At 43.8% G+C, this 61,783-nt stretch overlaps 1 protein-coding gene across 1 annotated transcript; it reads left to right on the plus strand.

Moving 5' to 3' along the window:
• Positions 1-32,801: 32,801 nt before the first annotated feature.
• On the plus strand, positions 32,802-60,707 carry CUNH13orf42 (chromosome unknown C13orf42 homolog). Its single transcript, XM_046454136.1, has 4 exons — positions 32,802-33,215; positions 57,434-57,581; positions 59,098-59,338; positions 60,533-60,707. The coding sequence occupies exons 1-4, from the start codon at positions 32,802-32,804 to the stop codon at positions 60,705-60,707; spliced, it is 978 nt and encodes a 325-aa protein (XP_046310092.1).
• Positions 60,708-61,783: the final 1,076 nt, after the last annotated feature.

Below are 61,783 nucleotides of genomic sequence, written 5' to 3' on the forward strand. Positions count from 1 at the left end.
TTACACGGCTTTATCTTTTCTCACACTCACAGCTTATAAATCCTCTGTGAGGTCTTTGGGAGAGCCATAACACAGGGGTTGATATTTCATTGCCGAGATTTGAATTTTGGTAAACATTTTTTAGTTCATGACACCCTGAAGCTGCTACTGACCTTTTTATTTCGACACTTTTAAAATGCCAGTTGGTTGCCTCTTCATGTTGGCATGTGTTTTCCTGCCCAGAGGTGTGTGTGTGGAGGGGGGTAGTGAGGAAGGAGGGGTTCTCTTTTTTTAATATTTTTTAATTTGTTCTTTTTGGTTGCATAGACAACAGTAGAATGCATTTTGAGATATCATACATACATGGAGTCTAACTTCCCATTCTGTGGTTGTGCATGATGTGGAGTTTCACGGGTCGTGTATTCATATATGAACATGGGAAAGTTTATGTCCGATTCATTCTCCTGCCTTTCCTATTCCCCTACCCCCTCTCTTCTCTTCATTCCCTTTGTCCAGTCCAATGAATGTCTACCCCTCCTCTTTATTGTGTGTTAGCATCCTCATATCAGAGAGAACATTCAGCCTTTGGTTGGGGGGATTGGCTTATTTCATTCAGCATGATAGTCTCCAGTAGGAGAGAGGGGTTCTCAGCAAAGTCTCCCTGGCCACACACAGCTTGCTCTCCTTCCTGAGTGGAAGGCAAGGGGTACCCACTAAAATGCCAAGATCTCATTCTGTGAAGATTAAGAACAGGCAAAACTAATCCAAGGCAGTAGGAGTCAGCTCAGTGGCTACCTCTGAGGGTGGGAATCAATGGGGAAGGGGCAAAGGGAGCCTTTGGGCACTGGGCACTGGGCATGGGAAGGGTTCTAGACCCTGACCTGAAAATATGTGCATATGTGACCTAGACATAGAACACCCTCACTGTGTATGTCTCCCTCCATGAAGGAGAACTGCAAACTGAGATAACCATATGAAAAGCACTCTCAGCGCGACTTGTAGGTACGTAACACAGTTGATTGTAATGCACTCACCCACGCTGGCACTGGGTAACAATTACATCGATCATTCCCTTGCAGAGAAGTGGACCAGCCTAAATGAGAGTTGGCCTAGGCAGGCAATTCCATTGTGGAAATTGGGGACACACCAGATGTACATGGGAGCTGAAAGTCATTCCGATTCATTAGCACTTCCTGAACACTAATAGCTACGTTCCGTCAAGTGCCCATTTGTCCTAAGTGTTTCATAGGTAGAGACTTTTCCCCTTTAGTCTTCACAATGATCTTATAAACGAGGTGTCTTTTTGTTTCATTTTATCACTAGATAAATAGATCCAAGAGACTTTATAATAAGTGAGTGGACAGCAAGATTTTTAACCCTGGTCAATTAGCCGGGTCAGGGACACAGGCTCAGGATAGAGATTGCCTGGGTTTGAGTCCCAGCTCCTCATTTCCCTGCTAGTCAGCTTTTTATCACTGTGACGAAAATGCCTGTCAAGAACAATTTAGAGGAAGAAAAGTTTATTTGGGGCTCACATTTTCAGAGGTTCAGTCCATAATTGGCTAACTCCATCGCTTTGGGTCCAAGGGGAGGCGACCATCCTGCAGGAAGGGTGAGGTGGGAAAGCACTCCTCAGCTCACAGCAGCCAGGAAGCAGAGAGAGCAAGCGAGGCACCCTGTAAACCCCAAAGGCGTGCCCTCTGTGACCCATCTTCTCTAGCCATGCCCCACCTACCTATAGTTGCCACAAGTTGGTCCTTTCAAATTATTAATTCATTAACTATATTAATCTACCAATTAGGCTACAGCTCTCATAATCTAAACATCACACCTCCTGTACTAACACAGGAACTTTTGGGGGACATCTCATATCCGAACCATAACACTGTGCAACCTTGGGTGGGTTTCTTGACCTTTCTGTGCCTTCATTTTCTCATCTTCAGAAATGGGGATAATGGTAACTATACATCATAGAGGCATTGTGAATTAAATATTACCACAAAGTGCGTACTTGGTTGGGGAGATTGATAAGAACTATAAATACAGGAGCAAGTACTCTGATGAATGACACAAGCTCTCAAAAGTGGATGGGCTGAATTCTGTGATTTTTCTGAGATAACTTTATATTTTTTATAATTTACTTTAAAAAAATTACCTGGATAACATCAATGTTTATAGCAGCACAATTCACAATAGCTAAACTGTGGAACCAACCTAGATGCCCTTCAGTAGATGAATGGATAAAAAAAATGTGGCATATATACACAGTGGAATATTACTAAGCAATAAAAGAGAATAAAATCATGGCATTTGCAGGCAAATGGATGGAGTTGGAAAAGATAATGCTAAGTGAAGTTAGCCAATTCCACAAAACCAAATGCCGAATGTTTTCTCTGATATAAGGAGGCTGATTCATAGTGGGATAGGGAGAGGGAGCATGGGAGGAATAGACAAACTGTAGATAGGGCAGAGGGGTAGGAGGGGAAAGGAGGGGGCAGGGGGTTAGAAATGATGTTGGAATGCAATGGACATCATTATCCAAAGTACATGTATGAAGACAGGAATTGGTGTGAATATACTTTATACACAACCAGAGATATGAAAAAATCTGCTCCATATGTGTAATATGAATTATAATGCATTCTGCTGTCATATATTTTTTAAAAATCAATAAAAAAAGATTACCTGGCTAAACTGCATTTGCTCTCCATCTCCTTCCCACAAGTGAAAACATCCCAAAGTCCTTAGATCTGGCAAGCTCACAGTCCTGCTTCTCCTGGGGGATTCTTGGGTCTCAGTCCAGGTGGTGGTCCCAGTCCAGTGGAGGTCCCTTGTCACCTCCTCTCTCTGAGCACACCACTCTTCTCCTCAGAGTGACCTACAAGGAATAGTTCTCATTTTTCGGTTCCTACATTATGCTGGACACAAAGGAGTCATCTGGAAGCTGCTGGAATGAGGGTTTTCCCAGGTTCCCACCCCGATTCTGGGAGTTGCTTCTTCCCTGTTCCACACAGTGAGGACAGTCCTTGTGTAAACGGGAATCCCCTTCTGTGCTCATCTGTGCTGACCAAGCTGAATTTTTTCGGCAGAAATCAGGACTTTGGAAGTGAGACATGTCAACCTCGGTCTAGCTCACTGGTCCTTAGAACGCCAGAGACCCCAGATGTGGGCAGACTTCCCCACTGTCTACTCGGAAAGACACCCAGAAGGGAAGTGTGCAGAGAGGGAGATGGGAAAGCAGATGCTCAGATCCGAGCAGGGACAAGGGGCACAGACGGCCAGAGTCGTCACCCGGTGTCCAGGACCATCATGAGAAGGACTCTGCACATCCGTGTCTGGAAATTACTCTACTTGCTTCAGCTGGTTCCCGGGGGGGTCTGCACTGCTAGGATTTGAAGAGTCGAAACAAATGCATCAGGACAGAGTCATGGAAAGAATAAAATTCACTCCAGGTACGCAGGACTCAGGGAAGCCCTTCCTGAATCCTAAAGTGAGTTGGGAGCCCCTCTTGTACACCAGTGCTGTCCTTAGCTGTATCTTAGCTCTTGTCCTTCTGAATTTTAAGTTGCTCATATTTAAAAACATATTTGCCTGTAAAATCTACAAGTAGTTTCTAAAATACAGTCGGTTGATTCGCAAACTCTATATTGTTTTTGTCTTACTGTGCAGTTTCTGACTGATTTATTTTTATTTTTTAATTCTTTCTTTCTTTATTTTTGCAGTACATCGTGATTGAACCGGAGGCCTTGCACATGCTAGGCAAACACTCTACCACAGAGCTACGTCCCCAGCCTCTAATCATTTTTATTTTTAATATTTTCTATACATTTAGCTTATTTATGTTGAAGTGTCTTTTTATTTTAACTGAGCCCCATTATTATTCTCAATAATTAAGAATTGAGGGTTAAATGTGTGTGTCTGTGTGTGTGTCTGTGTGTGTGTCTGTGTGTGTGTCTGTGTGTATTAAAGTGAATATGCACTTATTAAAAATCAAAGCTATCATCTCACATACCACTTTGGAACTTCTGCCCCAGCTTGACAACCTCCTGCAGATGGGTACAGTGACCCATGCCCAGCCAAGCTCCAACATTTATTTCTCCTTTATAGGATCTGTCATGACAAACCATCAAATGTGCCATTAGTTGCTGTAAGACCCTGTCTGCCTTGCTCTCTCCTGTACCCTCAGTGCCCTCAAAGGCTCATGTCTGGTTGGTGTTCAAGACATATGTATTGGGCTAGGACTGTGGCTCAGTGGTAGAGCACTTGCCTAGCATGGGTGAGGCCCTGGGTTCAATCCCCAGCATCACACAAAAAACTAAACAAACAAAATAAAGGTATTATGTCCATGTACAACTAAAAAATTTTTTTTTAAAAAAAGACATATGTATTGAATGAGTACTTGCACGCATGGATAAACCAGTTCCAGAATGTTCTATAACCGTAGGTGCTCCTGATGGGTGTTGACACTCTTACTCAGTGCCTCACTTTTCTCATTTGTTCCACAGTGGTGGTGACACTTGCAAGTCATGCATTTTTTCTTTTCCCAGTCTGCAGTTTCACCAGCTGACCCAGAGCAGTTCTCTGATGCTGATGATTCCGACCACCCCTCGCTGGGAGTGGCAGAGCTGCCAACTGCGTAATTCACACTTGCCCAGTTCAAAATGAAAATGTTTGTTCAAAAAGCAGAAGTTCATTTGATCCAGCAATTCCACTTCTGGGTGTGGACCCAAAAGAATTGAAAGTAGACGGGTCTCAAAGAGATCTCCGCACACCCATGCTGGTTAGCCAAGTGTCCCTCGGTGGACGAATGGGCACACAAAATGTGATTTGTACATTTGCACATATTATTCAGGCTCAAAGAGGTAGGAGCTGGGACCCTGCTGCATTGTGAATGGATGTCCAGGACACTGTGCTAAGTGAAATCAACCAGTCACAAAAAGACCAAAACCTGTTTGACTGCACTTATGTGAGGTACCCAGAGTGCTCAGATTCATAGAACAGAAAGCAGAATCCTGGTTACCAGGGGAAGAGGGGAGAGGAGGGAAATGGGGATTTCATATTCAACTGGCACAGAGTTTTCCTTTCCTAAGATGAAACCTTGTTTTCACAGCAAAATGAAATTTCTGCACACCACTGAACTGAGCAATTTAAGATGGCTAAGAGGGTAATTTTATGTTGTGCAAGTTTTGCTACAATTAAAAAAAAGAAAAGCAAGAGAAATCCTTCCTCTACTTCTTTTTTCCTTCTTCTTTTCTTTCTTTCAACGCTTGTCATGTTCTCTTACTTGTTATTTCATATCCGGTTCCCTTGGGCACAAAGGTCCGCAGTGGCCTGAGCGCAGACACTCACAAATGCAGGTGGCGAGTGAGACATCCTCGTAGGGGTTTGGTGCTTGACCCTGATCCTTAACAGATCACAGCCCAGACCCCTTGGGGATGAGAAGGGCGGAGATGGGTACAGTGACCATAGACCAGAGAGGAGAGAGGAGTGGTAGACAGTCTCTGTGGGGAAAAGATGGGAGGTAGTTCAGTGGGAACGGAGCCTCCCAGTCCCCAGCACATGTTCCATTGTACCATAGAACTGCATGGAGAAAACGCCAAGTCAAAGATAAAATCATCAAGAGTCTTAAGACTGAAACTGCAGAGCATTATACCTCCACTGCTTCTGAGTGTGGGACTCCAGTCTGTGCACTGCGTAAACACCCTGGAAGCCAGTCCTTGAACTGAACGTCAACCCCTGGGGCGACAGTGTCTCAGGTTTTCCAGCGATGTGTGAGGCAGCTCTGAGTGTGTGTAGCCTAAGAGCCAACCAGAGGTAGAGCTCCAGCCCAGCAAAAAGGCTGCAGGAATCAGGGAGGCAGTCGCCTTTGACAGAGCCCCCTGACTGGTTATACTGACAGCAGGAGAATAAATTGAAACTTAGTGATTTAAAGATCGAGCTGTTAGGATAAATGATTATGGGATTGAGGTCATTAGACTAGAAAAAAATTTCTCCGTTAGAATTGCTAGAGGCGAAGTCATATTTTCTAAGAAAGAAAGAAATGGATGATGTTTGTGACCACGTTTTTATGAAATAAAGCCTGCCTGATTTCCCGTAGGACGTGTATAACTGGATCGTGTGTGATTCTTTGCAAACGCTGAGAAGCTCATGGAGGGGGAGCACCCTCCTGGGCATGGCTCCCCAGCAATGGGTGGCGGGTGGTCCGAGAAACTCTGCTCCATCAGGTTTATATTAGTGAGCATCTTCTGGAACCCCAGCTCTGTTCTCTCCACACTGAGGGTAAGGGCAGAAATTCGCATATTGGAATGCAGGCACAAACCCATGGAAACCTTAGAATGCAGATGCTGACTTTGCAGGGCTGGGCTGGGGGGCTGGGATTTTGCATTCTCTGGGATGTCCATGCCCCTGGTCTCTGGACCACCCTTGGAGAATCAAGGTCTAGACCAGCCTGGACAATAAAGAAATGCTTTCCATTTCGACACATATGACCCCCAACCAAAAAAAAAAAGCTAAATGAAAGGTTCTGGGAACACATGAACCCATGGCTGTTCTGAACAACCCTGCTATGGGCCTCCCAGGTTCAGCAGAAATGTCTTCCCTCCTCCAGGAAGACTTGAGTCCTCGGGGCAGAGGACAGCACCTCTACTGTAGGCATGGTGCAGGACTTCCACGTAGAACCTTCTGTGTTAACTACACATGCGCACTTCTCCCTCCCGGTGGGTGGACTGCTCTGTGTGTACCTTCCTGGAATCCTGGGCACTACTGAGTCCCCACCGGCTGGCTCAGTGCCCGGTCACAGAGGGGGTTTGTGTTACCTGGAACAAAGGACCACAACCTCAGTGGCTTAAACTGTAATGCCGGATTCGTGGGACCCAATAGATCTCCAGGAGCTGAATCCGATGCAATCACACAAGAGTCTTTATTGCAAGCTTCAGCCTGGACTCACAACCATTCCTGACACAGAAGTGCTGAGGAGTGAATCCCGGTCCTTTGTTCAGTGAGATTTTATAGGTTTGGGGGGACACTCTAGGTGTCACAACATCACAAAGCAAATCATTTCACACCGCGGGAAAATCAAACAACAACTCTTAACATTGATTAGCACATTCACTGGCCGGTACAAGTTGGGTAGGGGTGATTGGTTAGTACAAGAGGGGAATTCCTTTGAACTGATTGGTTTAAGCCACGGGGGGCGGGGGGTGTTCATGCTAAACTACATGGTTTCCCAACGTGTTATCAACTACCATAAACTACTGGGGGTCATCTGGCATCCCAGATATTTTCCCTGTCTCATGCTGATTGTGGTTGCTAGGGGGTTGCTATGGGTCCTCATCTAGCCTAACTGAGTCAGGGACACCTGGTGCTGCAGATCTCTCCTCTTACTTGCAGACAAACAACTCCGCAGGGTGGGTATGTGCCTAGGAGTGCTCTGTGGGGTTTTCCAAGGACAAGGGCCCCCCTTCCTTAGACAGGCTTTGCTCTGAGGTAGAGGCTGGTTTCTCAAAAATGGAGTCACATCAGTTTCTCAAACAAACACAGATTTATTATCTTACCTTTCTGTAGGTTGGACTGTCCAGTTTGGGTCTCACTGGGCTAAAACCAAGAACTCAACAGGGCTACATTTCATCTGAGAGCTCTAGGGGAGAAGGTTGGTCTTATTTTCCTTTACCAGCTGCTAGGCTGCCTGCATTCATTGGTAAGTGGCCTCTTCCTCTATCCTCCAAGCCAGGAGTGGTGTGTTGAGTTCTTACACCACATCCTTCCGCGTCCTTCTGACGTCCTCCCCTGTTGCCCTCTTCCATTTTAAAGTAGACAACACAGTAAACTGTCCCTATCTAATTGCTTAGGAACGTTAATTCCCTTTTGTGATTCACGTTAATTCACAGATTGTGAAGATTAGCATGTGGTCATTTTTAGGGGGTGTGTGTCACTATTCTATGACAATGTTTGAGTAGTATCTAGAGTGAATTTATGCCTCCGGTTGGTCCTATGGACACAGCTCAGGGCAGAAGAACTCCAAGAGTTAAGGGTTTTTGTGCTCTGGAGTTCCTGGTCAATTGTAGTATTTCTGGCATTCTTCATTCAGACCAGATTCTGTTTGGCTCCTGATATCTCAGAAGACCTGGGCAGTCCCATGATTCTAGGAATACACTCCTCGGCTGGTCTATGTAAAACCAAAGGATTTGGTTCACCCCAGCAAGCATTAGCTGATCTCTGGTTTTGGTTTCTATTCTGAGCCAAGAACCTGTGAAGGAAACACTGTTCTCAACTGTTGGGCTTACTAGATGTGTCTTTCTGGTGACATAGGAGTCATCTTTGGGCAATTGATAGGCTCATCTGGGTTGGACTCAAGTATTGTAGGATGGCAGTCTAAGAAGATGTCCCTAACTCTGCTGGAAGTGCATATAATTTTTAGGTTGCATCAGTGACCAGGACAGAGAAGTGTGTTAAGGGAAGCAGATTTCTGCAAGGCCATCTTCCCAAATGACTGAAGATCTAATTTTGCTTTCCCCTAGAGGATTGTCTTATACCTGTTCCCAGCATACGATGGAAACAAAACCCAGAATCTCCTCCCCACCCACCCCAACTTTTCCAGGGGGAGATGCTCTGTGGCCGAAAATTTAACTTAAAATTGTCAAATCAGATTACCAAGGGCCTAAAGGTGTTTGTTTGCTTGATGACTGAATGACTAAGAATGTCAAAATATCTCCAATCCTAGGGAAAAGGAGTGGGGGGGGACCCTGCCAACAAGTTTCCACATTAAAGGAAATGTGAACAATAAAAGTTTATCAAGGGGTCTTGCTTCAAAATCATCCTCAAAATATGCTCATGCCCCCTTCTTGTGGAATTCTGTTATGGCATTCAAAATTCAGTGATGAGTTTGCTCATCAAGGATTCCATCCATACCTGCAAAGTTCTGAAGTGATGTCACAAATGTTTTTGTGGGCTGGGGCTGTAGCTCAGTGGTACAGTGCCTGCCTTACACGTATGAGGCACTGGGTTCAATCCTCAGCACCACATAAAAATAAATATATTGTGTCCATCTACAACTAAAAAATATTTTAAAAATATGTCTTTGCACTGTTTTCTGGAAGGAGTTGTGTTTCTTGGGCTAAAATGCAGCCTCACAAGACAGAGTTAGTGTCTTTGTTCTTGCTATGCCTAAAAATGTCAAGAGAGGTTTCCATACTGATATAGGAATAAGAGAGGTGTACAATTGATAATGCAGATAAATATCTATGGTGCATTACTTCAAAGGATATAATTATTTACAGTAACTCAGCCAAATAAATTTGCATCTGAAAAACTGTCTTACCTTGTTCTGGTGGCTTAACTTCGCCAGTCCCATCTTCCCTGTCTGCTTGATTTGTATATCTGGGGACTGAGATGAATCAATGAGAAACAGGTCCCCGTTGATCAGGCAAAATGGTGACCATGACCAGGGCCAAAGGATTTTTTTTAAGCCTGATTGTCCAGGGTTAATGTCTCTGGTCTGCCTCAAAAAGGAGAAACAATTACAGTGTTTTTCAAAATGGCTCTTCACAGCCATCACTTTCTAGCTGACCCCATTTGTATCCGTGTTTCAGACTCACTAGGTTTCCTGGGCAAACATCTTCCCTCACCCTTTATCACATTTGCTAATTAAGGAGGATATAAAAAAACAGATTTCCAAGGGGTTTTCTGATTGCAGCCCATGGCCACTTCCTGTAAAAGATTTCCCTCTGCTTTGAATACAATTTCTGAGCAGCCTTCCAAGCCAAATTAAATGATTTGGAGCGATGAGCTGTAGCAATCAAGGACCCCATCTAGTGGGGAAATTTGAAGCTGCCACTGCAGTTATGGTTCTGAAATGAGTAGGTTGGTTGGAATTCCTGCCCAGCCCCTTCTGTGAGCACCAGGGCTCTGCAGCAGCTTCACGCGGCCAAGATCCTGGACTCTCTATGTGACTGCATGCAGCAGGAGGTGAGCAATCAGAGGATCTTTTGAGGGAAGGAAAAGGCTCTCCTTGGTGCATCAGGGAGGGTCTCCATGTGGTTGTCTCCAGAGAAAAGAACACTCAACCCTGTGAAGAGCAGTCAGCCTGCAGAGGGAGCCTGGCAGCTTCTGCACTGTTGTGACAGCCGGCTACAGTAGGGTCTGGCTGGAGCCTCAGGATGGAGCAGGGTGTTCATAGAGCCCGGGTTTCTGAGACCCTGGGGTATGTGTGCCCTCAACTGGCTAGGGGGGTTTGCTCTTCCATTTCCTAAGGCAAGTCCCTGCCCACTGGGAAGGGCTTCCTATCCTAAGCCAGATGTCCTGCCCTGTGGTGGAGGGAAAGCCTTTCTTCTCTCACTCCCACACATGTCATCTGACCCTCTAGATGGCCTCAGGGGAATGCACATGCCCTGTTGTCCATTTGAGAGCCTCTAGGCTCTGTAGGGTGCTTTCTTTTTTGCATATGGCTCTCCACTGAAGTGTCACCTCCCTGGGGACTTCCTGCCATTGTTCTCAGCAAGGCCCCCTGGGGGCTTCCATCTGGGTGCCCATCACAATTTGCTACCATTTCCCATGTTTTTATTGTCATCTCCCCCAGCAAAGCCAGTGAGTCCCTGGCATCTGTCATGGTGCCTGGCGTGGGGCAGGTGCTGCCCTGGTTGGTGGGTGTGAAGAAGGAAGAGGTTGAGCCCAACGACTGGGAGATGGCATGGTGATAAAAGCCTGGGAGGGCCCCTCTGCTGGCCCTTGCTGGTTTCCTTCCTTTCCCTGGAAGTGGTCATAGGGGTGCAGTTGACCACCCTGGTGGTTAAGGAATCACATGGGCAAAGTGCTGTGCAGGTGCAGAGCGTTCTCAAGGGCTGCAGCATTTCCACATGTTTGGTTCCATTTACTGCATCTGCATTCCTGGGTCCTTTTATTAGAGAGAAGAGGCATGAGGTGAAGGAGGGCCCACCTCACCCTCACCGTCACCCAGAGGCCTGGAATAGAATGGCAATCAGAGATGGGCAGCCTTGGAGATGCCCCAATCCAGGCACCCCAAGTCTGTCTGCATGTTAGAACTGATGGAGCTGTGTTTAGCTGCAGGCCCAGGCCTCACCCCCAGGTTCTGATTCAACTGGTCTTTGGGGCTGGGGGAGAGCTAGGCATAGGGGCTTTAATGTCCTCTTCAGGTGACTCCGTTTTGTACCTAAACTGAGGATCAGGATCAAATCCACCCCTTCTGCTTCTGAGTCAAAAGCAATGGGTTGGACCCACAGTCATAATTTTCCATGTCAGCAGTTTCCAGCCCCTGTGTTGAGGGGAGGGAGCCAGACCCCAGACACTGCAGTGGGATTTGTTCCCCAGCAGGACAGACTCTGATGGGACTTGTTTTCTTGAATTTAAGAAAAGAAAGGATGTCCATACCACATGCAGTCCAGGGTGTGACAGCATTTTGGATACGTGTGGAGTGGGGACCTCTGCAGCCACACCTAGAATGAGGAGGTCAGGGATCAGTGTCTGGAATTTCCTGGGGTTGCAATCCCTTCCAGGCTCCTCGCTCTTCCTTTGGCAGAGGCAGCTGACTCACTGCTTTTGGCAAGGACTGACAGTGCAAAGACTGAAACATGGGGAGGCGCTGCAAGCTTTGCCACAGGCCAGAGTGTCAAAATGGCAGCTGCAGGTAGAGAATCCTGGTCAGGGGATGAATGCAAGCCCAACAGACACTGAGATGAGGGAGAAATCCAGTGCCTAGCAAGGGGTAATTTTATTTGCATTTCAGAGGATGGGGAGGGCGGTAATTTTATTCCAGATGGAATATTGGGCCCAGATGTAGAAAGAGGTAAGACATCCTTTCAGGCACCTGTCATTTCCTGTGGGAGCAGGACCCTGCGGCACACAGGATGCACACAGTGGCTTGAGAGTGACTGCTGAGTTTCTGGGGGTTGTGTAGTCCTCACAGCCCAGGGGCTGCAGGGTTTGGCTCCATGGCTGAGTGTCTGACACTTCAGTTATTAGTTATGGAGCATTGTCTAAAAGTCTATCACAGTGAGTCATTTTGGTTAATTAACCAGTATAAGCAACACACAGGTATCATCTTAAACAATTTGCATAATGGTTTTGCTTGATTTCCACACGCACTCTCTTTAGGATAACAAAGAGCCACACACGTGTAGAGCTGTTCTGCACGCGCACATGCGCACACACATGCAGGTCTCTTCTCTTGTGGGGCCAGGCAGCTGACTTGCAGGTCACATCCCACCCCACCTCCCCGCCTTTTCCTCCAGCTATCCCACATAACCCCAAAAGTTACTTTGCACTCCATGCAGCTCTCAGGAGGATGAGACAGCAAATGTCACAAGGGACGGCCGCGCTGTCTTGCTGGCTGCCATGTTCCCAGGACCTGGTGGATTTGGTGCTTGTTAGGTATTTGCATTCCAACACTTTTGGCTCCTCAGAGTCTTGCTCTTGGTCCCTGGATGAGTCACCACTCCTGCTGTCACCTTTCCTCCCCAGAGCGAGGCAAGAAGTTTGTCTTTAAGTATTCTTTTCCATAAGAAGTGTTTTTCTTCCTTAGTGATATCAAACTCCAGGAGTCCTAAGCATTATTTGGGGGAACTTGTCACACATACCTGGAGTGAGCCCTGCAAGCTGCTTTGTAATTAGATGGTTCCCTACCATGGGGAACAGCGTCTCAGTGTGTCCCTCCAAATTCATGGTGAAACCATGTCCCATTGTGAGTTATTAAGACAGTGTTAGGTAGCAGTAATGAATGAGCAGTGGAATGTGAACCAATAAATAGCAGGGGTTTCTTTGAATGGCCTTTAATGGACAATCAAGTAACTTGCAGAAAAACAAGTGTACTAATCCCGAGAACAAACAGGTGTTAAAAAGGGAACCAATTAAGAAAGGAGTCAAGAAGGAAAGATCAATGGGGATAACTCCTGACAGGGTCTACTGGGCCATTGTAAATCTAGGACATACAGCCATACGTTTCTCTATGTATTTCAGAAGGGAAAATTTCATGAATAGTGCAAGTGCACTAAGATGAAGTCTGCCCAGTCATTGACTCCAACACCTGCATGAACACAGGACTGACTTGTAGATGAAGACCCCTGAATGGGATGGTCGCCATGATAGTTCTGGAGAGGATCCACTAGGGTCAAAAGCTTTCCTGCCCAATGTGGAGAAGGAGTTAAATATTGGATCCCAGAAGGTGCCCCAGTTCTCAGGGCAAACATAGAACAGTAATAAATTTGGAAGTAACATTACATTTCCTTTGTCATTCTCTCCTCTCTCTTCTTTCTCTCTCTCTCTCTTTGCCTGAACCTTACTTTCAGTTACAAAACAATCCTTTTGCTTGGCTTTTTGTATTTGACTTTAAATTTTCTTTCACTGGAACACAAGAACCGAGGTTTGGAGCTTTGGCCCTCCATTTACCTGTGACATGAGGACCTTGTGGGAAGGGCTCAGGATTAGTACCCTTATAGGAGAGGCTACCCTGGCCCCATCTGCCATGTGGGGACACAGAAACAACACCATCTATGGAGCAGAGAACAGCCCTCACCAGACCCTGAATCTACTGGCATCTTGAGCCTGGACTTCCAGAACAGTGACTGATAACTTTTTGTTGTTTATAAATTGATCAAAGGCATTTTGTGATAGCAGCATTGCCGCAGTCTGGCTGGGCACAAATCACGAGCCACTGAAGCAGGAACAAACTTTATTTCTGAACTCCACAAGCACACTCCATGACGGCGGCTCCTCCCGGAACCACCAACTGGAAAATCCCTCCTCCGGAAATCCCTACTCTCACACTTCTCCAACCAATGGGAACTCTCCGGGAATCCCCGCGAGAACTCCAAAGTAGCGGGCTGAGGCAGACAGTAAAAGTCTAATATACAATTGAATCAATCCAGCATCATCTTAATGGCTCACCTCTCAACCAATGCTATTGGCAAAATGCCAGGGGCCATTCCGACTCAGCTGTGGCTCTCAGCACAGCATCTTAGTGTTCGACTTCTTGGATGATATCTAAATGGGAATAGACCAAATCTTTCACTCCCAACACTAAATGATTCAGAATTTGATTTGTTCAATTTTTTTCCCCCTTGTGTTTCTGGGTTTGGGAATAGAATAAGAATCCTTTGGGTTCTCCAGGGAACACGGCCAACTTGGGTTTTGATCTGAATTTTTCTGGGTTTACCTCATCTTTTCTTTGGGAGATGGGGTAAAGTGTATCTCTGTCTCCCATCAGGACAATGAGAACAAGGCACCCTGGGTGATTGCGAGGATTTAGTGAGATGTCGTGAATGCGTGAGTGAGTGTCCAGCACACACCAGAAGCTCAGCACTGGGAGCCTGGCATGGTAGAACAAGGGACTGACTCAGACTGAAGTCACCTGGGGGAGGCTGGAGGGCAGGACAAGGAAAAGGGACATTTGCTAGTGGTGCCTCTCCTCTGGAACTCTGGTCCCATTTGGTGACCTTGGACCCAGGCTGTCTGTCCCTCCACTCTAGGGGTAGAGATAGTTCTCTGAGATGCTAACCTCTGATTTATCCCAGTTACCGGCTGGCCTTCTGGACTCTTCCATCGCCTGTACGATCAATTTCCCATATTAAAGTCCCCTGATTTCAATACCCAGTTTCTGTTTTGTGGTCAGATCCTGCTGATTCAGAGAGGGAAATGCCACAGGATGGAAGAAGTGGGAGGGATTCCTCCTGACCAGGTCTAGGGAGAGAATGAAGATGGATGCCACTGGGATCCCTGAGGCGCTGAGCTCATTCTAGAAGCTGCCAGGCCCAGCAGCTGGGGACTTCCTGGCTCCTCCTGCCTCTGCCCAGGCACCGTCCTGGTGCTGGTCCTGAGAGTGGCTCCCCAGGGAATGCCAACAGGCTGGGAGGCAAGAGGTGGGAAAGGTGAGTCGTGTGTCCAGTGACTGCTGGGAGCCCCTGCTTTCATCCTTGGCCTGCAGGATTTCCCAGAACCCCTGAGGTCATCCCACTGGACGGTGGCTATAATAGCTATCCAGAGCCATGTAAGGAGACTCCCGTTGTCACCTTCCTGAACACTCTTTCAGCCCTGGCAGGTCTGCGATACTGATGATAATATATTAAAAACAATGGCATCACAGGTCACTAAATCCAATGCTTCAAACAAAGTAAGGGTTTGGGGCCTCATTGATGAAGAAATTGAGGCACTGGGAGGTTTTGTCATTTGCTCAAGGTCACACTGCTACCGAGGAGTAGAGCTAGGAGAGTGGAAAGAGCAAAGATTTCCAAATCCGAGAGAACTCTGTCAGCACACCACCCCAGCCCAGAGTAACTCTGAGATCTGGACAACTTTCATGAATTTCTGTGTCTCTATGTTCTTATGAGTAAAATGCTGAGGATAAATAAGATGGGTATAAAACAGTGCAGTTCCTGGGAAGTATCAATGTGCATACAGACTATCCAATAATAATTAACAATGTCTTCCTATCATTATTACTTTACCATGTAGAAACCCCTGCCTGATACCAGAGCTCTGAACTTCTAGTTGTTCCAGGTATTCTACTTGTTCCTTTCCCACAGTCTCACAGCCAGTCATCCCTTAGGGAAGGAGACTGTGAGGTTATGAAAGACCCATATGCTGAAGGCTTGGTCAGGATCCTGAGGCAGTTCTAGGAGGTGGTGGGACCTTTAGGAGGTGGGGCCTAGTGGGAGGAAGTTAGGTCATTAGGGGGCGTGTCCATGAAGAGGCTATTGGGACTCCGCCCCTTCCTCTTTTCCTTTGTTTCCCAACTGCCATGAGGTGAACAACCTCCTCTGCCATACACTCCTGCTATGAAGTTCTGTGCTACCCCAGGCCCAAAGCAATAGGGCCAAGCAAACAAGCAACCCAAAACCTCTGAAACCAGGAAGCAAAACAAACTTTTCCTCCTTTTGAGGTGACTTGTCTCAGGTATTAATCACAGCACGGAAAGCTGACTTAAATAAAGGCTATGTCAATTCTTTGTATCCAAGTGTGGAGTGTGGATATCCCTTTTATGTTTTTTCCCCCTCAGAGGTGAAATTGGTGCCTGGAGATACATCAACTGGTTAGAATTTTACAGTGGGAAAAAGTCTTAGAAATCAATTCCTCCCATCTTAGGAATGAGGAAAATGAAACAGGATGGGTGATATTTTTGCAGGTTGTGCTGGGCCCTTTTCTCTTCTGTGATGGTCTTTCCAACATGTCTTCATTTTATCTATTATGTGTTATGTAGACCAGTCCCTCAACTTGCCTTACCTCTGGCTTACAAGTCCATCTCACAAACTATATGTGAGTGTGATGCTTCCAGCCTGTGTTGAAAATCAGATGAGCTGAGTGCCTGGAGTGAGGGTGGCAGTGTCCCTCGAGGAGTTAATTCAGTCACCCACCATGCCCATTGGTGTTTCCCTCCAGGTCTGGGAGAAGCTGTCTTCCTGAGGCAAATCAGACTTTGAGACTGTTGGACCTGTGGCCTATGGAGAGGGACCATTTCCTAGCACAGGGCCTGGGCTTTGCTGCACTGAAAGTTTCTTGTCTCCTGGGGGTTGTTCTAAATGAAAGTCCCCTTTGCTTTTCCTAGGTAGATTTGGGCCATTGCAAGAAAGGGGAGGGGAAATCACAGCCACAGAAACACCTTTCTTTTTTTGGGGGGGAGGGCCACCAGGAATTGAACTCAGGGCATATCTCCAGCCCTATTTTGTATTTTATTTCGAGAGAGGGTCTCACTGAGTTGCTTAGTGCCTTGCTTTTGCTGAGGATGGCTTTGAACTTGTGATCCTCCTGCCTCAGCCTTCTGAGCCCCTGGGATTATAGGCATATGCCACCATGCCCAGCTCAGAAACTTCTTTCAAACAGAAAATGCTATCACACCTCTCTGATCTGGGACTAGGCCCAACAGTTTTTGATATCTGATCAGATTGACTTCAGACAATAGAAATTTCCTGGCTTGTTTGTTTGTTTCATAAAGGAACAGGAATTGTAATAAAATTTGGTTGGAGAAATGATTATATTTCACTTTCACATTAATCATGACTGGGTCTCAGAACATGATACCCCAAAACATGGCACTGTAGAAGTTGAGAAAACTGCGGAAACAGAGCAGCCTGACCTTCCACCTTTCTGTGTGAGAGCTAATTATAAAGAAATTCCCTGACCTACCATCCCTAAGTCCTCATGTGGTGGGTCTCCTGCCCCATGACTGGATGCCAAGGAGGTTTTGGACAGGCCTTGTCGAGGCCCCCTGGCCCAGTTTATCACCCTCAGATCCCCTCTTGTAGATGTCCAATTGTACTTCTACACAACTGTCCATTCTTCATGGAGCCTAGGCAAAAAATGCACAGTTGTCCCTGAAACTTTGGGGCTTATTTCCCTGTGTCACTGAAAACTTTGGTTAAATACATTTGTGATTCTTTTCTCTTATGAATTGGTCTTTTGTCATAGAGGTGTCAGCCATGATCCTTGTGATGGGTGAGGAAATGGAATTACTTTTCCTCCCCTATACATACCATCATACATTCCAAGAGTTAGGAGTTTGGGGATTATTCTCCCCAACCCTGGAGTGGCCCTTTTGCTGAGAGTCTGTCTGTGCACAGTAATCCAGTATCTCTGGGGTTCCCCCAAACACCACCCAAACAGACTGGTGTTGAGGCAAAGCCAAATGTGTTATAGACCTAGTGACAGATTCTGAGATTGAGGATCTTGGGAAGGAGATAACAAAGTGGTGGGTTAGTGAATGTCCTGATTCAAGTGAGCTTTGGCTGAGCTGGATCAGAACTGGAAATTTGGCACATAATAGTTTAGGACCAGGGGACACAGAGAGGTGAGGATTTAGACTAGTTTGCTGTTATCTACGGTCCCAAGAAGGGGTGTACATTGACTAGATGGTCAGGAAGTTCTGCCAATGAATAATAAAGTGACCTGCCCTCTCTTCTTCCTGGGCAAGCTTCCTGTGGCAGTGCAGTTGGCTGATGCAGACCTAGAAGGACAGTCATGTGATCATGGGTGAGGTGCTGCAGGTGTGTGGATGGATGGTCCCCCCTTTTCCCTGGTAATGCCTGGCTGGCTTGTTGTCCCCTGTCCTCATGACTAGCTTCTCCCTCTTATAAGTCTCTGTGTCATGGGGACTGATTCCTATGGAGCCAGAGTTTTCAGATGTCTTGTATTATAAAGCTTTCTTTCCTTTGTGTTTCTGTCTTGGGCACAAAATGGCAGAGTCTGAGATGCAGAATGTAAAAGGAGGCGCTAGCAATTCAGGCCTTTAGTGCCCATGGAGGAGCCTCCTGATCAGGTTGGCAGACACCTGGGTACCTGCTCCTTCCCTAGGGCCCCAGGCTCCCTGAGTCTCCTAAGCTCTGCTGCTGGGGAAACCCAACCAGTCCCAAGGCATCCCTGGATACTTCAGAAATTGCCAAATTTAGTTCGATAAAATGAAAATATATTTAAAATAGCAAATAATTACTAAGAAAAATTTCTGTGTACTTTAAAAAATAAGCTAAAATATGTATAACATGCAATTACTATTTCCATCACCCCAAACTCTGTACTCATTAAACAGCGTGTTAGTCAACTTGCTGTCACTATAGCAAATGCCTGAAATTATCAACTTATAAGGAGGAAAGGTTTATTTTGGATCACAGTTTTCAGGGTTTTAGTCCATGATTGGTTGACTTTGGGGCTGTAGTGGCACAGCATGGTGGGAGCGTGTGTCAAAGCAAAACTGTTCATATCATGGCCAGGGAATCAGAAAGAAAAAGAGACTGGGGTCCCCTAATCCCCTTCAAGGGCACACCCCCAATCACCTGGAGACCGCCTAGTGGGCCCCGCCCCTTAAAGTTTCTACCTCCTCCCATGATAGCAAGCTGGATCAAGCCTTCAGCACATGGGCCTTTGGGGGACATTCCTTACCCAAATTGTAGCAAATGGTAATTCTCTTTCCCCTTCCTCCAGCCCCCCCATCAATGATTCTACTTTTTAGCTCTATGAATTTGACTACCCTAGATCCCTCAGAAATATAGTATCTGTATAAAAGTGGTATCATACAATATATGTCTGCTTATTTCACTTAGTACAATATTTTCAATATGTATGGTTTTTAAAAATTTAAATGTAAGCTTTATTCAGCTCTCATAAGCAGTTAAAATTTTGATCTTTAAAGCATTTCAAAAAATTCATATCCTATACCTGTGACTTTCACCACCTAGAATTAACAGAAGGGAACATTTTGAAGTATTTGTCTCATGATTGTCTTCATAAATTTGCAACTGACTCATGATCCACTGACTAGTAGGCCAGTTTTACTTATGGTTCTCATGCCTAGAGAAGCGGTGTAATATAAATGTTAATAAGCAGAGAGATGCCGAAGCTGTCTGCCTGGATTCAAATCAGGCTCTACCTCTAATTGTATGACTGTGGTCAAGTCACACAACCTTTCTGTGAATTAGCTTCCTTCCCCCCAGATGGGGAAAATCACCATGGTATCAGCTTCATTGCTGCTGCCCGGAGTGAAGGAGTCCATTAATCACCTACACTGAAGCTACTCTTGCAAGATGTGGCTACAACTTTCCATTTCCTTTTTCTCTCCTTAGCTTTTAAAATTTATCAGACCTCTGGTTGACCTCTACTAATTTCCTCATTTGTCAAAACAATCAGATCTGGCATTGGTCTTTGTCCATCAAAAAGAGCTAGTGACTGCCCCCTGCAGTCCTCCCCTGGGCAATCCATTCCCATCCCGGGCCTTGCATGACCACTTCTCAGCCCAGAACAATGTAGCCTGCATTCTCGCAAGTGCCTGTTTGTGTCCTGGGAATGGGGGGCAGAGGTACCTCTGGACATAATACCTTCTATTTGCAAATACTGTCTTCCTGTTTGCAAGAGGAATCTGCACAGAACTCTGGGTGGATGTGAACAATTTAACAGGTGGATAAGAAGGTAATGCTTTTTAAATTTGTAGGTAGATTCTGGAATGCTTTAACTTCAAGGAAATAATTCTAATATTCTCCCTTATATTCCTCTCTGATTTCCAGCTCATTAAAATAGAGTTTTGTCTAAATGTACTTAACTTTTAAATGTTATTATTAACAGGAAAGAGGTTTTGTAAGTCAATTAGACGGTGGTCAACAGGATCAGAGCAAAATGCTTATTTTAAAGTGTTAAGACATATGCATCTTAATGCCTTTCATTGGTGCTTCTTCCCATAAAGTGCTGATTATGAATAATTCCTTATTAAGAGAAAAAAAAAACTAAGGCAAGTAGCACAATTTCTGTTATATGGTATGTGTTCAGTAAACATTGCAATAGTGACAATAATTTGCAACGACTTTAAGATGTGAGCTCCACCTGTCTGCATACATAGATAGGCTCATAGGCACAGGCATGAAATTAAGACACGCTAATTCGCACAGACTTAGAATGGTGCGGATTTGCTTTGCTGTCCACCCAGACCAGAGCTGTGACCCGTCAGTGTGAACAGTAAATTGCATTGTAAGCATGTTGTTGTGTAGAGGTACTGCCCTCTGGTGGAAGTTAGGAAACTTGCATGGTGGGCCAAATGAAAGAAATCAGCCACATGGCAGAGCTCAGCATTGGCGGATCATGTTGAGGCTATATTTATTTAGCGGGGAACAGATGAAGAGAAAACCGTGAAGAAGAAGGAGGAGGAACATCGACAATGAAACACCCATAGGACCCAGGAGAGTGATGAGCAGAAGTGGCCTCCAGTAAATATCTGCTGATTAAGAAGATAAGCCCAGAGGCTGTAATGATGTTGACTCAGAGATGCCGGGGGTGGGGTTTCATTCGGGCAAATGAATCGACCTGAGCAATTCTGCATAAGCACTGGAAATCCTGCTGAGTCTTGATATTTTTTTTAATATTCACTTCCAGTAATCACTTAATCTACTGGCAATGTTAAAGAAGTAGGAGGATTTTCTCCATCAGCTTTTTGAGTTATAGCGTTGAAATGGCCAGCCATTTTCCATTCAAAGGGAGTAAAAGGGTTTATGCATTCCTGACAAGTGCAATCCATGCCCCAGAAACCTGGCTTCAACCAGGCATCAATATTCGATGTGCGGTAGCAGTTTCACTAAGATTCCTTTCAAAAAGAAGAAAATACCAAGCCTTGCTTGGAGGGGCAAGCTGGGGGCTGAGAATTCAGCAGGAAGATGTTGCAATTATAGGTCAGAATCCAGAGGTCACTGGCTTGTTTGCCAATCTTCTTGCAAATCCTGAAAGATTGGCTGCCTCTGGCTACACCTGTTCCAAATTTACTTGTCGAAACTAAGACTGGCACCTTTGCCCAGGAGACAGACTGTGGCTAACTGGAGAGATGAGGTGAGATGCTAGCAGGTGCCCTCAGAGCTCTGAGACAATCTTTGGGCCTCTGATCCAGTCAAAACTTGAGAAAAAAATAATAAATCTCATGTAGATGGATTTCTACAGATTCAGTATAGTGAGATTTTTTGGAGGATGATCAAAAGGAAAAATCCCATTTAACCCCTGGGGGAAAAAAAAAGTAAAGGAAGGCCCTAAATTTAAACCACTCTTTCTATTAGGGGACAAAGAAGTTTGTTATAGGTATTAGGGCTCACCTGGATGGACAAGATCTAGAGGAGTGAAAAATAGCTGAAAGATATGGAAATAGCTAGAAGGTCAGATGGAACATCTGGATGGTTCTCTAATGTTTAGCAGCAACTATTGCAATTCTTTGGAAACTCTGAAAAATCTCCACCAATCCTGGTGTTTGCCAAGAGCCCCGGAATCCACTGGGAATGGGTGTCTATTGTGACTTCTGGAAGAAAATTGCTTCTCCTCACTTTCTCTTTCAAAGCTCAGGCAAGTTCCTCTTTTTGGGAAACTAACTGAACTGGAGCCAAACAAGGTGGGGAGGAGAGTCTAGTCAAGGGAGATCTAGAAGTGGGCGGTGGTGCCAGCCAACAGTAGACAACACCACACAACCCCAAACCTCTGAAACTCCTGGGGTTACCACCTCATTATGTGAGACAAATTGTTTATTCATTCAATAAATATCAAGTACTTGTTATGTACCAGGTATGGGGTTAGGTGATGGAAAAAGATTTAATTATGTAGAAGGAGTTTATTCCTGTTTTGTATGAGCTCACAATGAACTAAAAAGGACAATGAACCTATAAACCAAGGCAATGCATAGAATGGATTAGGGCCGTTCATGGACATGTCACATCTCCTGCAGGCACGAGCGAGGGGTGTACTTCTCCCCCTGAAGTCAGAAGAGGTTGTGTGACTTGCTTTGGTCAATGAAGTATGAGCAGAAGGGAAGCCTGAAACTTGCATCAGGAATGATGAAGGATCCATCACGTCTCTTTCCCCGACCTGGGTGTATTTGTCAAGATTAAGCTTGGAACAGTCTGAGTCCTGAGACATGATGAACAGCCAGGCTGCTCTTTGGAGAATATCAAAGAAAACTGATTAACCAAGGAGATTCAGCAGTGAGCTAAACAGATCAAGATCAAGACCCAAACCTTCTTCCTATTGCTACATCTCTTTTCTTCCCTGTGTGTTTGATATAAATGCCCCCTTCTTTTGGTTGACTGCAGTTGATGATGGTGAACTACAGGATTGGTGAGGAGAGACTAACAGTTTTTTTTTTTTTTTTGTAAATTGTTTTGAGATTATAATTAGACAGAAAAACATGATCAAAATAAAGATCCACAAGATCTTGAGGATTTATATACAATTTTAAGAGTGGTCAGGAAGCAAGATGGTTCACAGATTATTTGGGAGGAATTGATGAGCCTCCATTTGCTGTGTATCAGTCAAACCTATTTGTAGTGGGCAGGAATAAAAATGGAAATAGCCAAGATAGCACTTTATAATAAGATGAGGACAATCAATTTTTTTTCTTAGCTTAAATGCCTTCTTTTTTGGTCATGTACATATTTCTGATATATATTCTTCATATAAGTAAATACATATTTTCAACATTTGTACTATATTGTATGTACCATTTCATATGTTTTCTTTCTCTTTTCTCTTAATAGACTATAAATATTTCTTATAGTATTTAAATATTCTTTTTCTGACCTAAAAATAGCACATTTGCATGTACAACCAAAACAGTTCATGAAATATTTATTATACACCCACAAACGGGAATACATCCTCTACACTGTTTTATGTTGGACATTTTTTGCTTGTTACAATATGAACATCTTTTTGTATTATTATCTGCTATTCTAGGGCATCCCTTTTCATAACTGTGCTGTGTTCCATCATACGAGCATTATTTCTTTGGCTCATTCTCTGTAGGAAATTTATGAGCAAATATTTGTGCATATCCATAATTATTTTTTTAGACTAGGTAACTAGAAGTAAAATAGCTGGATCAAAGCAAGAACACAGTTTTAAGGATTTGATATGTATTTCCTGTCTACCCCACAAAAGTTATTCCAGTATACACTGTCACTCACAATGTGACTTTTTTTCTCTCAACTTTTCTCACCCTTGCATTATATGGTCTTATTTTTTTTCTCAACGTCTTGTCCAACAAATATTAAATGTTACCTTGATTTAAACGTTTTCCATCACCAGCAATGGATGCAATTTGGAATCATGCTGCACTTCGCATTGCAAGTTCTGGGTCCAGGGGCTCCGGTCCTCCTGGCTGAATCCCATACTGTGCTCCTGAGCACAGCTCCAGGGTCTCTAAGTGCAGGCAGGCAGCTCCTTATCCAGCCCTCAACCCTGAGCTCAGCTGCCGACCACCACAGCCTGCAAGGCACGAGAATCCTTAAAAGTCTTTGGCAAAGAGGCCGGATGGGGCAGGGGGTGTTATGAGGAAGGGTTTTATTGAAGAAGAAATCAAGGGCTTTCTCAAGTTCACACACTAGTAATGGACAAATCTGAGCCCAGGACTTTGAACTGCATCTAATCCAGTAACTTTTCAGGACCTCGGAAGTCAAAGACAAATGTAAAGGGCTTGGGGAGTGGTAGAAACAGCCTTGGGGCAATTCTCCCTTGACAAATATTCAGATAACCATTTTTGATAAAGATGAAATATTCATTCAACACATTGATTAAGCACCTACTACTGTACATAGGAAGGCAGTGTGGATACAGTAGTGACCAAGGGATCAAAACTCCTGTCAGGGGGATCTAATGACAATTTATTGAGCATACTGGTTTCCTGTAGTGTGGCTTCTGGGTTCAAATCTCAGCTCTATCACACAATAGATGGGCACACTACTTAAACTCTCTGTTCCTAGGTGATCCCATATCTACAGTAGGGATAATGATCATACCTAATAGATAAAGTTGCAGATTAAATGAGTTGACACACACACAAGCTCAGCATGCAGTCAGTGCTTGCAAACGCTAACCATGATCATTATCGTAATTCTCACATGGAAGTTGTACAGACAAAACCATTTACATTATTAATAATAATAGCTACTATTATTGAGCAACCAATGATTGCATGCCTGTAAATCAGCATGGACTTCAATGCCTTACATCTGTTGGCTCATTATGAAGCATTAGTGTTTCCTAAGCTTCCTTGTTGGTGATAATCCTCTGGGAAGCTTCTTAGAAAAATATTCCCAGATTCTTCAAACTCCCTGAGTCAGAATTTCCTCTTAGAGAGTCTTGGGAATCTATGTTGTTTTTACTGTGGTAAAGTATACAAACATAACATTTACCACTTGAATCATTTTAAAGTGGATAATTCAGTGACATTATGTATATTCACGTGGTTGTGTGACCATCACCACGGTCCATCTCCAGAACTTTTCATTTTCCCAAACTGAAATTCTATATCCAATAGACACTAATTCCCCATTCCCCTTCCCCCCAGCTCCTGGCAACCACCATTCCACTTTCTGTCTCTAAGAATTTGATTTCTCTAGGTACTTCATACAAGTAGAATTATGAATAGCAATCCAAAGAGTGGGTCCTTTAGCTACACAAAATCACAGCAGAGCCCAGGGGGCCAGGATTTGCCATTTTGCATCTGGCTTATTTCACTTAGCATAATATCTTCAAGGTTCATAGCTGTTAGGGTGGGTATCAGCATGAGTTTTGAGGCCAAATACTATTTCATTGCATGTAAATACCACATTTTGTCTATTGATCCATTAATGGACATTTGGGTTGCTTTCACCTCTCAGAAGTTTCCCCTCTGAATACACCCCACGGCAGCAGGAAACCATTCATTGCTTTTCTGGCTTTGCCATGGGTAAGCCATCAGACAAATTTCGACTAGACAATGAATCTTGATACCTGTTGTCTTCACCTATAAAGGGGGTCATTCATCAGGCTGAGTGAAGATTACTTCATTCCTATCAAGCAGTGCTTTCCCAGGGTCCCCACGTGCTGTTGACCGAAACAGTTGTAGGCCTGCTCTACTCTTCCCCTCCAAGACTCTGTGCCTTGCTCCATGCTGGGAGTCATGGGGCTGGCCATACTCTTGGGCATGTGTCCAAAGGCCATGCTGGCTGTGGCTGTGGCTGTGGCACCCTGGGCTCTGCTGTGGTTTTGTGTAGCTAAAGGACCCACTCTTGGATTGCTATTCATAATTAAGACACAGACAAATAACAGCCAAGTTGAATGCATGATCACCTGGTGCCAAATTGAATGCATGATCACCTGGTGCCAAATTGAATGCATGATCACCTGGTGCACAGGATACTTTCACCTAAAAGCTGCTGCCTGAAGAAGAGCCACTACTTCCAATCCATGCCCACACATAGCTGCCGCCACCTTGAATGGCTAGTCAGTGTGGCTCTAGTTCCTTCTTCATTGTGGCTCACTCCTGCTGCTTTAGGAGATGTGCTGGGGCTCCTCCACTAGAAAATGCCTTGCCTGGGGAACAAAAGTCAGAAATTTAGTGAAAACCTGGAATGTAGTTTTTCCTGTAGCATCTCTACTCTAGGTTTAGGAGAAGGAAATCTCTTCATCGGTTTTATCTTTCTCCTTTCCTAACACCACAAAGGAAACCAAGTCATTTGCCAGAGATTGCTGGTTGTCCCTGCCCACCTCACCCCCACCCCTAAGAACTGCTATAGCCATAGAAATTGGAGATGGGCATGTCTAATGCATGAAAGACGACATTTCTCAGCTTCTCCTGCAGTTCTGGGTCAGCATGTGAATAGATTCTGGCTGATGGGAGGTGAGTAACATTGAAGGAGTGTGCAAACCCATTTCTTTTCTGTTTTCCTATCAATTAAAACAAGGATAGTTTATTTTGAACCAATAAGCCCAGAGGACGAAGGAACAATGAGATGGAAGGAGCCTGGACCCCTGGATGTCCCCGGTAGAGCATAGACATCTGTCCTCCACAGCGTTACACAAGAAATAAGTGTGTATATTCTTATCTCTGTTATGGAAACCAAACTGATATTCTAATATAATACCCTTCAGTTGGAGAGAAAAGGGAAAGGGAGAAACTGGGAGGAGAGAGGAGAGAGGTAGGCAGGAGGAGATGGGATGTGTGTATCGATGAAATAGTTCAGGTAGACATTTTATATTATTCCATTCCTAAAGCACCATGAGGCTCAGCCTCCTACCTGGAGATTAGAAAACCACAGTCAATCTTTCTGTTGATTATTAAGTGAATGTTTGATAGAGGCATAAGCATTCATGAAACTGGGGTTATGTACTTGTGTTAGTAAGATTCTCAGTGTGATTGATCAAAATACCTGTCAAGAACAACTTAGAGGAGGAAACGTTTATTTTGGGCTTACAGTTTCAGAGGTTCGGCCCATGGTTGGCTGACTGCTGCTGTGGGCCTGAGGCAGATCAGGGCAGAGGAAAGCTTCTCACCTCGTGGTGGTCAGGATGCAGAGAGAGGGTGAGAGATGCCAGGGATATGCCCTTAGTCACCCACCCTCTCTAGCCACATCCCACCTGCCTGCAGTTAGACCTTTCAGATTACCAATCCATCAAATGGATCAATCCACCGATTAGGTCACAGTTCTCATAATCTAATCATTTTACCTCCGGCATTAATATAAGAGCTTTTGGTGGGGACGGGGATACCTCATATCCAAAGCATAACAAGACTATACCCCAAATCAAATATAAATTATTTTGAGATTATTCCTAAAAGAAAAATGTATTCACTGACTACCTCCCAGTGAGGCCTGAATTCCTCATCCTACTTGGATGGTCATCTTAGCTCTTAGTAGATTGGCAGTTAATTAATGCTGATGGCTGCCAGGGGCCATGCCTTCTAATACTCACATCCTGGTGTAGTCCCTTCCCCTTAATCTGAGCTGGTCATGTGACTTGACCAAATCAACAGAATGTGGCAGAAGGGAACCGATGCTGGTTCCCAGTTTTCGCCTGAAGTCTTGGCACTTTCCGACTTTGCCCTGCTGGAAGTCCTGAGCAAACTGTGTAAAAATGCCAGCCATGGTGCTGGAGATAGCATGTGGAGAGGGAGAGGCCAGTGTCCTGGCACCCCAACGGAGCCCAACCCCAGCCAATCCACTACTGAATGCAGTTACAGGAGTGCCACTGGCATGCCCAGAAGAAATACAGAAGTCTAACTGCAGACTCGTGAACAAATACGATTGCTGTCTTAAGCCAGAAGGTGTTCTGATGGTTTGCACACAGCAATAGATAAATGAAGCACTGAGCTTTCTTGAGTCTTATGGAGCTCCTCTTTATGGTCTCTAAGTGGAATTTTCTCAAATTCCATTGGCCACATTATCTTCTGTTTTGAACCAATCAGGGCTGCCAGATTGTGTGGGTTGGGTCCTGAGATGGAGAACCCTGCCTAGGGGGCCAATAGGGACTGCTTGCCTGGCCTCTACCTTGAGGGGGCACTTTTTCTAAAATTGAATGAAGATACTTTATGGGCTCTGATAAAGGGTACCCTGTGGATTCAAATCCAGAGTTATAGCCAGGGACATAACTCAGATAGAGCACTTGCCTCATATGTACACAGCCCTGGGTTTGATCCCCAGTACTGCAAAAATTAAATCAATCAATCAATCAATCAATCAAACATTGTAGACCTGGCCTTCAAAGGCCCCCCCTTTTACTATCCTTTAACTGCCTAATGACCCCTCTTCATCACCCCTGGCCAGTCCTGGCTTTGCTGAGTTACCCTGCCCCCACTGTCAGATGTGCCCATCCTGCCTCCCAGTCCATCAGCAGCGATGCCTACAACGTTCCCGAATTGGGGCTGTGCTTCTGAGGGGGACATGAATCCTGCCATCCGCCCTCCATGTCCTCAGGCACCAGGACCTTGGGTCTTATAAACCTCAGAGGAGCTGATGTTGGCTCAGAGGCTCGTGTTTTGGGGATCTCCAAGCCAGTTAGAGTCTGCGGGCTGGCAAAGCCACCTCACGTTCTGCTTTGTGCGTGGAGGGTCCAGCCCAGGGAGCCCTGGAGCTGCTCTGCCCCCGGGCGGGGGAGGGGACGGGGCTTCACCAGACAGAGGTCCATTTTCACTTGTTGGTCAAAGATCCAAAGTACAGGGCATTGTCGCCTGAGCCAGGGAAGCAGGTCTCCAGTGAAAATTCTTCTCCTCACCCTTCGTAGCACAAACAGAAAGTGAAATGTTCTAATACGCTGTTCAGATGGACGACAGGGACATGGGATACACGTTGTCGAACTTTGTAATCTTACCCTTCATTAAATATTCAACACAGATATTTGATCTCTTCCTTTTCTCAGCTCCCCCCCCACCCCTCTTCCTCTGTCTCTTCCTTTGTTCCTCTCGCCCACCTGCCCCCCCCCCCCCCCCCATTTCACCAGCCTTCTGGGAAATGCTGAGCTGACTGAAAGTCACTTTCCTGTCAGGGACAAAGCCAGGGGAATTCCTAGATGTGCCATTAGGGGACAAAGGTATCAATTGACTTCTGTGAGCCAGGACTCTTTATGGGAAGGGCAGTTGCAGGTGGGTGGGATTGAAGGAGGCATGACCTTGACCTGGCCTTTACTGTCATGCACCAAGCTATGGGGAAAAATGATGAGGTGCTCACCTGAATGCATGCTGGGTAGGGATGGGATATCCAGACAGATGTCCTATGAGCAGGTGGGCTGTCCCAACAGAGTGACCAACCAGCATCTCAGGGGACCACCTTATTCAGAGCAGCAGGTAATCCAGTAGTATCCAAATCAACTGTTACTAAAGTGGATCCATTTGACTTAGTGGATCTCTTCAAATATTGAAGGACAAGAGGCCTCTTGAATTAGGACTGAATCAAAAACGTTTGGCTGGGATAATAGTTTGTCAACTATATGGTGGGACCTGCAAAATAGAAGTAGCAGTAATGATATTTCATATTGTTAGAAAGTAATAATTGCTACTTTTAAGCAAATAAGATGGTTAAGCACTATTATCTCATTTTAAATTATGTATTTATTTTATTGTATCTATTTAAGGCATACAACACAATGTCTTGATATACATTCCAAACATATTCATTATCTCATACAGTTACCTCCATTTTGGGGCAAGAACACCTAAAACTTATTCTTTGGGCAAACCCCAAATACAGCCCTATAGTTCTCATGGTGTGCATTAGATCTCTAGATTTATTTACCCTACATATCTGCATACTACAGCATTATTTACAATAACTAAGATACAGAAACACTGAAAGTTTCTATTGATCAATCCATGAATTAAAAAACCTATATTCAGTGGAACATGATTTAACCTTAAAAAGGAGATCCTGCCTGCCACTTTCCACAACATGGATGGGCCCAGAGGACATCATGTTAATATAGAAAGAAAAACTCTGCATAAAAAAAAAAACAATACTGAATACACAGAGATAGAGAATAACACTGTGATTACCAGAGGAGACAGGATGAGAGAGAAAATTTGGAGGCCAAAGGATATATTGTCTCATTTAATCATAAGAACCCTATGAAATAGGTAGTCTGTGGTTTTGGTTGAACACTCATTCAATGCAATCTCATTTCATCATTGCAACAGTTCTATGAAATAAGTGGTGTGAACTTTTGCAGATAGAAGATCCAGAGCTCAGAGGGTTTAAATAACTTTTGTAAGGTGATAGGTCATCAAGCTGAGATTCAAACTGGATCCATGAGGCTCATACTTGCCTTCTTTCCCACCACTCCACCCTCCTCCCTAAGCCATGAGCATTGCCAGAAGACAAGGCTTCCTCAGAACAGGCAGGTGTTTAATCACTCTCTTCTCCACCTGGTGTCCAGGGCTGACCCTGCCGGCATTACTACAGACCAAATTCTCCCAACTTCTGCTGCTGTCCTGGAATTCTGACCTTTAAAGTTTTGAGAAATTCTAGAATAAAGTGAGGTTTGTTAGATCAAGTCACTTTAGGCAGATTCTTTTGTTGAACTCTGTGTCCAGCGGGGAGCATCCTGGGGCTGGTGTTCAGGGCTGGGCTGGGCGATGGGAAGAGGCCTCTTTGCTCTTCCTGCCCAGGTGATTCTCTATAGTTCTCCAGGATGCAAGGAAAGAGGGATGCCTGATTTGGGATTTGGAGGGTATTTGGGGTGTCCTCAAAATGTACTTTTTAAAACTCAAGCATGATTTCACCCCCAGGTCTCATTAAGGCCATGAGCACAATCTAAATAAGGCACAATAGAGGCAGTTGCCATTCCAGATGCATTTCCTTCATCCTGCAGAGATGATGGGTATTTTGTAGGTAGACAGTATTCTCTTCCCTTGACCACCTTAGTAGGAGCTCTGGAGGGGTGGCTTCAGGGGCAGGGTTGACACAACAGGTGATGAGAGTCAGCCAGTTGGGTTGTACCTGCTGCAGAATGTCCTGTCCATTAGCATGCATGCAATGCTCTGCAAGTTGACATCAGAATAGTTTTCTCTTGATGTTCTTCATCTTGGAAGCAATTCAAAAAGGATGTGTGTGTGTGGGAGAGAGAGAGAGAGAGAGAGAGAGAGAGAGAGAGAGAGAGAGAGAGAGAAGAAGAAGAAGAAGAAGAAGGAGGAGGAGGAGGAGGAGGAGGAGGAGGAGGAGGAGGAGGAGAAGGAGGAGGAGGAGGGGGAGGAGGAGGAAAATGTATAGGAAGTTAGTTTTATTTCCTTTGTGATCAAGAGGTTAGTCACACATGACAATCTGGAATAGGAAAGTAGATAGAATTTTTATCTATTTATACTTTTTTTCTCAATCCATGTAGAATAAGCATAATCATAAACACATTGGCATGAACCACTCAGAAACGCTGTGTGGTCACAGTCCTTGGTTACCTCTGAAGAAATGACACCAGCCCCTGTCTACCCTGGGTACTTTGATATTGTGCCCGAGTGAAGCCAGAGAAATGGGCCAGAAGAGACCTCCCAGGAGACCTAGGATCCTGGTGACTTTATGTGTCCCCAGAAGGGAGGGGGACATATCAGGTTGAAGCTGGAACATTTAGACCTTAAACAAGGCTCCTAACCCCTCAGGGTGCCCTTTGTCATCTGTGAACTGATGACCATTAAAGATAATAATGGAAATGACACTTCTCTCCAAGGAAGCTACAAGTAATAAATAATATGTGTGGCAATGTTCCATCAGCCCTAAAGTCCTTAGGTGCTTTTACATATGAGGAGCTATATCCCCATAGCATCAAGGAGAGTGCCACCCGCAGAGGATGCCCTGGGTCCCAATACATTTATGATGTTACTTTATAGCTACATAAAAGGCATAGTTATTGTTTTAGAGCAGCTTATAAACATTTAAAATGTCTTTCTTTGTGTCTGATAAAACTGTGAACCCTTTCTCTTTCAAAAACCAATAAAGTATAACAAATCCAGCAATTGGCAAAAATAAAGTGTGTTAATGCATACATCTAATAACACTTTACATGCAATTTCTGGGGCTTGTCATCTGCTCTAACACCTATCCCGGCTTAAGAAAATGGTTCTAGAGACACAGGCTTCAGCTCTCCAATTGAATTCTGGGAGAGAAATAGACTGTCTAGAGAAATGAGTGCAATAATGATGTTTAGCACCAGCCTGAGAAAACCCCTAGAGGGAACATCTCTGGGATAGTGATGTACTCATATAGTGCTCTTGAAAAGAAAAAAAAAATAGTGGATGTCTGATTTTAACGGGTCTAAATTAAAATGTGCTCAGCTGAAAGAACAAGTCTTCCCCATATAAGCAGCCACTCTTCAGCTCAATGAACTTTTATGCAAAAAGTCGCAGTGCCGATGGACACCTGAATCCTCTTCCCTCCACAAAAGGGCTGCTATCCGGTGACGGCTGCGAGGTCCCCTTACCACAGGGCGAGGCTCCTCCAGGTCGCTCGGATGCCTGCTCAGAGCCCAGCTTATCCGGGCATCTTGGAGCTCTTGCCAAGGGCCCTGGTCACATCTCGCTGTTCTGGATTTTATCTTGAGAAGCACACACGTTTTGGTTGAGGGGTGTCTCTGTTAAGTAGGATTTCATTTTGGAACCAGAGAATTCAGCACCAGGGCCAGCTCAGGCAAGGTGGACATGTAAACATCCAGTCATAGAGCAAGTCCAACTGATCGAGACCACGTCCAGAGAAGGAAAATGAAAAGGAAAGAAAATAACTGAGCAGGTAAAGCATTGTCACACTGTCCCCATCCAATCAGGGTCTCCCATCGCAGAACACCCAAGGCACTTGGACGAATGATTCCTAAGGCCAGCCAGGGCGCTTGCCTTTGAGCTCACAGCGCACTACCTTCTGTCTTCAGATTGTCTATGGCACCTCGATTATTGGAGGTAAGTATCCCCCCCAGGAGAGATGCGCACGTCGCCAGTCTGACCCAGGCGGCACTCGCTGGGATTCCAGAGATCCGAGCCTCCTGGAAGGCAGATGGCTCGGGGCCTGGATGTCGACTCCTCTACCTCCAGCTAGATCAAGTGGCGGCAGTGCAGGCAGCTGGAAGCTACCCACAGAGAGAAATCGAGCACCATGTTCAGAAAGATCCACTCCATCTTTAGCTCCAGCCGGCAGAGGAAGGCTGCTGCGGAGAGCCCCTACTGCAACGGAGCCGGTCCCACCGTGAGGCTCATTCGCAGCAGCTCCATGTACGTGGTCGGGGACCACGGCGAGAAATTCAGTGAGTCCTTGAAGAAGTACAGAAGCACGAGCAGCATGGACAGCAGCCTGTACTACCCTCCCCAGGAGGAGGACCGGGCCTGGATGTATTCGCGCACCCAGGACTGTCTGCAGTACCTGCAGGAGCTGCTGGCCCTGCGCAAGAAGTACCTCAACAGCTTCAGCGACCTCAAGGCCCACCGCACACAGGGCGTTTCCTCCACCTCCTCCAAATCCTCCAAGGGAGGCAAAAAGGCCTCTGGCCAATCCTCCTCCAAAGAAATAAAGGTAAGTGCTGCGCCGTGCGGTGGTGCTCCTCTGTAATCCCAGAGGCTCTGGAGGCTGAGGCAGGAGGATCGCAAGTTCAAAGCCAGCCTCGGCAATTTAGCTAGGCCCTGAGCAGCTCAGCAAGACTCTGTCTCTAAATAAAATATAAAAAAGGGGCGGGGGAATGTGCTCAGTGGTTAAGTGCCCCTGGGTTCAACTCCTGGTTAAAAAAAAAAAATACTGCTGAGCTGCACAGTTTAGATGGGAGCTCTTTCAGGAGCTGTGAATACCTGTTGCAACCGTCTGTCTAATCCATGGACTTGCTTAGTAAGTCAGACCCACCCCAAGCAATGGGTCAGTAGTCCTTAAAGACTCCCTATGGCCAACTTCCCAGTCTGGGATTGGTGGCTAATCCCTTGCTTATTTTAAAAGCTAAGGACACAGGAAGAGCAATTTAATGGCATCAATAGCGCACCCAGGTGGGAAGGGCAGGGACTGGGTGCCAGGTGGTTCTGAATTTGCATCCTCCATCTGTCACTTACAGCCCAATTAACAGAAGAGATAATGCTTCATGGCATTTGGATGATGGCCAATGATTTCTCAGCATTTTATTGCGATTTCTTCAAATGCTATTATGATCACATTTTAAAATCCCAGGGAAAAGTGATTTTTTTTTTTTGCATGAACTAGATGATTTCAAATATCTAGGTGCTTAGTCCCAGGCCAGTCTAACTACCAGGGGATTCGTCCAGCAGTACCTTGGGCTCAGGTGTTCCAGTGGCTCAAGTAAGGCACAGAGAGAGTCTCTGGCTTGCAGGAAGTTGCCAGATGAGTTTGCTGGACACTGGAGGCCACAAACATGAAATTAATGAAAGAAAACATGCATGTATTTTGTCACTTATACTTATCACAGAGTTTTGTAAATGCTCTTTTATTTAAATAATGCCAGTGTGAAAGGTAGAGAGGAAGTCCTGTATCATGGAAGGTAAACTAAGGCTCAAGGACCCTATCTTGTCCTACATCTTTCATGTGACTCACTAGGTCATCTGATTCCAGTTATGACCCCCCCCCATCCACTTACTTACTCTGTTCTTTATTTCTTCCAGTTTATTTAGTTTATTTTTAATGCCTATAATTTGAGGGTCTTTGGCTGAATATTTCCATTTTTTGCAATGGCTGGACTAGAGGGTCTCCAGAGCCGGCCTGCTTCCCACTCCCTCGCTGTCTTGCCAGAGTGTCCTGCAGCATCCAAGGTGCATTAATGTTGAATGACCGATTGGACTGCTATCAAATCTCTAGGGCTTGGCCCAACCCAACAGGTTTCAGCTATCTGCATTTAATACCAGGTGGGAGCCATTTAAATAATCGTTTAACTGCAAAAGTATGTCAGTGTTGGGATTTCTACAAAAGCCTCCTAGATCTGGATCCCCTGCTGATCCTGTGGTCAGCCAGCTGTAGATTTGTGGGACAGATGTCTCCTACTTTGGGGCCAGCTTTGATGACAGAGAGGGTGGCCGGGCCTTTGGACTTCTTTCCAGATTGAGTATTTTTCGGTTCTAAGCTATGGTTAGATTCCTTCTGGGCACTGTGCCCTGCAAAGGGAATCAACCCTTGTGGGACCTAGCGTCCTTCCTGCTGAGCTATCTGCGAATGGAGGAAAGGGAGAGAAGTAGAACAGCCATCTCTAGCTTTATGAAGTGGCTGTGAAGAGGGGCACAGACATGTACCATGCGTGGATCTTCTGAGAAGATGCCTCTTACCATGGTGTCAACAGGGGAAAGTCTTAAAAGGATATTGAAGTCAATCAGACCAAGGTATTTACAAGCTGTGGGCCTTTGCCAAATGAGGTTTACCTTTCTGGGCCTCTATTTCAGTAGCACAGACATGGAAATGATAATATCCCTTGTGAGGAGTCAGTAACATCTTGCATGTGACTCTAGCTGGTACTTCTGGATACTCTAGTGTTGACTGACTCAGAATGTTAGGTGCAGAAGGCTGGTAGCCTTCGGATGAGCTGCTTTCCTCCCCGTGGCTCCTCCAGAAAGAGCCGTCTACTGAGCTTACTGTGCAAGAATGTGTGTGGTCGCTGCAGAATAGGTCTCTGTGCACTTCAGAGGCAGCCGCCAGGAGGCTCCTCCCCTCTGGAATGCCATAGCCTTCCTCTTTGGTAGTAAACCCTGCTGGTGCTCAAGGGTTAAAGCAAGCCCTGTTCTTTTCCCTGTCTCCTTATTATGGAGACACAGAAGGTGGTTTTATTTAGAACTAGAGTCATTGCAGATGGTATTAGTTAAGATGAGGTCATGCCAGAGAAAGGGGACACTAATCCAATACAACTGCTGCTCCTAATAAGAAGATGGCTTTGTGAAGATGCAGAGACCCAGGGAGAGGGCCATGTGGAGGCTGGAGTGATTCAGCCACAAGCCAAGGAGCTACTGGAAGTTGGGAGAGGGGCCTGGGACACAGCCTTCCCTGGCACTGTCACTTGGAAACACATGTGTTTGGAAATACATGGACTCATCTATAGAACTAGCTCTTTTCTGTTCTCCAGACTTAGAAGTTCTCTCTGTCCCAGCACTCACCACATCCTACTGTGGTTTGTTGAAATGCGTGTCTCCCCGGGTGGACTGCACTGAGACTGGGGCACTTGAACTAGAAACGGTAACTTTTTCATTTTTCTCTCCCTGGAGCAGTGGACACCACTCAGCACTCATAGATGCTTTGTGAACTTCAAGTCTGCTGTCTTTTTTGCCATAGGTAGCTGGGAGCTGGCCTTTATGTAGGGAGTGAGCCGTGTTCTAAGTGACCCAAGACACATGGCAGCTCCTCCTTCCTTCTCTCCAAATATCAGCCCCTTGCCTGGCCGCAGAGCCCAAGTCTCCTTGCCTGTTCCTCTCTTGCAAGTAAGATGGCTTTTAAATTATTTTGATTAAGAGCCACAGAACTCCTACATATATTTTAGATATTGACTTAGTTTACCTAAACATACAATCAAAATAAAATTGTCATGAAATGGACTTAACTCCTTTTCTTGCTTAGCACTCTGATGTTTTTCAAAGTATACTATTTCAAAATTTGGTCATGGCATGCTAACTTGATTTCACAAGGTACTACTGGGTCAAGATCTATACTTTTTTAATGCTCTGAAGTAAGGCATTTTAATTGAAAGGCTACTGGTGTCTCAGGCATGAAGCACCAGGGTGCCCGATGGTCTGCCATCCCAGCTCCCTGGAGATACCTTGAGCCTAGAAGGGCACCCATGTGGGTCAAGGGAAGGAAAAAATGTGGGTAAACCAAAGGGAAGGTGAGCCTGGGAAGTGCCCCTGGAGTCACATATGGTGGGGGTCCCAGCCAGGCCCTGTGGGATCTGTTTCTCCCTCAGAATAAGAAGTTGTCACAAAAAATGAAAGAAACATACTTTCTCCAATATTTTAAAATCAGAACAACAAAAATCCATATGTGATCATTTTTATGATTCTACGTTGGGCATGAGCTACAGTTTGGGATTCATTATTTGGGTGCTCAAAGGTTTGAATTTCTAATACAGGGCACAATGTGCAGGGCAGTGGGACAGCATATTTGAAACAGGTCTTGTCCTGTAAAGTAGAGTCTCTGAACCAACAGGGCGAGATCCTCCTCTGGGCACCTTGGGTGTTTCCCACAGTGAAGAGAAACAGTGACAGTGTCCTCCACACCTGCTTCCACTGCTTCTGTGCCACAGCCCAGGCACCATCAGGAACAACCCACAGCTAATCATCCTCCAAATCCCACATGCTAGGTATCAGCCCATCCTACAGATGGGAGAACTGGGGCTCAGAGACATGGTGGAGCAGTTATGTGAGGCCAAGTTCCCAATGAACAAAGAGCCACGATGTAAAGTCAGTCTGTGTCGTGCCAGAATTCACCCTCTAGTAGATGTCCCATAGCACCTTTCAACTGGGGAACATTTTTTTTTCCAGTGCTGGGAATTGAACCCAGTGCATGGGAGGCAAGCACTCTTCCAGCTGAGCTATATCCCCAGCCCAGGGAACATTTTTTGAGCCTGTATAACATACAAGATGTCAGAGTGTGCACCTCAGGACCCACTGAGGACACTGCTCTCTATCCTGCCCACTTGGGCATACCTGAGTCAGGGAGAGGGGTCAGGGAGGTACACACCTGCTATACTCATGATGCTAGGAAGGTGTTTTAGTCAGCTTTTTCATTGCTGTGACTTAGAAGACCTGACCAGGGCCATTATAGAGGAGGAAAAGTTTATTTGGGGGCTCATAGTTTCAGAGGTCTCAGTTCAGAGACAGCAGGCTCCATTCTTTGGGGCTCGTGGGAGAAGAATGTGGTGGAGGGAAGCCGAGACCTCACTCACCAGTTCCAAACTATATATCCCAAGACCACACCCCCAATGACCCCTTCCTCCAGCCACATCCTACCTGTCTTCAGTTACCACTCAGTTAATCCCCATCAGGGGATTGATTCAGTGTTGGATTAAGACTCTTATAATCCAATCATTTCTCCTCTAAACCTTCTTGCATTGTCTCACACCTGAGCTTCTGGGGGACACTTCACAACAGAAGGAGTCTCCCAAAGGAGGCTGCCTGACCTGGGCTCCCTTCACCCAGAGAAACCTGGCTGGAAAGAAGTGACCGAAAAGCCTGGCTTAAGTCGTCTCCTCTCCATGGGTCTGTAAAATTTCCCTCACATAGCTACCCCTGATTTCATTTCACCCCAGGTCTTCACAGCATGGGAATATTGAGTTTGTTCTCTTCTCTTGGAAGAGAGCTGGGGAAGTAGTGCAGGCCCAGTCACCATGGGTAGGTACTGTGTCCTCAAATCACTTCCACAAAAGTATGTTCAAACCTCCAGCTCATTTCACAAACATCTGAGATGAGCCACACACCAGAATAATGAAGTAGCAGTAGAAACTGGAAAATCAGGAGAGGAAAAAAATATCCACAGAAAATCAAGACCACTCAAAAAAATTTGCAGAGCAAATTTGCAGGGAAATGGCTGGATTCACTTCAAAATTCTGATGATCTAAAAAAGGACCATATCTATTGCTTAGGGGAAGGGAGATTTTTTTTCCCTAACTTTGAATTCTAATGCTTCTCATATGGTACTTGATACAGGAAATTTTTGTGTGATGGGATTGGTAATGATCTCAATAATATTTTAGTAGACATTCATTAATAAATCATTTCTTCATTCATTCATTCATCAATTCACTCTTATCATCCCTGTCTGCAAGGGGGGCTCATGGTTGAGAGACAGCAAGGCATAAAACCAGCACAGAGCTCCCTCTGCAGTTTCTCAGAGCCCCTGCGGTGACAACTGCCCCAGCCTTGAACCCAGTCTTAGCAAAGGCTTCAGGATTATCCTTGAGTCTGAGGCTTCTGCCACTCCCTCTGAGCCCAGGGGTAGATTTGGAGGCCTGAGATATGCATGGAGCACAGGTTCTTCCAACAGTCTGTCAAAATCCCCTAAAGATGTGGTTCTCCCAGAGAAAACTATACCAAGTTGTCCCCTAGTGTTTCTTGCAAACACGCCCCACCATGTCCTGCATGTTAGAAAGCCAAGTGCTCTGTCTGTGATTTGTTCTGGGGTCACCCAAATAGTCTACCTCTGGGACAGGCCTGTTTGCCTCTCCTGCCTTACTGTTTCTTTTCATTTCTTTGAGCTCCAGCCCAGCCACCCACATCGTGAGGGGCTTGGAGCATTTGACTTCTCTCTCTACTCTCCTTCTCATAAACATCACTTCTCTCAGTGTCCTTTGTAAAAACAAACAGCAACAACAACAAACCCCCTTTAATTTATATACATAAAACTCACCCTTCTAAAGCATACAAGGCAATGGTTTTGAGTCTATTCATGGTGGTGTCGCTTTCACCACTGTCTAACTGTAGAACATTCTCATCACCCATTCCAACTTTTGGGGGGCATGTGTCAAATAAACATAACATTAACCATTTTCAACATAGCACCTTGTCATTCCTTAAGTGGGTGCTTTCTAGTGTTCTCAAATTATAGGTAACAACGTGTGTTTACTGTTAATAATTAGGCACTTTTCTTTAAACAATTTTGCATCATTTAAAATTTTTTTTTGTAGTTGTAGATGGACAGAATGCCTTTATTTTATTGGTTTATTTTTATGTGGTTCTAAGGATCAAACCCAGTGACTCACGCATGCTAGGCAAGCACTCTGCCTCTGAGCTACAGCCCCAGGCCTGCATCAATTTTTTAAGAAAGTAAAAGTATATAATACTAAGTAGCTTTCAAATTGTTAATTGCCAGACACTAGATTCCATGAACTTTTCCAGTTTACAATTTATACAAACCCATGACGACTCATTCAAAAGGCAATTAAACCTTAACATATTTTAAAACACTTTATAAAAGTATTACTCATAGAGCTGGGTAGGTGGCCCATGCCTGTAATCTCAGTGGCTCGGGAGGCTGAGGCAGGAAGATCCCAAATTTGAGGTCAGCTTAGCGAGGACCTAAGCAATTTAGGAAGTAAAAATAAAAAATAAAATGGGCTGAGGAAGTAGCTCACTGGTACAGTGCCTCTGGATTCGGTTCCTATTACCAAACAAAACAAGTATTGCTAGTAGTGTACTGGAAAATGAATTCCTTAAGAGATCATAGAAGTTTTATAAATACTCTATTTAGGAATCAGGAGAATTTTTTTAAATAAAAGATCTGACAATTATTTCTTTAAAATAATCTTTTTTAAGTGAGATACTTTTAAAAATATTTTTAAAATATGTTCTAATTAGTTATACATGACAGTAGAATGCATTTTGATACATTATACAAAATGGAGCACAATTTCTCATTCCTCTGGCTGTACATGGTGCAGACTCACATTAGTAGTGTAATCATACATGTATATAGGGTAATAATGTCTGTCTCATTCTACTATTTTAAGTGAGATACTTTGAAATTTAAAAATGATGGTTGGGGTGTAGCTCAGAGATAGAGCACATACTTAGTATGTGCAAGGCCCTGCGTTAGATCCCCAGAACTGCCACCCACCCACTGTTAAAAATTACCAAACTATTTTTTAGTATATGATTCAGTGTCATTCAGTACACTCACAGTGTTAAGTAGCCATCACCACCACCCATTCTAGAACTTTGCCACCATCCCAGTCAGAAACTCTGTGCCCACTCATTCCTTATCTACTACCCTGGTCTCTATTCCACTTTCTATCTTCATGAATTTGCCCATACCAGGTACCTCCTATGTGGTCACATGCCACTTAATGACAGGGCCACATTCTGAGAAATGTGACACTAGGCCACTGTGTCATTGTGCAAATACCATAAAGCATCCTTACACCAACGAAGATAGCTCAGACGTCACTAGGTGATACAACCACATGGGACCACCGTCATCCATGTATGTGGTCTGTTGCTAGCTGACATGTATCTGTGCTTCTGTGTCTGATTCATTCTACTGACCACAACATTTTCAAGGCTCATCCATGTTGTAACAGGTGTCAGAATGTGGGACTACCCTGTCTCTGACAAGATTGCTTACTGGCATTTGGGGTCCTCACTGAGGACTACCCTCTATACTTTAGAGCTAGATGATCAGGTACACCGCCAACATTCCACTACAAGGACAGGGACATATAAGTGGACTGTGGATTGGGTGGACCACAGAGAAGAGCCTCAGGAATGTTGGTTGTGGAGCCAGGCCAGGATTGGGGAGGGCTTTTGGGGCAGGCTACAGCATCCTGTGAAATCCCATGGACCTCCCAACCCCACCCATAGACCCCCATGCAGCCCAGATGATTTAGGCTAGAGATTTTCCAAGGCCAGGATTACTGGTCACCCACCAGTCAGAAGAAACCTCATTAATTCTTCCCTGGATCATGCAACTCTGAGCAGCTGGGATTCTTGGTATGTCTGCCTGGATGAACTAGTTGCAAAATGTACTCGACTAAAGAAATTCACCTACTATAAGAATGACTTCAAAAGAACTAGTTGCATTCTGGCAAAAGCCTCCCCAAAGTGATGGGTTTTTATTTAAAATAGTTTCATTCTGACAACAGTTAGTTTGCAGAATCAATTTTCACTTGAGTTCCCTCAGTCTTGATTTACAAAATAGGATCACGTCAATAACAGGTAGAAGGCTCTTTCTCTTCAATGGCAGTAGGTTCTGAATCCAACTAATCTACAAACAGATTAAATCATCCATAGATAAATTAAATATAGCATGAGAAGCAGATTCTGAATCTGTTTTGCACTGCCAGGAATTGTTCTTTGGATCTGTTGGGGACACTTCTGCAAATACAGTGATATTAGAGGCAGATTTTCCGTGAGCATGGGTTAACTAGGGGATGGGGGGAGTCTCTCTCACTTGGCTCATCTCTAGTTTGCAGAGCTGAAAGGCAGTAAAAATTCAATATGAGCTGCAAAGAATATTCCATTATGCTTGGCAGAGCTCTCTGCAAGATGGCAGACAGTGTAATAATGATTGATAACGCAGCGTGTGATTACTACAAGCCCTCAGTCAAGCCGCAGGATGTGTAATTATATTTCCTAATCTACCCTAAAGCACAAGCTGTTTGTTCTGCTTAGAAACAACACTTTTTCCACTCCCCTTCCTCTCCACCTGGCTAACTCCTTGCCCTGTGAGCACCTCCCAGGAGACTTTTCTCATAGCCACACTCCATCTCAGTGGGTTTTCCTCCTCCCTGTGTCTGAGTCCTTCCCCACACTCACACAGCCACTATAACAGCTCATTTGCTTCTCTTTGCCACTGACTGTGAGCTCATTGAGTCCAGACTCTGCATCTTATTGATCTTTTTATCTTGAATCTCTAGCACAGTTCCAGATACACGGTAGATGCTCAATAAACCAAAAGCCTGAGAATCTCCGTTTTCAAAGAAAGAAACTGTATGAAGTTTGATGGAAAATCCAGAAAAGCCCTAGTTTTGTATTTTCTTCTTTTCATTTAATGTTATATATTGTAGGCTTTTTACCATGTTTACTTTTTGTAAACAAAAGTTGTGAAGACAAAAAATTTTTAATAACTATTTTAGACAATTATCAAACATTATAAATAAATACTTCTTACTCTATGATCCATAAGACATTTTTTATAAATCCCTCGAAGTGTGATTAATGGGTTGAGGATTAAAAGGTCATTAATTTTTTGAAGATTCTTTTACATATATGTGATATTGTGAAACATATATTTGGTCTTGCTCTGTTTCCTGAAATTCATCTTCTAAACTCCTTGGAGTCTACAAAGCAGTGTCTCTGTGTGCTAATGAGTGGACTGATGGCTGGAGGTCCCTAGGAAGCTTCAGGATTGGGCTGGTCACAAGGCAGGAGGAGAGAGCTGGGACTTTCAGCTCAAGCTCTGAGGAGTAGAGAGGGGCTGAAGGGTGAATTGATCATGAAGGTCCAATGACTTAATCAACTGTGCCTATATAATAAAGCTTCCATAAAAACACTAAGTTTGGGTTCAGAAGGCTTCAGGATAGCAGAACACATGCAAGTTTCTGGATTCTGGTGCTTTCTAGAAGACATGGAAGCTACTTCTCCTCTCCTGTATACCTTGTCCCAGCTGTCTCTATCTGGTGTCTATCTCTGTTGTAATGTCCTTTATAATAAACAGCAAACACGTTTCCCTGAGTTCTGTGAGCCTCTCTAACTTAATCGAACCTCAGTAGGGGTTGTGGGAACCCCCATTTATAACCTGTAGGTCAGAAGCACAGGTAGAACAATCTGGGGCATCTGAAGCGTGTATGTCTGGGTGCAGTCTTGGGGGACTGAGCTCAACCTGTAAGATCTGACCTATCTCCAGGAAGATAGAGTCAAAGTGAATGGAATCAGAGGATACCCCGCAGTCACAGAATTGCTTGCTTTCTTATGCATGGGGACACCTTCACGTGTTTGGTCATAGAAGCCTTCTGCATTGATTGCTGAGTGAGAGGAGAGTGAAGAAAAACAGTTATTTCTTTTTCCCCTCTCATAATACTCCTTTCCAGATGCATTTTGCATTTTCATCAACAGTGGATTAGAAAACGCTTCTTACTGTATTTTATCAGCACCAAGTATTATCATTAATTTTAAAAGTCAGACAATTTGATGGATAAATGGCATTATTTTAAGAGGCTTTGATTATTGAGTGAAAAGTGGCCCATTTTCTTCTGGCATCCTTCTTGTTTAGTGAATTGTCCATTCATATCTTTATATGTTTTTCTTTTGGTTGTGTTATCTTTTTGTTATTTATTTATAAAGATTCTTTTTATTTAAGGATATCAGCCCATTATCTGCCATATATGTTAAAAATATTTTCTCCAAGTTGTTTTCTTTTTAAAGTATTTTTTTTAGTTGTTGATGGACCTTTATTTTGTTTATTTGTATGCTGTGCTGATAATTGAGCCCAGTGCCAATGCCTTACACATGCTAGCCATGTGCTCTACCACTGAGCCATAACCCAGCCCTTATCTGACATTTTCTGATGGACAGTAGCTATTGATTTTTATTTAGTCAAATATGCCAATTTTGTCTTTATTATTTCTTCCATTATTTTCACTTTAGAAATTCCTTCCAAACCTCAAGGTAAATTGCATACTTAACTCACCTCCTTCCCTGACTTTAAATGCTTTTATTGTTAAAAACTTATTTTTAAAATCTACTAGCAATTAATTTTGATAACAGTAGGAACTGAAAACCAACTTGAACTTTTCCCAAATGTGAAGTTTTCCATCACCACTTATTGACCACTCCTTCCCTTCTGTGTTTGGGTTCAAACGTTTCACTTATTGTATGAAAAGATATTGTACTCTGTTTAAAGGTACTAATTCAACTCTACTAGTTATGCTTTTAAAATTTGATAAATGTGAGCAACTTTTTCCACAGTGTTTTGTTATAGTCAAAGGATCATTTCGATGACATTTAAGAAAAGGAGTTACCATGTAACTGCAAAAGAAGTAATGGATGGATTATAAAGCTGGGAGAAAAATTGTCTAACAACTATCAGGTAGCACCTGTGAGCCTGTATCTCTGTTACTAAAGATGGGCAGCTGTACTCCCCAAACTATTTTAAGGTTTAATTATAATAGAAATGTTTAATTATTTTACAGTTTTTTAAAACTTTTTTTCCTTTTAGTGTTGATTTTCTCAGCTCTGTTGTCTACATCACTGATTTTTTCTTTAGCCCTGTCAAGTTGAACATTTTGCTAATCAAAACAAAAATTTGTAGATGGGTATTTGTGCATATGCATTTAAATTTCAGTGACTATGCTTTCATTCTACAGTTTGTTACCATATCTACCATAGATTGTTATTCATATCTATCCCCTTATTTTTTCATAAACCCTCATTCAACTATTCTCCTAAGTGCAATTATGTCAAAGAGATAAGGTAAATATTACTTTTTAAAAATTTATATATGACATCAGAATACATTGCATTTATTATTACACATATAGAGCACAATTTTTCATATCTCTGGTTGTACACAAAGTATAAGATATATATTACTTTTGACTTGGTCCTCAATATCCATCTCAAGAGTGGCAGAAGGCAAGGAGGATGCAGGAGTTAGGCCTCTTATGGTTTATCCTAAAAGCTTATTTTGATTATATTATATTCCTTGGGGATAAATTTGAATTGTTATGCATTTAATTTCACCCAGATTGAATGATTCAATGGAAAAAAAAAAAACATATTCCCAATCCAGATCCATTTCACATTTGATCCTGGAAATTATATAACCAATATCAACGTTCAGGTTTATAGGTATAATTGACCCAGAAGAGTATTATCAGTACTCCATAGCATAAACCTCAGAATTTGTGGTTCAATTTATGACTTTTTTTACTTTATGTTGGTGTAAAAGTGAGCAATTTGTTTCTCATTTTCAGTACAGTATTTAATAAATTACATTAGATGTTCAACACTTTATTATAAAATAGGTTTTGTGTTAGATGAAGTGGTCCAATCATAGGCTAATGCAAATGTTCTGAACATATTTAAGTTAGGCTAGGTGAAGTTATGATGTTCAGTAGTCTGAACTCATATTTTCAACTTAAAGTGGACTTATCAGGATGTAACTCATTGTAAACTGAGTAGCATCTGTATAGAGTTCTTAAAATGTTCAAGTTAAATCCAAAAGTGTAAATTAGAAGCACCCTGATTGATGGTAAAATATAAATATTAGGTGTTTTAGTCATCTTTTGCATTGCTGTGACCAAAATACCCAACAAGAACAACTTAGAGGGGCTGGGGATGTGGATCAAGTGGTAGCGCGCTCGCCTGGCATGCGTACGGCCCAGGTTCGATCCTCAGCACCACATACAAAGATGTTGTGCCCGCCGATAACTAAAAAATAAATATTAAAATTCTCTCTCTCTCTCTACCTCTCTCTATCTATCTCTCTTTTAAAAAAAAAAAAGAACAACTTAGAGGAGGGAAAGTTTATTTGGGGCTGATGGTTTCAGAGATCTCAGTCCACAGATAGTGAACCCTAACCCTATGGCCCCAAGGTGAGGCAGCGCATCATGGTGGAAGGGCCCAGTGGAGGAGAGTGCTCCCCTTACAGAAAGAAGGAGAAGGAGAAGGATAGGGAGAGAGGGAGAAGGGGGAGGAGAAGGAGAAGGAAGAAGCCACAAGGAAGGCACACTTCCAGGACAAGACCCAGTGACTGGCCTCTTCCAGCCACATCCCACCTGCCTACAGTTACCTGCAACCTAGTCAGTCCATTCAAACTAGGATAGACTGGTTAGATTTACCATTTACCTCTGAACATTTCCTGGGTTAACACAGGAGATTTCGGGGGGGGAACCTCATACCCAAACCATAATATTAGGTATTGTATATAGGAGTGTACATTCATTCACTCCATAAATAGTTTTACAGCATGTTGAGCATAGAAGTAGGCATGTGATGTTCATAGTCATGTTTGCCTGAATGTGGCCCATAGTGTGAAGCAGTCACTCTAAGCACTGCTGCCTGCGTTACACAGGTGTGTTAAGTTTCCTGGAAAAGAAGCTGGTAGAATGTCAACCATAATGTTGGGAGTTTCCAATATCCTACAACCTGACACAGGTATGTAGCAGCTGGTAGGGAGCATCTATTAAAAGGAGTTGTGTTGTAATTGTGAGTGTCATTTGCCAAAGCCATCTCAAAGAAGAGGTTCGGGATCACTAGTCTAGGGTAGGACTATGGAGGGTCTAACACAATGTGTGACTGCTGTGTACCTGTTCACACAAAGCAGAACATGAGCATAGAAAAGTGTGCCAGGTCTGTCTGTTTCAATCAATGAAAACTTCAGAGGGGAGGTGACACATGAGCTGACCCAGGGTGGGGGAACTGGCGGGTTTAGAATGTCCCCCTACACTTCCCTTTGACAGAGTGTTATTGTTTATAACAGGAAGTTCATTTTGTAGAATTCCGATCTCTTGTGGACAAATACTGATAGAACCCGGAAGAAAATGGACAAATTAGACAAGGGGCAACGTAGGTACCCAGAGGGCAGGTGAAGCCAGGAGGGATGGCAGGCTGACAAAAAAAAAAAAGCAGAATAATTTCAGAAACTGCCTTCTGGGGTTCAGAAATTGAAATGAGAAAGACGATAGAGTTTGATTTGGAAAAAAGCAGATTTCATCTGGGGGAAGTAACCCAAGATCTAGGCGGGGTGTATGGGTGGCTCAGGGGGGGCCTGGAAAAAGGTAACCTAAGGTCACAGAAGGTGACGTGTGAAAGGTGACTAAGTGGAGACAGCAATACGATACAGATGCTCTTAGAGAATATTCTTTCTCCTTGGGGCTGCTTCAGGATGGAGAGGGACCCTGCAAACCTCAGGCTCAGCCATGTTATATCAGGAAGCAGACTGCATCCCATTCAGCCTCTCCAAAGAAGTTCAAAGTTCTGTGCTACAGAAATGTTAAGACTGGGAGAGCAGCAGTCCCCTTTTGTCTCATGTTCTGAGTCAAGGAGGGAAGACTATTTGGGGTCTCACCCAGGGAGGATGATGACTGAAGTCCCATTTCGTGTCACCCCCTCTTTGTAAAGTAGATTTTCCTGTGATGTTCACCTGAGCCCTGAATCCTGGACCTCTATCAATGCAGCTGGAAGGGTCACCAACTATGCTGGTCAGAAAGCTCCAGGGAAGCTGGGGGAAGGCAGGAAAAATGGTTAAAATCAAGCCAGGACTTGGACAGCCCTGACCCTGACTTCTGGCTGACCCTTGATATGGAGAAAATCATCACAAAATCCATTTGGGGACATTTCAAAGTGAACTTTATAAAAGTTAATCAAAGCTCTGTTATTAAAGGGTTATTCTGAACCCCTTTTAAACTAACTTGCCAGATCACTTGATGCTTACTTATAGTTCTCTCTTTAAAACAACCCACAATAAGCTGGGCACTTATAAGCAGATCCACACCAAACTATGGTCTTACTGGCAAGGTTCAGAATGACATATGCACAAGACTCTCCACTGTATTGCTAATTGTTGTAGCAGGGGGCTGTAAACAACCCAAAGATCCATCAACAAGGGGGCTGATGTGTGTTTCTATAGTACAGATGTATAATGGAGAACTATGCAGCTACTAAGAAGGAAAAGGAGGCTCTCTCTGTTGGGAGTGAACCTCTGGCTACATGAAGTGAAGAAAGCAATTTCTATAGGTATGTTGTATGCTCCTTCCCTTTTTTTTTAAGTGGGTAAATATGGATATAAACTCATGCTTGCTTATCTTGCCAAAAAGAAGTGATGAAAGAATAAACAAAATACTAGAGAAAGAATGGAGTAAACAAGATGAAAAAGGCTGGAATGAAAATAAGTTCTGTCTTGAATGTTAGTCACAGTTTTGGATTTGAAACTATGCATATTGTTATAAGCTTTTAAAGCATTAAATCAAAAGAGAAAAAACAATCATTAAAAGTTGAAAACCAACTGGTGCATATGAACCTAAATGATTACCAAGTCATAATCACAAAGAAAAGAATTTCAAGAGACTTTAAAAGACATGCCAAGGAAACACACACACAAATCTTACATTGCATTCAATGGACTAATATTGGTGGTGTTATTTTGAAATTATTTTTAAAATTTATGAATTCATGTAATGAATAAATTAAAAGATAATGAGTAATGATACATCAACAGGAGAATACAAACATTATAAGGATTTTAGATTTTGAAATCATTATACATAGTAACATAAAGCTAGTAACTTTTTAAAAACAATTTTATACACAATTTATCTATATTATTTAGATAGATGGCATTGGGAAAAATTTTAGTTCACCATATAAAGTAGCCTCATACTATATGAAAAATAAAAATAATATAAAAATGCCAAAACAATCAAGGACTACATGTGAAAGGTAAAAATACATAGCTAAAGCTAATTGATGATAATGGAGGAAGTGGGGAATGATTTTTTTCAATACAGCCCTCAAATTTCAAATGATAAGGACTCTTTCTTCTCATCTTTTATCTAGGTTATGCAAAATTGTGGCAGAGGTAAACTAATTTTGTTAATCTCACATGGAGCCAAGATTTTCAGTGTAAGAAAAACACACATGTAAATTAGGAATTTAAGCATAAAACCTATTATACTGAGTTTGAACTGGATAAACCGTCAATTTCTGTTCAGGATGTGGAGAGATGAGAAGAATTGCACTTCCATCCTTTTAACAACAACAACAAGAGAAAACCCATATAATCAAGTTTATGATTTTTCTTGGAACCATGAGAGAGTTGAGGTCTCAGGAAAAGCAGCCAGCCCAAAATCTAAGGGGAGAGGGACTCTGAATGGAGTGACAACATGACTGTACCAATCTAGGTGGTGCAGACACAGACAGATGTGGAGAAGATCCCACCTAAAATTGGCAGCAAATGGGTGGTGGCAGAGTGTGAGTTGGAGAGGGAGGAGGAGTCCCCGAGGCTTGCAAATTTAGGTAGAATTCACATTTACCCCATGACTTCCAGTGGGTGCTCACATAAGATTGGTAGAGAGCCCTGAGAAAGTGTCCCAGGCCTGGGGAGGGGACAGCAGCTGCTGAGGGAAGTTCTTGGATACCTGACAGGATTATGTTTTTGTATCTTCCTTTGGAGCAAAAACTTTAGTTGGGGAAGGGATGTTTACAACTACAGCCAAAAGAAGGCCAAGGCCACTGAATAGGCTGCATCCCCAGGACCCAGTGCCTGCCCAAGACTGGGGCCTACTCAGAAAAACAGTGAATGCCCTTCTGCCTCCTGTCACCATTGCAAACAAGAATTTGGTGGTATACTGACTATTGCTAAGAGAGGAGTGAGAACATGGAGAGAGACCTTCTTCCAAAGGTAGCACAAAGGCAAGACCTAAAACTGAGGATGCAGCAGACATTGAGGAGAAACTCTGGACCATCAGCTACCACTTTTAACAAAAACTTTTTCAAGAAAACTTTCAAGTCTAAGAGACCCTGAGAGTAACCATAGTAACAATCCCATGTAAATGATCTAGAATGACCGAGAATCAAACTAAAGGCCTAACACAGCAAAAAAAAATTTCTAGGCATAAAAGCCTAAATATCTACTACCTTACACAGAATATCTGGCTTTTAACAGATAATTGTGAGTTTTATGACAAGAAGAAGGAGGAGGAGGAGAAGAAGAAAGGAGGAGGAGGAGGAGGAGGAGGAGGAGGAGGAGGAGGAGGAGGAGGAGGCAAAGAAACCAAGAAACCAATAGAGCCAGATTCACATAATAGAGCCAGATGGCACAGACCTTGGAACCATCAGGTAAGACAGGAATTAAACAAACAAAACAAAACAATGATTAATATGATAAAAGCCCTAGTGGAAAAGGCAGAATGCTTGTAAGATCAGATAGAGAATTCCAATAAAATCATGATAACTTTAAAAAAGAATCAAAGAGACTAGAAATGGATAGCACAGTATCAAAGATGAGAATCTCTTTGATGGGCTCATCAGTACACTTGCCACAGCCAAGGAAGGAATTAACAAGATTGGAGATGGAAAGGTAGATAAAACAAATTACCAAAACAACACACAAGAAAACATAAGGAAAATAAAACAGAGCATTCAGGAACTGTAGAACAACACCAAATAGTCTAATATAGACATAAATGGAGAAGAAGATGGGGGAGAGCTAGAAATATTTGAGGAAACAATGGCTGAGAATTTTCCAAAATTAACATCACCCATAAAACCATAAAAGAAGATTGGAAAACACCAAGTAGAATAAATAACAGTAACAACAAAACCTAGGCACATTGTAATAAATTTGCTGAAAAGACAGGGGAAAAAAGACATATTACTCACCGTGGAACATGGATTAAAAATTTACAGCAGAATTCTCATCAGAAATGATGTGATCCAGGAAACAATGGAGTGGTTTCTTTTAAAAAGCTGAAAGACAAAAATAAAAAACTCAGAATCTATTTTGTCTTAGTCTGTTTTATGTTACCATGATAAAATACCTGAGACTGGTTAATTCATAAAAAACAGATTTATTTCTTATAGATCTGAAGTTCAAAAGTTCAAGGTCAGGAGCCCATATCTGGAGAGGATCTTCTTGCTATGTCATCCCATGGTGGAAGGAAGATGGGAAAGAAAACACACATGAAAGAGAGACAGGGGTCTAGGGAGCTGAATGCATCCTTTTATCCGGAGCTCATTCCCTCAATAACTAGTCCCCTCCTGCAAAAATGGCTTTAATCCATTTATAAGAGGAGAGCCCTCATGACCTAATCACATCTTAAGGTTCCACCTCTCAAACTATTGCATTGGGAATTATATTGAACTTTGGGGGACACAGTACCTGTCAATGCAGAGTTCTATGCAGAGTGAAAGTACCTTTAAAAATGAAAGCAAAATAAGTATTTCTAAGATAAACCAAGAGTAGTCATTGCATTGACAGGAGACCAGTAGTACAATAAATATTAAAGGGTGATTTTCAGGAGGCAGGAATGTGATAACAGAAAGTTAGATGCATACAAAGAAATAAAGAGCCTTGGGGGGAAGAGGGTAAAAATAAAATTTGTGGAGTTGTCTTTTTAAATTCTCTGTCTACAGGAAAAAGAAGAATAGTGTATTGTGGTTTTAGAGCATAATTAAAAGTAAAATGCATTATAGCAATAATACAAAGGTTGGGAGAGAGGAATGGCAAATACACTGCTGTAATTTGAATCACAGATATTAGTATGAACTCCAGATTATTTTTTCTTTTTCCAAAAAGCAACATTTCCTAGTTTATTGTAAAGGCCTAGAAGTAATGACAATCCTGCCCAATAAAAACCCCTAACATATACATTGTGCTATCTAAATGCCCCTTCTGACTTGGAGAAATGACAGAATCTAAGTATGGAGTAGGAAATGTACAAGAGGAACATTGGATATTGTGTTATGTCTAAAAGCTCGGAGGCTCTCAAAGATGCTAAGATTGTGTCAAACAAACTCAGGATCTACCTCGAAAGGTTTCTTACTGTCAAAGGATGGGACAGTTTTGAAAATCAAAAAGGATAATTAGAACAGATGAAAAGGCATTATCAGGTGTGTTTAAAGTCTCTGAATTGGTAATGATACCAAAAACAAACCAATGAACCTCATTGATCATCTTTTTCTTTTTGTGGTATTGGGGATTGAACCCAAGGCCTTGTGCATGCCAGGCAAGTGCTCTACCACTGAGCTACATCCTCAGCCCTTTTTTAATTTGGGGGATACGGTCTTACTAAGTTGTCCAAGCTGGCCTCAAACTTAGGATTCTCCTGCCTCAGCCTGCCCAATAACTGGGCTCATAGTTGTCTTAGGAACTTTCTAGGATATCAATTCATTTCTTTAAAAATAATAAATGAGAAGAAAGGATCAATTATTTATTCCTCTATTTCTAAACCCAATGGATAATTGGTGAGAGTTCTTCACACCAGAAACATAGCTAATAAATGCAGAAAGAATGTAGAATTAGAAAAATAATGTCTAACATGCATGAGGCCCTGGGTTCAATCACCAGCACTGGGGAGAAAAAAGCATCAACCCTTTGCAATCAGTACTAAAATAATGGATCTAGACAACGACTCTAAGATCACTAAGAAAAAGGTTGAGGATAAACTTTAAATTAGATGGATCAAGCACCACCACACAAATCCATACAAACATATAAACCCATATAACATAAAGCTGGAAAATGTGTACTGTGTGCCTCCTGATATGTGGTATAGATCATCACTAGTGAATTATTACCATAGGGAACGTAATACATGGAGGGCAGGTCAACCAATATCACCAGGGAGTGAGTCAAATCTATAATGTGAGAAATTCTATAGAACAAATGATGTGAATTATTCAACAATTAAATGGCATACACAAAATATTTTTTAGTGTTTTATGCCACTTCTGATTAAAAATAAGGCTCTTTGAGAAATAACAGAATTCAAGTCTGGAGTAGGAAATGTACAAGATGAACATTTGAGTCTCTTTTGAGATTCAGAAACATAGCAATGTCAACCTTGGATCCTAATGTGAACACACGGAACTTGCAAAAGACATTTTTGAGTCAGGGAAAATAGGATGCAGACTGGCTACCTGCTGATATTTAAAAATTATCAATTTTGTTACACATCATAATATTGTGAATGGCTGAAAACATCTACGTTCAAAATACAGTTTGAAGTATTTATGAGTAAAATTATAATTTTTAGGGTTGGCTTTATTTAAAAAAAGAGGGAGGATGATAGATGAATAATATGGAAGAAAGTTTATGAATTTTGAAGCTGGTGGTGGTGAGAATTCCCAGGATTCATAGGACAATTCTGTACATTTTTTATATCTGAAATGTTTAGAAGGAAGCAATTTTAAGAACTAGAGTATGCTATGTACTCACCAGCCCTCACAAGTTTAATATGTACTTATTAAAATTGTCATATTTCTTCCCAAACTGGTTTATGTCCTTTGGACTTATCATTATAATTTATAATATAATCTATTTAAATATGATAAATGATGCAATATAAGTATGTAAAATTTTTTTTTTCTACAAAACCAAATTGGATATTTTAGAAAGTTGATTTTTTTTTAAAGCAAGTGAGATCTGGACAAGGCAAATATGAAAGATTTGACAAAAAAATCATGAAGACCTAGAAGGATTTTGTACTGAAATCTCTTTAGAAGTGCTTGAATTTCCTAGTTCATCTTAAATAAACATGCCTGGAAACTTTCAATGAGATATTGCGTATAAGACTTGGGCAAGAAAGAAAATGAGGAACTTGAAGAAATCCCTTTTAAAGGATTGGTGATCAATGATATTTGGATTTCATTCCTAAATGAAGAGTTAGGAAATAATTATGCACATATGCAGAAGCTTGATAATAAAACAGATAGTCTGCTCATTGTGGGAAACGGGGAGATAGTTGCTAAGAGCCAAGTATATGATGCATGGCATTTTTGGTCGAAAGGTGACGCCAGCTAGCCATTGAGATGATATGATTATGTTAAGATTTGCATTCATATGGATATTAGACTCCTGCTGTTCACCTAGGCCGGCTATGGGACTCCTGGAGAGTTCCCATTGGTTGGGGAAGTACAGTAGGAGGGAGTTCCGGGGGAGGAGCTCTCTGCGGGTCCGAGAGGAGGCCGCGTGGGTGGAAGAAAAAATTCTTCCTGGGTGGTACCGGACATTGGCGGCAGTTTCAAAAAATAAACTTTGTTCCTGCTTGAGTGGCTCATGATTTTGTGCCCAGCCAGACTGCGGCAGATAGTACAACTAGAGGGATGAGGTAATTTGTCCTCTAACTCAGGTCACTTTTGAGAGTGAGACAAGGTGCTATTCATAATTATGCCGGGGTAACAGGCATATACTGGGGTGATTACTGAGCAAGCCAGAATGTTTGGTCACCCAGTCTGTGGGACATGGGATAAGAATTCCCAGACGTTTAAACACATGGGGGCACTCGCTGTGCCTAACCAGAAGGAAGTCTAGCAGGGATGGATGCTGGACATCAAGCCCAGGGAGCAAACACCCTGCATGAACACAAGCAGAGAAGTGCCTGTCCAGCAGGTGGTTTAGGTTGGATTTGGGGCTGGGAAGGTGCACCTCTTGTGTGGGATGCTGTCGTCCAGTGGCATGAAAGGAGCAGGGTCACCTCTGTGGCTAAGCACTAGGAGGTGCAAAAGCATGTGCACAAGGACACAAGGAGTCTCAGCTCTTTAGTGCAAGAGCTTTTGTCCCCTGAATTTACTGATCTGTATCCTGTCCTCTTGGGTCCTGTCCCCTGTGCCCCTGTCATCATGGAGCTCTGCTCTTGCAAAGCCAGGAAATAAGACTGGTGTTGGAGCTTTTTATCCTGGATTAGTTCTGAGGTGGGGATTGGTGAGCCATTCTCTCTCCCCCAAGCCCTGGGGCTTTTCAAATGCTGGTTTTCAGCTGCTGTCTCCTAGAGTCCCTGGATTATCTGATTTCATTCCTTTGCAAAGAGGCCAGACACAGAAAATCTCTATATCCAGCTGGGAGAGGGCACTGCTGTTACAGAATCACCCTGAAAATGTCGAGGGAGATACAGACTATCCACGAGTCACCTCCCAGGGCCAGGCTCTGGATTGGAACAGGGGCAGATTTTGTTTGCAGGGAAGGAAGGCAGGGCTACGCAAGAAAAGACAGCAATTTGCTTATTCATTCGCGTATGCACCTACTTCATTCCATAAAGGATCTCAGGGGAAAGCCTTCTTTTGAGATGGGACTTGATCACACAGGCAGATGTAGGCCAGCTGCTAATGACACCAGAAAGCCGCAGATGATGACTCATACTCCAGCTATACCAGGACCCAAACTTCTTGTAACAGAAGCAAGTTTTATAATGATGGTGTGTTGCACAGCCTAGCAGAGACTCCTGGTGGGGTCCAGAAGGGTCCAGAAGGGTGGACGAGCTGGCTGTCCCAAGTGTATGGGGGAGCCTGGGATGGCATTACTGCCACATACAGCCAGAGTGTCAGGTGTGGCTGGGAGGCCCAAGCAGGACTCCTAAAGCTCAAAGTTTTGGAAATAAGCAACATGATTATGTATTTGGAATAACGAGTGCACAGCTGAAAGGGCTACTGCCCACCAGCTCTGGTGACAGAGACTGAGGTGGCAATTTCTAGGCTAGTGGTTTATTTCTTTCTTTCTAAATCTGTGATTGTTAGCCTACGTGGTGCTGGACTTCCATGGTGTCAGGTGCTCTTGGCAGGCTCTGTGTGGGTTGTGGTCAAGAGGATGATAAACTGATGCTGTGGTTCTGGTCAATTAGTTGCTCGGCTACCTTGTCGCGGTGGGTAGAGACGCAGAATCAACACACAGACTCTGGGAGCTGGTGAGAGAACTGTCTGGAGACCCACCTCAGGCTGTCGTCCAGTAGCTCAGTTTATTTTGGGAATGCATATTATTGTTATAGGGTTCGAGTGGGACGTGCCTGTCAATCATACACAAGCACGATAGTATCCATAAGCCAATCATCTTAGCCTAATGTAACCACATTATGAGGATGTTCTAAATATTGCTATCATCAGGAAGGGTCTTTGTCCCTAGGGGAGGGGGTATCTAAATTAGGAGTTCCATGTCGAAGCTCCTGGCTATCAGTTTCCTGGCCTGGCATCTTGGCACCGCTAACCACAAGTGAGGTTTCACTAAGGGCCCTCTAGAGTGAGCACCCCATCCTGCAGGTGTTCCTATCAGGCCTGAAGGAATATAGATTCTTCAAGCATCCGAGCTGCTCAGAGCTGCTAGCTGCTAGCTATAAACTGAAAGTTATTCCAACAAACTGAGATCATGCACAAGTCAACAAAGAGCCTGGAACTTGATTAGACACTGAATAGATTCATTTAAGTCTTACTTATTATTATTTATCCCATGATTGGGGCCCAATTGGCCACTTTCTCTCCTCCCCCTGCTCACTTTCATCTACTCTATTGGTCTTCCTTCTATTTATTTTTTATTGGTGCATTACAGTTAGATATAAAATTGGAGTGCACTGTGATATAGTCATACAGGCACATAAATGACATAGCTTGGTCACCTTCATTTCCCGGTTCTTCTCCTTCCTCCTCCCTCCCTCTTGGTCCCCTGATTGTACTCCACTGATCTTCCTTGCATTATTTTTTTCTAATATCTGATGACAAATCTGTGAACAAGAATGAAATAGATCTTATTGTCCTTTCATTATCTGTGCCTGAGATATTTAGAAATCCGTTGACCCACAGCACTTATGGATTTGGAGTATTGAACTTCCTTCAATGGGGCACTTAATCAAATTTACCTTTTTAAAAAAATTAACACATAATAATTGCATATATGGGGTATAATTCAATACAAGTTTGCAAAGTGTAATGACCAAATCAGGTTGATTAACATTTCTACTTTTTTAGACATCTTTCATTTCTTTGTGTTGGAAACTTCAAACTCCTTCCTTCTAGTTCTTTATAAAATCATCATAATAATAATGGGGCTGGGGTTGTGGCTTAGCGGTAGAGCACTTGCCTTGCACATGTGAGGCCCTGGGTTTGATCCTCAGCACCACATAAGTAAATAAACAAATAAATAAAACAAAATAAAAGTAAAACAACAACAACAACAACACATAGTAAGGCTGGGGCTGGGGCTCAGTGGTAGAGCGCTCGCCTAGCATGCGTGAGGCACTAGGTTTGACCTCAGCACCACGCACACAGAAAACTAAAGAAACAAAATAAGGGTACTGTGTCCATCTAAAATACATAATAAATTGTTGTGAACTATATTGACCCCACTGTGCTATGAACAGTAGAGTTTATCCCTCCTATCTACCGTATTTTGTGATTCTTTGTCTCCAACTCATCATCCTTCAATCTCCACTCCCCTCTCCCCTTCCTCTAAGTGACCACTACTCTTTCTTCTTACATGAGATCAAACTTTTTAGCTTCCACATGTGAATAAGGACATGTGGTGTTTTTCTTTCTGTGCCTGGTTTATTTTACTTTATGTAATGTCCTCCAATTTGCAGCAAATGGCAGGATTTCATTATTTTTTATGGCTGAATAATATTCGAGTGCAAAAATATATACCACATTTTCTTAATTCACTCACTCATGATAGACACTATGGTTCACTTCATATCTTGGCTTTCAAGCTTACCTTCGAAACCTCATAAATTCTTGACTCCATATTCATGAAGTTTCAGCAACAGTTACTCCTTTCCAGTGTCTCTGGCTTACGTGCCTGTGGGTCCTCAGAACCTGGTTCAGCCAGCCCTCCTCCCCTCTTATCTCCTGCAGAAAGTAGCTTCAAAGAAATACTCGCAGTTCAGTGCCGATGTGGCCGAGGCCATCGCCTTCTTCGACTCCATCATTGCAGAGCTGGATACAGAGAGGGGACCCCGGGTGGCCGAGGCTGACCTGCTGAATGAAGACGTGGATTTTGATGGTGTGTGCTGGGGAAGGGACCTTAACCCAGTGGCTGAAAGTGCGTGGAGATGTGAGTGGGATTCTGGGATAAGCAATGGGGTCCCCCCTTCTGATTAAAGGGAACCCCTCTCCCTGCCAGCTCCTGAGCTTGTTATCTCTGGGGACCTGGCTGTCCCTGCTGCAACCACCCCAGCCTCCAGCCAGCACTCTGAGGCCCTGTGGCCCACGGAGCTGAGACAGGGTCAAGCTTTCCTAAGAGAAGAAAAGTGACAAGGAGCAGAACTAATGGGGGAAGGGTGTGTAGAGAGTTCCTGTTTAGTGACATGAAAAAGTTCTGGAGATTGCTTATGGGAGTGTATTTAACACTACCCCAATGGCACATTTAAATATGGTGAAGATGGTTTGATGTTACCTACATGTCACCACAATTTTGAAAAGAGAAAGGGCATGGATAAACTATATTTGAAAACCTGGCCTCTGACCCTACCTAAGCTAGGTGGTGGGTGTTGTTGCATGGAACAGGAGAGGCCCAGGAGCCTGCCCAGGCCCAGCCAGTCCCTGGGGCGAAGGAAGGGGAAGGGGTAGGCTTCACCTCCCTCCTCACCATGGTGGATCACTGGGGAGAGCAAAGAATTCTAACAGGTTGAGGAGTTGAGCCTACTTTTACATTCCCAAACTGTCCATTTCTTTAAACTTTGACTTGCCCTTACCCCCACTCTTACCTAGATACTTGGCAACAGCTTCTGGTCCTGATATTAAATAATCTTGGGGGTTTAAACTAATGGCCAAAGGAAGACATGCTTGTGGTTTGTGGTTGCTCTGGTCTCAATAGATGTGCATCTGTGAGATTTGGGTTTTCAAATTGGTCCTGTGACATGTTCCCTATTTCCTGAACTCATCCTACCCTGTGGACAATTTGCTCACCTTCCACATGGATGCAGCCCCACATCTCCCAGCAAACAGAAGCCCTCACCCAGGAGTGGGGACCTGGGAAATGCAGAACATCTGTGGAAGGACGACAGAGTGCACTGAGGGTGCAAGTGTCATCTTCACAATTACAATCTTTTAATGAAAATGTTTTTTGTCACAAAACGACTGTTTTGTCCTGATAAAAATAACCGTCTATGTCAATTGTAACTCCAGTTAATCAAACAACATGCTAAAACATAAAGAAGGTAAAAAAATGTATGACCTCAAACCATCCAGTGACATGACCTTTCACACACACACACACACACACACACACACCAGTTTATTTTATTAACGAAAATAGTATCTTCTTTCATTTAACAGTGTACATTACACTTTGAGCAATAATACAGACCTCTGTCTCTGTGTTTGATGGAGTGAATATTCAGCACCCTGTGCCCTACCCAAAGAGGCAGTCCTCCTTGCTTGGCCACCTGGGCCTTTCTAAGGATCCACTGTCTCTACCCATTCCCAGTGAGCTCTTAGCCCCATCCACCCTCTCCTTTGCCTTCTTCCCCTCTTGACGCCCAGCCCTCCCTTCCAGGTCACCCTCTTCTCTCTTCCAGTGGCCACCAGCTCCCGGGAGCACAGCTTGCATTCCAACTGGATCCTGCGGGCCCCGCGCAGACATTCTGAGGACATTGCTGGACAAGCTGGCCACACCTCAGACAGCCAGTTTCGAAGGAGCATGGAGCGCAGGACCATTGGCACCCAGAGGAGACTGGAGAGGCACCCCATTTACTTGCCCAAGGCTGTGGAAGGGGCATTCAACACCCTGAAATTTAAGCCCAAAGCCCACAAAAAAGAGTAAGTGCTTGGGCTAAGTACTGGAACTAAGACGCTTCTGTGTCCTCTAGACCCTTGGGTGGTTCTTAAGGTGTGTGGAGTGCCCATCCTACGTGCCAAAATTATTCCTGTATATTGTATTTGGGGGGGGGCAGGATTTCTAAAGATTTTTTGATAGTGTCTATTATAGCATGGTCCACCATTGTCTTCTTCTTGGATAGAGCTTCAGCTCTGAATCTCCCTCCCTTTCTCTCTGGCTCATTTAACCCTCATGTTTTGGGCCGTCTTCTTTCATTATTGTTCCCAAGTGCCATTGACACATTGTGCGCTACAGATTTTTAATGAGGGTTTGGGGTTGAATGCAGTAAGAAGTCCACAGTCAGAGACATCTTATGGTATCTCTGTGGGCAATGGCCATCTTGGGCAAACCAATTATAACTTTTCCTTATTTCTCTTGACTTCAATTGCTAGTTAGCTGTGCTCATTCCTGGCTCAGAGATACCTTTGCAGTCTACACTTGTGTTATTTCCATGGAGAAAACATATAAACTATATTTTTAACAGATTATTACTAGAGGTGTTTGAACAAGGTGCTATTGCTCCTTGCAATCCTCTCTGGAACTGAGAATTTGTTGGTTAGAAAAAAGAGTTCAACCCCAGACTCTCCCGGTTCTATCCTGAAGGGCCATCTTACCACCACCTCCCATGTCTCTCCTCCATATCCTCCTGTCCCAGGGACAGTCACCATCACTAGCCCCACACTCCTGGTGCCTGTTCATGCAGGTGTGAGTCTTGTGCTCCTAAGTCTTGGTCTGGCCAACCCAGGCCTTGCTGTGGGCCCTGCCTGTCCAACAGAAGGGCCTATAGAGACTCATCCAGTGGTTTCCTTTGCTTCTACAGAAGTCACCCAATTCTGATGGAATCAGGGCTTCCTAGGTAGCATTTTCCTCTCATAATAATAAACCATGTACAAGACATAGTGAAACCATGACCCAGTCCTCATCACCTGTCCTTCCTTAAGGCCAGGCCAAGGCCCACCTGAGATCCATCCAAAGTTCCCATGATGATACTGCTGGCTCTTCCCCAGAGCCCAGGACGGGGGGGTGGGGGAGCCATCTGATGATCTCCACAGGAATGGTGGTAATCCAGGCTTCCCTTCCCTCTGTGCGGCTGGCCAAGCTGAACTTAAACCCTGTGCCTCATTCCTCCCTTCTAGCCTGGGGAGCTCCAGACAGATCCTCTTCAACTTCTCAGGAGAAGATACGGGATGGGATACGGAGCTCTTTGCACCGGAGCCCATGGCGTCTCCAGGGGAGGACTACTATGAGACAGAGAATCCCAAAGGGCAGTGGCTGCTTCGAGAAAGACTATGGGAGCGGACAGTGCCCTGACCCCACCTGGGCTCCTTGACTTGTCTCAGGCTGAGTCTTTGAGAAGGTGTCTCCTTGCAGTTCAGTGTAAAGTGTTTGTTGGAGTTAAAGATGGAAATTGTGACAAAGTCCAACTCTTCTGCCATTGCTGGCTGGTGCCTAGCTAGTGCCAAATAGACCTGGAGCTCCCCAGAGAACCCACCTCAGGGGATGTGGAGCCTGGGTTTCCCCACCAGGTGGACAAGGGAGCAGGAAGGAAGAGCCTTGCTGGTGTCCCAGAGCAGAAGACACGGAGGACCTTGAGTGGAGTGCCCAGGCTCACTCCCCTGGCCGTGCCTGGCCTGCCCTTCTCCATGTCCATGTGCATGCACACACTCTGTTCAGTACCAGAAATGAGTGCTCCTTTGGAACTCTGGGCCAAAAGTTTCAAGGAGGCAGCTCTTCTTTCTACAGGGCTCAGAAACACCCTGGTTAGGTTCCATAGTTGCCTTCTTTTGTGCAGAATGGAAGTTGAGGATGCAGCCCCTTGTCTCAGAGTTTTCCAGAAATGATTTCTGGATTAAGCAGCAGATGAGGCCAATACCTTGGTGGTAGGGGAAGGGAATGAGCCTGTCAGGGCCCTGCCTTGGGACCCCACTGTCTCCCCCATACCAAAAGATCAGTTCCACTTCCCAAACGCAATTGGCTAGAGAAGGATATGGAATGACTCTTTATCTTTTGTTTTCTAGTTCTCACCCAATAAATCTTTATAAGTACCTATGCGACCAGTTTATGACAGGCTGTATGTCCCCTTGTCCCTAGTTCAGAGGTTAATCAGAACCATAAATTCTTCTGGTCTAGAAAGGATTTCTGTATTTCAGGAACTGAGTTAGGGTTTCCTTTTAAGTGTATTTAATTTTCTTTTATTTCTAACACACATTTTGTATTTTTGCACCTAGCTGTACCCACTTGGGTTTGAGAGCCACTGGTTTGGAAACTGCACTCTATCCATTCTTACTTTCTTCCGATGCTTTCTGGTTCAGCAGGTGCCTGGGGGTCGCATGCCCATGAATGTGTGTGTCCTGGGGGGTTGAGAGAGGGGATAGGGGAGGAGAAAC

The sequence above is a fragment of the Marmota monax genome, unplaced genomic scaffold (genome assembly GCF_021218885.2).
Source record: "Marmota monax isolate L192 unplaced genomic scaffold, Marmota_monax_Labrador192_F-V1.1 WCK01_AAM20220418_F8-fsc00011, whole genome shotgun sequence".
In the NCBI taxonomy this organism is placed as follows: domain Eukaryota; kingdom Metazoa; phylum Chordata; class Mammalia; order Rodentia; family Sciuridae; genus Marmota; species Marmota monax.

Bases quoted from the DNA above. Each gene is read 5' to 3' on its own strand.
- CUNH13orf42 (XM_046454136.1), top strand. From the start codon at position 32,802: ATGTTCAGAAAGATCCACTCCATCTTTAGCTCCAGCCGGCAGAGGAAG. The intron at 33,216-57,433 runs GTAAGTGCTGCG...TATCTCCTGCAG, and splicing joins CCTCCTCCAAAGAAATAAAG to AAAGTAGCTTCAAAGAAATA. The intron at 59,339-60,532 runs GTAAGTGCTTGG...CCTCCCTTCTAG, and splicing joins CCCAAAGCCCACAAAAAAGA to CCTGGGGAGCTCCAGACAGA.